Raw genomic sequence first — 59,964 nt, 5'->3', positions numbered from 1 at the left:
ATTTTGAAAACCAACCAGTTTGTGATATTTATCGCAATAAACCCTATACTGAAATCGTACCTGTATTTTTAGATAGACAGATCATTGTCGTTCCCTGCTTTTAATCAAACAATCTTCTTCGCTATTATCGTACCACAAATTACCTCGAGTGTGGGCTTGATCAAATCGAATCAAACACAAAAACTAGTAAGTGTTTTCTTTTCTTTTGGGGTGAAAACAAAATTTCTCTTCTCAAATAGAAACCAACAGAATTGTTATTCTAGAAAAATATATTTAATAGTTGAGAATAAATTCTCTATATTTTTATGGCAGAGTTGTGTAAACAGCCATATTGGTGCCATCTATTTATAGGGAGAGAAGGTAGAACCCTTGTTGAATTAGAGAAGTTTATTTCAACTAGATTACAAAATCCTAGTTCAACTAGGATGTAGGGGGCGACAACCCTAGTTTAATATACTAAGGTTTGTTGTCCCCTTTTATTACATAAGGGGCTTTTGGGCCTTTTCTATATCGGTCCAATTATAAGTACTTTTTGGGCTTTTAATCCAATGCTTTATAATTTGATCCAACCCAATATTTTTTTTCTATTTCCCAAAAATACACTTCAATATTTATATTAAATAATTTTCTCATCATAATTTTATCCTCGATAAAATTATGATGATTTTATCCCTGATAAAATTTTGAATAAAATATATTTAATATTTCACCATTCAACTTATTCACTATGATTGTATGGTTTAGTTTCACTTTTCAAGCTTTAAAATAGCTCAAAAACATAACTCAATTTTCCGATCATTTTTTAGAAATCCTTGTTCATTTGTAAATGAATTCATTTCTCATTTTCATTTCTATTTTGAGAAAACCACATTCATTTCCAAACAATTCCATTTTCTCCATTTTCATTTTCATTTTGGAAAAAAACCATATCATTCTTGATTTAACATGAAATTTATTTCTGGTTTCAACGAGCTAGCAGAGGAACCAATTGAACATATACAATTGAAGCTTAAATGATTTATAATTATGTTCCAACTTTTCACCTATTAATTATAAACTCATCTAGTCAAATGTTGTGAAAAATAAAATAAAATAAAATAAATAAAATAAAGAACACACAAATTTTACGTGGAAACCCTTTCGGGAAAAAACCACGGGCAGAGGAGAAGAAAATTCACTATGTCGAAAATTTGAATCAATACAAGAGGAATAGACTATGTCTATTTATAGGCTTGTAAAGCCATATTCTAGTAGGATTGAAACACCTTATCCTAATCAATATAAAATAGATAGAGTTTAATAAGGTTTAAAAACCTTATTCTAAAATAAAATAAAAAAGTCTAGTTCTATATGGATTTTACTTTTATTTTATTTTCCATCGTATTTTATTTAAATAAGAATTTGGGTCACTTAATTCTAACAATCTCCACCTTGACACAAATTCTCAATGAACAAGTTCTTCATCGCGAACTTTCAATAAACAAGTTCTCCACCTCTTCCATAAAACCCTTAAGGGTTTAACTTCAACAATGAACACCAACCAAGTCTAAGCAATGCTCAAACTTGGTTATAGGAAGTGACTTAGTCATCATATCTGCAGGATTTTCATGAGTACTAATTTTGCTCACAACAATATCACCACGAGCAATAATATCACGAATAAAATGATACCGAACATCAATGTGTTTTGTTCTCTCATGAAACATTTGATCTTTTGTAAGAAAGATGGCACTGATTGTCACAAAATATCGTGCTAATTTGAAGGTCTTCATTAAGTTCACTAAAGAGTCCTTCAACCAAATGACTTCTTTACAAGCCTCAAGAATCGCCATGTACTCACTTGAGTGGTAGACAAAGCGACTGTAGTTTGCAAAGTGGCTTTCCAACTGATTGCACAACCTCCGATTGTAAAGACATAACCTGTGAGAGATCTTCTTCTATCAAGGTCTCCAGCAAAATCAGCATCAACATACCCAATGACTCCATCTCTAGTTCTTCCAAACTGTAAGCAAACATCAGTAGTACCTCGTAAGTATCTTAAAATCCACTGAACTACTTTCCAGTGTTCTTTACAAGGATTCGCCATGTATCTGCTAACTGCACTGACTGCATATGATAAATCTGGACGTGAACAAACCATAGCATACATGAGAGATCCTACTGCACTAGAGTATGGAACATGTGACATGTACTCAATCTCATCATCTGATTGTGGAGACAAAGCTGATGAAAGTCTGAAATGAGCTGCTAAAGGAGTACTAACAGGCTTAGCACTCTGCATATTGAACCTGCAAAGAACTTTCTCAATGTACCCCTTCTGACTTAGGTACAATTTACTTGCTTTTCTATCTCTAAGAATCTCCATACCAAGTATCTTCTTTGCTGGTCCTAAATCTTTCATCTCAAATTCTTCACTTAGTTGGGCTTTGAACTTTCTTATCTCTACTTTATCTTTTGTTGCTATCAACATGTCATCAACATAAAGAAGTAGATACACAAAAGAACCATCACTGTTTTTCTTAAAGTAGACACAACTGTCAAAACTACTTCTTTTGAAATCATGAGAAGTCATAAAGGAATCAAACCTCTTATACCACTGTCTTGGTGACTGTTTCAAACCGTAAAGGGACTTTTTCAACAAGCAAACATAGTCCTCTTTTTCCGAGACTGTAAAACCCTCTGGTTGTTGCATGTAAATATCCTCCTCAAGTTCTCCATGCGAAATGCGCTTTTACATCTAACCGCCAAGCTCCAAATCATGCATGGTTACAATACCAAGCAAAGCTCGAATCGAACTATGCTTAACAACCGGGAGAACACATCTGTGAAGTCCACTCGAATTTGATCAGTAACCCTTTGCAACAAGCCTTGCTTTATATCCGGGTTCTTCAACTCCTGAGTCCTTCTTTCTTTTTAAACACCCATTTACAACGAATGCCTTTTTACCTTTAGGAAGTTTTACAAGATCCCATGTTCGCTTTTTGTGGAGTGATTCCATCTCCTCTTGCATAGCAAACATCCACTTTTCTCGAGTCTTCACACTAATCGCCTCGAATAATTAAATGGCTCTTGATTCGCATCTATATCTTCACCACATTTAAAGCATAAGCAACTAGATCACCTCGGCATACTTCTTTGGAGGTTTAATTTCTTCTTGTTCTGTTTTTGGCGATAGAGTATTGCGGTGAAGAAGCAACTCTATTCTCAATTTTGTATTGGCTTGAGGAGTTGATTTTGTATTAATCGATGCTCCACCGCTTTTGGTTTTCTTTATTGGAAGAGTCTTTAAGAGATAAGTTAGGTAGCATAGCGTTTCATCAAAAACAACATCTCTGCTAATCACAACTTTTCTATTTTCAGACACCATAACTTATAGCCTTTTACACCACTTTATAACTAAGAAAACACATTTAATGGATCTCGGTTCCAATTTTCCATTATCAACATGAGCATACGCAGGACACCCAAAAATCTTTAAATCGAATAATTAGTAGGATTACGGACCATAACTCTTGTGGAGTCTTTTCTCAATGGCAACGGATGGAGATCGGTTGATCAAAAACATGCAAGAGAGGTCAGTTTCACCAAAATGACTTGTAAGTTGGCATTTGACAACATACATCGAACCTTCTCCATGATCGCTCGTTCATTCGTTCGCAATACCGCTTTTGTTTGTGGAGTATGACGAATCGTCAAGTGTCTCATGATCCCTTCGACTTGCACAATCTATTAAACTCATCGAATGTAACTCTAAGCCATTTTCAGACGGAGGTATTTTATCTGCTTTTCCGTCTGCTTTTCAATCATAATTTTCCAAGACTTAAATGCGGAAAACACATCGCTTTTCGCTTCGGAAGAACGCCCAAACTTTTCGGAAAAATCATCAATAAAGGTTAGCATATAATTAGCTCCACCTCTCAAGGCACTCTGGATGGCCCCATGATCGAATGAATATACTCCAACGCTTCCTTCGTGTTATGGATTCCTCTAGTGAATCGAACTCTCTTTGCTTCCCAAAAACACAGTGCTCACAGAAATTCAGTTTGCAAATTCCTTGCCCATTAAGAAGTCCTCTTTTGCTTAATTCTGCCATGCCATTCTCACTCATATGCCCTAGGCGCATATGCCAAAGTTTAGTAATATCATCATCTGACAAGGAAGAGGAAGCGACAGCTGCATCACCAGTAATAGTAGAACCCTGTAAAACATATAACTTGGCAATCTTTCTCTGCCCTTTCATCACAACAAGGGACCCTTTGGAAATCTTTAAAACCTCACTTTTAGCTGTGTATCTGTACCCTTTTGAATCAAGAGTACTCAACGAAATTAAATTTCTTTTCAATTCTAGAACATGTCGCACGTCACTAAGTGTTCTGACAACTCCATCAAACATCTTAACTTTAATTGTTCCAACACCTGCGATTTTACATGAAGCATTATTTCTCATCAAAACAACACCTTCAGATACTGTTTCATAAGTTGTAAACCAATCCCGATTGGGACTCATGTGGAAGGTGCAGCCTGAATCAAGTATCCACTCCTCACTTACTTTAGAATCATTGACAGAAGCAACTAGAAGTTCACCATCGCTATAGTCTTCTATAACATCAGCTTCACCGAAATTTTTTGGTTGTTTTCCCTTTTGATTCGCAGCCTCCCTTTTAATCTTATTTTGTAGCTTATAGCACTCAGATTTAATGTGCCCTTTCTTCTTGCAGAAGTTTCAAGTTTTACCTCTGTTTGAAGACTTCGATCTACCCTTAGATTTACCACGAGGATTCCGTTCCTGTGTCCTACCATGATCATCATTAGCATTTTGATCTTGTCTCCCACAAACAATGAGACCCTCTCCCTGAGAGTCGGGTTTAACCACAAGATGCTTCATCTTATCATACGAGGTTAAAGAATCATAAACCTCATCAACTGTGAGAGACTCGCGGCTATATAAAATCGTGTCTCTAAAGGTTGAATAAGACGGGGGCAACGAACAAAGTAGAATCAACCCTAGATCTTCCTTATCATACTGAACCTCCATGGCCTCCAAGTTTGAGAGAATTTCTTTAAACACTGTTAAGTGTTCGTGTACAGATGCACCTTCCTCCAAACGATGAGCATAAAGACGCTGCTTCATATGCAACTTGCTTGTTAGAGTTTTCGACATACATATTTGTTCTAGCCTCTTCCATAATGCAGCGGCAGTTTTCTCTTTCATCACATCCTGCAAAATTTCGTTGGACAAATGCAGATGTAATTGTGTTAATGCCTTTCGATCCTTACGCTTCTTCTCTTCATCTGTTAATGTCGAAGGCATTTTATCTATCCCTAGCAGGGCATCCTCCAGATCCATCTGTGCAAGAACTGCTTGCATCTTAATTTGCCACAACGCAAATCTGGTGTTGCGATCCAACAGCGGAATTTCATACTTCAAAGACGCCATTACCGTGATCGAGATGAATAACCCGGAAGCTCGGATACCAATTTGTGAAAAATAAAATAAAATAAATAAAATAAAATAAAGAACACACAAATTTTACGTGGAAACCCTTTCGGGAAAAAACCACAGGCAGAGGAGAAGAAAATTCACTATGTCGAAAATTTGAATCAATACAAGAGGAATAGACTATGTCTATTTATAGGCTTGTAAAGCCATATTCTAGTAGGATTGAAACACCTTATCCTAATCAATATAAAATACATGGAGTTTAATAAGGTTTAAAAAACCTTATTCTAAAATAAAATAAAAGAAGTCTAATTCTATATGGATTTTACTTTTATTTTATTTTCCATCGTATTTTATTTAAATAAGAATTTGGGTCACTTAATTCTAACAAAAGTCATTCCATTATAGTATCGTGATTGAGCTTTCTCCCAATGGCATACCATTATGAAAGCAACTCGATTTGTGTTCGTCCAATGACCTTGTCATAAGTGTGTTACCCTCATAGGATATTATTGATCCCTTTGAGATAATATACGTTCTCACAGTATGATCCTATTTTATCTCATGGTAATCATTATATCTTCCTTCATGAAAAGTCAACTACTATCAAATAGTGATCAAGTTATTCATCAGAAAGACGAACGAACCGTAACCACATTTATTTTTCATCAACCATGCAATACCAATGAGAGGATATTAGTTACCTATGTCTTGGGCTATGAATTTTACTGTTGTGAATGACGTTACATGCTGTAGAAATTGTACACCCAACGCACTAGCTTCCAGTTCCTTATCTATTTTCTGTGCTATCAATCAACAAGAGTTTAAGAGGATCTCAAAATGTATTGTTGCCAAGGAAGCATGGGACATACTTCAAACATCCCTTGAAGAACCAACATAGTGAAACAAAAATTATTTTCAGATAAAAAATAAAAATGGTTTAAAAATCTAAAAAGCATAAATAAAAAAAACAAAACATATGTATTTAAAAAATAAAAAAGAAAAATATATCAAATGATTCAAACAGAAATGAACATGAAAGAAATTTACGGGTATTAGAGATGAAGTTAGACATCCCCATGGGACATGGAATCAAAAAAGTTATCTCTCTTGGTTCAATTCAACTCTTATTTTCAATTCCTAGACTAGATTTTCTGAGACTTTGGTTGTTTGATAGACGTGCCTGGGCTACCCAAAGTTGGAAGTTGTTGCTGACATGCTCAAGTTGGGAAAAAAACTAGGCAGAAAAAGAACTTTTCAAAGTTTTTCATTTAATGAAAGTTTTCTATCTTATTTTTTTGTTACTCAAGTTTGGATCTTTATATACTTTTGAAATATGAAAAATTCAAAACACTTGTTTTGTAATAGTAAAAAATGTTATTTTTAGAGGAATTTAATTAAATAATATGATATATTAATCTAAAATATGACACTTAGTTGAATTTAAGCCAACTTGATTTTTACCATATACATGAAGGAAGAATTAGTTTAAAATGAGTACAATACTAATGGTGTTAGATACTCTACTTGTTCAACGTTAAAGAATTTTAAAAAATAAAAGTTTTAAAATATTTTTTAATTTTAGAATTAGAATTAAATTGAAAATTATTGTAAATATTCAAGGCTAAATTTGTTAAATTTTTAGAATTTGAACTAAAATGACAAATTTTGTAAACATTGAGGGCTAAATTAAACGATTTTTTAAATTTAGGATCAAATTGATAAAACGTGTAAACTTTGGAGGGATAAATTTTTTTTAGGCTAATAAAAATGCCCATGTTAGCTTTTCGTCACTCATCTAACGACAACTAATGGGAGAGTAACAAAAATAATTTAATTTCAAAAATCAAGTCACTAAATTGAGAAAAGTAATAATTAAGTAACCAAAATAAAACTAAAAACATAATTGAGTGAATATTTTTATAGGTTATTTAAGACCATTTTCACACGAGATAAGTAAAGAACTAAAGATAGTAAAAAATTATCTTTAATTTAAATGTCTTAATTTTTATAATTTTAATAAAATTATATATTTTTTCAAAATAATATAAAATTGATATTTTATGAAAAATTAATAATATATAAAACTATTAAAAAATTAGGTCTAGAATGAATTTGGATATTATTAGTTGTCCATATTCAGAGAAATAATATTTATATTTTCTTTTATAAATTTATATTTTTTAAATAATTTTATATTTTATATATTTTAATTTCAAAATAATAATATAAAAACATGGTATGTTATAAAGATAAAAATGTATAAAAATTAAAAGGACATATCTATAATGAATTTAGACAACTATTTGTTGAAGTTTATTTTAAATGTGAAAATAATTTTTTTATTTTTTAAAATTTATATATTTATATATTTTTAATTTTTATCTCGTGTCAGAGGTTGTCATATGAAATTGGTCAATTGATTGTTAGTGTTATCCCCACACAAAGTAATGATATTATTATTTATATAGAAATATCATGATATGTGAACAAAATACAATTTTAGAGAATATTTAATTCATTAATTTGATTTTCCAGAAAACATTTAAACTCGGGCCACTATCAGTGTTGCTAGAGTCGAAGCAGTGGACAGTATTGAATTAGATGTATGCTCTCCTAGCTTCAAAAGAGAAAATGTAATTGACTCATATTGGCAAACATATGGTTTGGTACTTTATTCAATTTTTTTAATAATTTTATTATAAGTTTTAATCATATATTCTTTTCTTTTTACATAATATTTAGAATTATTTATGATATCTTTTAATCTATAAATAAAATATAACACTTAATCACATGTCTTACTATATTGATAATAATACCCACATCAATTGAATTAATATTCAATCGAAAGATTCTTGAATACTTGAGTTACTCTTAACTTGCTTGTATGTCATAATAAATACTAATGTATTCTTAATCATATACGGTGCATTGGTTATCTTACAAAGTTAATGAGTAGTATTTAGTCATTGGCTCATACGTTGTAGTTTGATTGCTATAATAAGAAAGCTTACAATTTTGTTTTTCCCATTAATGTTTATTGATTTAGAATTAGCACTTAAATTAAGTTTTTAAAATTTATTAATGAAAAGAATTATTTTTTCACTTATGAAAATATTTATGTTTTTTGAAAAATGAGTTTAATAAAATTTTTCAAACAATAGGAAATGTTTTACAGAGAATCAATCAAGCACCATAAAATATTATTATTATTATTTTTTTAAATCATATCATTTTTCAAAAGTTATTTTTCGGAAACAATTTTCAGTGAATCAAACACACCCTTAATTACCAACTATTAGAGTTGTCACCCAAATTCTTATTAGAATAAAATACAAGTGGCAAGATAGAGGGATCCATGATACAACCTGCACAAGAATAATCCGTATAGAAGTTTACTTCCTCTGTTTGATATTGATTTAAATAAGATGTGTCAACCTTACTGCATTACTTCTCTTATATGTTGATTAGAATAAAGTTTTTTAAACTTATAGATAGACGCAACCTATACTTCTGGTAATCATTCGAATTCGACATAGTGAATTTTTTTCTCTTCTATTCGTGAATTTTTTCTCAAAAAGATTTCCACTTAAAATCTGTATGTTATATTTTTCTCTCTTTTCTTACCATTATCGACATTTTTTTTTACACCATCGAAATAAAAATAGATAATTCTGGGGATAAACTATATACTAACCCTCTTCTTCACAATTTCTTTTCTCCACGATGCACCGATTTTCTTAACAAAAAGCACAAGGTAATATATTTCAAGCATCTATAAAGATGGGGTATAGCATCCTCAATCCCTTTGGAGTATTTCACAATGAAAAAACTTGGTTGCTTCTTACTTTTTAGCTCTGGCCTCTAATCCATGTCCTTACTTCCTTTGATTGCGATCTTTCAACTTGAGCTCTATGCAAAGAGACAATAAGAAATGGTGAAGCTAGGCGGCTTGCACGTCAACTTATTACAACACGTCCTTTACTTTACTTATAATTTTTAAATGATTTTTTATATATTATAATATTGTTCAAACTCAATGTAATCTAAATTTAAAAATAAAATAAAAATATTAAAATAAATGGGAATCCATATTAAAACCCAAAGTTGAAGTAGTAAAAGTGAGACCCAAAGCCATAGGTACGTAGTTCAAATTTTACGAAAACCTTAATCAATGGTGGGTAAAAACCTATATTATTCATTTCATTTTTCGTCTAATCCATTTGCATTAGGTTAAATTTAAATTGGATTACGGACAAATCAATGGAGAATCGTGTTCGTTGGTATCGAAACATTGAAGCCAAAAGCTAACAAACAATTCCCTTTGTTCACCACCTTGGTGGCCTAGATTTAAAAATTAAAGATAACCAACATTACTTTATTTAATGAGCATGATGATCCTGACATAACATATAAAAAAAAAGTTTAATTATAATCTAAGTCATTCAAATTCAAGATTTAAGTACATGAAAGTCAATTGTTAAAAGCACTTGACAAACATTTCCTTTATTTGGATTCTTTTATATGGAGCTATTGATATAGTTCCAATAGCTAGCCTCCTATTTCATTCTCTCCTGCTCTATCTCAAAACATGATTCTCCTATAAGTCATCTCATGCTATCTTCAACAACTTCCCAAAAACTACTGCAAATCTCTTTATTTTTATTTTTATTTTGAATTTTATTTTGTTAAAGGTCAACATGATGAGTAGCTCTCCAAAGCCAGAGGTGACCTTATCCCTTACGTTGTCGCCTGGTTCGACTCTGCAAGAGGTTGTAAAGCCCGAAGAGAGAGGTGTCCGCCTTATCCAACTGCTCTTAACATGTGCCAAGCATGCCTCGTCCAGTAACCTACACCGTGCTGACGAGTGTCTCCGGCAGATATCGCTGCTTGCCTCGGTGTCTGGTGACTCCATGCAACGCCTTTCGGCATGGTTCGCCTCTGCCCTTGCTGTACGCCTTGTCAAGCGTTGGCCTGGCTTACATAAGGCCTTGAACTACACTCAGTTGCCGAAACAAGATCAGTTAGGTCAAGCTCAGCCGCTCTTCGGGCGAGTGTTTCCCTACCTTGGGTTCTCTTATGCCATCATATCTCGTACACTGATCAAGGCCATGACAGGGGAGCGAGTCATCCATCTAGTGGACTTGGGTTCAGGAGATGCAAACTTGTGGATCCCGCTGCTTCGGAGCTTTTCGTGCTTGCTCGATGGACAACCTCATTTGAAGGTCACTTGCATGAATGCTAACAAGGCAATACTAGAGGAATTAGGCCCAAGGCTTGTTAAGGAGGCTGAAGCACTCGGCCTGCCCTTTCAATTTGCCCCTCTAAATGCTAGTTTAAGAGAGCTAACATTAGACAAACTTGGGGTAAAATCAGGAGAAGCATTAGCTTTCATATCAATATTAAATCTCCACACTTTATTAGCGGAGGATGATAGTGTTGATGCACATTTCAGCCACAACAAGACTAACGGCATCAAAGATTCCAAGCAAATGTTTCGGTTTTTATCGACAATCCGATCATCGTCCGCTAAATTTTTCTTTTTAGTCGAAAAAGAAGCCGACCATAATTTAAACAAATTGATTGATAGATTCGTTGAGGGACTGCATTACTACAGCGCTGTGTTCGACTCGGTCGATGCTACATTCGGGGGCAATACCTCGAGTAGGGAAAGGCTTGTTTTGGAGGAAATGTTTGGGAAAGAAATTGAAAACATTGTGGCATGTGAAGGGGTTGAAAGAGAAGAGAGGCATGAGAGATATGGGAGATGGATGGTTCGGTTCGGACAAGCCGGATTTAAGCCGGTTATGATGTGGCATGACTCAACGGAAGATGCCAAGCAAATGGAGGAAGCATGTGGTAGAAATGGTTACAAAATTGTTAACGAAAGGGCAAGCTTGATGATTTGTTGGCACGATAGACCATTATATGCAGTGTCTGCATGGACTTGTTAGAGGGATGTATTATTTATGTATAGTAATTTTTTTTCTTTAGTATGTGAAATTGTATTAATAAAAATAATTTATTGTTGGCCCAAGGCAAAGGACATGTTTATTGGCTACACTAATTTGTAATTTACAAATATTTAATTTCATAAATTGCAAAATCAAATATTCTAAAAATGTTGGGTTTTACTTGTATGTATAAATAAAAATTTAATTGAGATTTTAAATTTTATATAAATTAAAGTGTATAAATATAATATTTATAATATTGAACATGGTAATGAAATTAAGTAATTGCCATCTATAGGTATATTTTAAATTAATTATAACTTTTTGGGTTTTTTTAGCTAAATTAAGTTATTAACATTTCAACAAAAGAAAAATTAATTTTATATTAGAAATTTAGACTAAAACATTAATTTTAATAATGTTAATATGAGAATAGAAGTGTTCATGAGTTGGGCTTGAATCGGCCTAAGCGTGATATTGACAAACTTTGTGCTTGTTCAAGCCCCGTCCGACTTGAAATATGAGCTTAAATTTTTGTTTAAGCTTGTCCATAATTGCAAAAGATTAATCTAAACTTATTATGACCCTCCCATATTATTTTTAAAAATATTCATATTATTTTAATTTAATATTTAATAAATTTTTTTTATTTGTTGAATTTTTTTATTGTCATCTTAACATTATTTTAATGTTTACATTAGAGTACTATTATATATTTAGTATAAGTTTATTATTTATATTTAGTATAAGTTTATTATTTTAATGTGTTATAAATTATATAATATATTAATATAGCATAATATAAAATATTATAAACTTAAAAACGGGTCGGGTCGGGCTTGACCCTTGAATGTTCAAGCTCGAACCCAACATATATTTTAACTGGGCCTAATTTTTTTCTCAAGCCCATTTTTTGGGCCTAATATTTTTGCCCAAACCCTCCTAAATTTCGAACGGGCCTTTGAGCTTAGGCGGGTAGCCTGACCTATGAATAAATCTATGTGAAAACCGATAACAACCCATTTTCAATGGTGTCGAAAGCAATGATTTCAGGACCATGATTCTAACCAATGAGTTAGTATTTTATTATTTATTTATTACTTACAAAGTTATTACAATGTTGTATAAAAATTTAATTAAAAATATTAACGTTTAAATAGTTAATTAAATAAAAAATAAGATTAAATAGTCAAAGTTAATCACAATAAGTTTATTATGTCAAATGACTATAAATGCATGAATTACGATTTCTATTTGGTAATTGTACCTATTTTAAATGTAGTAGACGGTTTAGGTGATGCATGTCACAAAATTTGATAAATTTTAAAAGGGTAAACTTATAATTTGAATATTAAATAAAATTAAAACAAAACAAAACAAAAGATGAACCATCATCTTCATCTTATTTTCACCTAAGAAATCGAAGCCACCATTGTTGTTTAGGGAGCTTTCGGCCAAGCTTCATATTGCATGCATGGTATGTATTTTGATCCTATTTTTTAGTGATTTTTATGTTTTTGACATCGTTGTAACTTAATCTATCAAACCCAATGACTATTTTGTTAAACTGTTAAAAGTTCAAGGACTTACCATGAATGGGTTTTATGTGTTTTAGAATTAGTTGATAGAATTATGAGCTTGTTGGCTAAAAATTTAAAACTTAAAATTTCAAAAAGATATAAAAATTTCATAAATTTTTTTAAAAAAAACATGAAGTACATGTGGATTACCATATGGGTTGCCATGTTTAAAAAGTTAACGTTTTAGTCAGTATTTTTGTTAAAAAAATAACAATTAGATTCTTTTTGAAAGGTTGATGGTCAAATTCGACTTTTTAAAAAGTTTAAAGGTCAAATTAACAAAAGATATAAAGGTTAAGGGCTACATTTATCATTATGCTTATATTTATACTTATAGGTCCATGGTGAAGGAATTATACACGAAACCTAGAGATTTTGGACCTGAAATATTGTTGAGATGGGTTCAGAACTTAGGCTTCACAAGCTAGCCTCCTGCTTGATTACTAGCTGGGCTACTCGAATCAAGTCGTTAGTTCCTTGGGTCAAATTTGACCCGCTTGGGTTTCTTCTAAAACCTTCCAATTTTACATCAAACAAATTTTTTTTCTCATTCTCTCTTCTTCAGCTTAAAAAAAAACTTGTTTTTTCTTCTTTTAAAACCTAAAAAATGCCTCATTTAATTATTTTGCACATTGCTTAGCCCCTAACAGCCGTTAGTGTCGCCTTGCTTCGGTGAGTTTCTCTAGATTCATTGGACTCTTTTTTCTTCTTCTTGTTTCCTTTTTTTGCTCTTCTTTTTCAAGATCTCGTTTTCACCCTTTTTTAGAAAAAAAAAACTCAACTTTTTCTTCTTTCAACCACTACCTTTGTTACCTCTCATGAAAACATAATGCCAAGTCACCAACTACTCTAGGATCTTCTCTAGCCACTGGCACTGAACACCTAAGATAAGTCCTTTTTGTTTTCTTGTATCCCATTTTTTTTTTTTTTTATCTTTTCTCTTTCTCCTTTTTTGCAAGTTTTCACTTCGAGGCTTGCTTCATCCTTTTTTTTAAAAAAAATAAAAATTATTGTTGGTTGTTGGATTTTTATTGTGTTGGATTATTGCTACAATCAGTGATGGTGATCTCAGACGGTGAAACAATTAGTAGTGAAGATGGATGAAGGCAATGGTAGTTGTGAAATGGGGGCCTGATGATAGTAAACATTCCAAATCTTCAACTTTAAGGTATTTTATTCCAACTTTGTTGTGTACTTGAAATTTAAAATGTTGTAATCGATGAATGAGATTTGCAATTCGTAACGCCCCGAATTTGGGCCTAGAAGTATTGGGCATTGAGTATGGTTCCGTAAGGAGGTTGTATATGAGTATTTAATTGTGCAAGGAAATGACACAATTAAATGTCTATTTTGGTGGTTAATGGCCATAAGAAGTGTTGGAGAAATCTTGGGTTCATACTTGGGCTTTAGCAAAAATTTTGGTTTTAAATGAATAAAACCCTGGGTGCTTGGATGAAGGCCTTTTAAATTATTGTGGTAAATAAATGACACAAGGAAGCATGTGGTTTAATGGTTGTGGTGTCATTAAGGTTGTAAGGGAGCCTGAGTTCAAGTCTTGGCTCTTGCAATTTATTTTGGTTTTTCTTTTAAAGGAACCTGGACTTTGGCCTATAGACCTTATAATTAATTGAGGCTAAAATGGTGACACAAAGAGCCTTGTGGTGTAGTGGCAAGGTGGCGTGTTGTGTAACTATGAGGTTTAATATTCAAGTCTTGGGATGCACAATGGGGTATTTATTTTTGCTGTTTGAGCTGTGTAGGAGGTGGAGTTGGACTGGAACTCTTTCCTAATGGTTGAAAGTAATCCCACATCGGGAAGCTAACATGAAAATTGGCGAGAAGCTGCCTTTAAATAGAGCGAACAAGAATGAGTTGGTGATCACTTGGTTTTAGGAAGGATTATGCCATACCTACTTAACCAAGGTTGGTGATCATGGACTTTGACGCGTTCTCATAAATAGGTGTGTATTCATGCCCTTCTTTGTTGGAAGTCGACAAAAGCCGAAAAGTAAAAACTTTGGCATTTGAGGCCTCTCGAGCGTGCGAATGCTTGTGGGGTAAACCGACCCCACAAGTCATAGGCAACAGACAATAGAGGCCACCACGAGCGTTCTCGTGGGCTTAGGCCATGTAGGCCCAATGGGATCATGGGCTCCACACGGATTAAATTCGCGGTAAGTGATGAATATTGGACTACGCTATATAGGTCATATAGGCGTAATTAAAATTGGGCTAAATGGGCCATACGAGCGTGTAGGCCCATTTGAGCCTAGTAATGGGCCTTGGGCCCATTTACACTGTTATGATCATTTAGGTTATCTGTGTCGCTGAGGCGACTGTGAACCTTCGGAGAGGTCATTATCTGAGCTGAGACCCCAATTTTGGTAAAATTACCGAAATACCCCTGTAGTCTAAAATGACCGTAATACCCCTGTATGGTAGAATAACTATTATGCCCTTATGTTTCATATGACTGATGTGCTTATGATTTACATATATGATTGTACTGAGTATGACTTTGCATGTACGTAATATTTATGACATGACATATTCCATGCGGTTGGGTTATTATGGACGGAGGAAGTGTACGGCTTATAGCCATTCTGTACAAGGCTTTCAACCTTTCTGTGATACTTATGGCTTATAGCCGTTCTGTTAACTGGCAGTGTTGTTGCGATCTTTACGGCCTTTAGCCGTTCTGTCTACGGTGTTGAGCCGTTCTATTAACTTAGTACCGCAACCGGTGCTAAGTTTGGTGTGTTTGCTGGGTGGGTCGATTTTATCCCCACATGGTGTGCTGGTTGGTACAGGTGGTGTGTTGGTTGGACTGGGCTGGTTATCTGTCTGCATATCTGCATCTGATACTGATTCTATAATCAGCTTAGGCCCACCTGATTTTGTTAAAGGGCTAGGCCCAACAGTTACGAATTTTGAGAATGGGCTAGGCCCAATTGATTCTGATGAGGGCTGAGACCCAAGTGAAATTGTACTGGGCTTAGGCTCACACATATTTTTTTTAATGTAATGGGCTCCGGCCTAGACTGATTCTGAATTCTGTTTGTTTACTAACTGTTGTAATTTAGGAGGGGATTACACACTGAGTTTTCATAAACTCACCCCGTTTATTAACTGTGCATGTAATCCCCAGCATTAGGAGGATTGGTGCTGCGAGGGACTCGAAGGTGGCCACACAACTGCTATTGTTTCTGATTTTCTTTTAAGTTATCTATTTACAAGTACTTATATTTGATCTAGGTTGTAACAAGGCCTCTTTTAATTTCTGGTTCTAAATTTGGAATTTTATATATTGTTTTATAACTGCTGGAGTAGAACACAATTTTTTTTTCCAAAACAATAATTGTTTTTCAAAATATCAAGTTTCCGCAAAACTTTAAACTAAGCTTCCATAGCAAATAAAGTTTTAAAGGTAATAATGTTTTACAAGAGAATGACTTTTAATAAACCAACGGAAACTAAGGTTTTCACAAAGTTTTAAAATGGCCAGAGGTTCTAAATAGTAAGAAGGGTTTTCAATGAGAACATGGTTTTTGAAAAACACTTCAATGTGACACGCCAGATTTCAGCCATAGCATCTAGGCCGGGTTTGGGGTGTTACACAATTGACCACACTCCAGTCTCTGGCGTGTGAACACCGTGACTAGGCGTATAATCAACACTAAAACAAATATAACTATCGCAACTTTACAGCAAGTGCTACAGATCAGTTATAATATTTATAATATTTAATGAAATACTAGAGTATTCCAAGGACTGAACCCACAGGATGTTATGCCCCAAGTATTTCCTGTCCATGTTTTGGTCAGTTGACCAAGTGAGCTTAAGGGTAACTCGCAAATGAGCTAGTCAAATTCGTGAAGAATTGACTTATTTCACTTGGTGAGTTTTCTCTTGCAAAATGTTTCGCTAGTTTTCGCCATCTTGCATATCCTTATTTCATATTTGGCTTTTCCATTGTGAACCCGCCATTGGCGGGTTCAATTGTGGCACATAAATCCGTTACTTTAGAATCCGAAATCGGTAAGACACGTACAGGAAACATGTCATTTTGCATGACACTTGTAGAGCCTCGTTAATGATGTTTGATTGGTGGAATTGTGTCTAATTAGTAGAACTGTATGAGTTTAGTGGAATCGTGTGTGCATGTAATGTGATTAGGTAACCTATTATAGTGGGATTATGAATTAATTCCTATATAAATAGGATGAAAGCTTAACAGAGAAGGACTTTATTTCCTGTTTCTTTGTTCATCCTTGTTTTGTTAAAAAAAGCCTAATGCGTATTCTTCATTATGTGGTCAAGCCAGATACTAGTAAATCTTGAGTCCTTCTTTAGATTAATACTAGAGAATGATAGGGTTGTAGGAACCATTTATAAAGGTTTATACTAGAGAATGGAGGGAAGGAAACTTCATTCTAGTTAATGTTTATATGTTTCTAATTCTTGTTTTTATGTTAAAAGTTTATTTGTTTTTGTACTTAATAGAGTGTTTGATTTTATTTAGCTAAAGAAATGAAAGAAGGCCTTAGTGAAAAAAGGGAAAGAACCCATAGAATAGGCAAGGTATTTCCTAGTAATCTCTAGTGAGTTCCTTTCATTTGTATTCTTGTTAAATTTCTTAGGAATTACGTGTTCTTAAACCACTAGGATTGACAACCTGTAATCCCAAAATCGGGTTTGAAAGTTTTAACTTTGCAAGTGAGGGTTCTTCAATGCTTTAGTGAACTAGAGTTCACCAAATGGGATATTAACATGGCTAACTAATGCATGCTAAAGGATGCAGTAAGGGGTTCGTTGGATTCATTAAAAGTTGTGTTCACCAGTTTGTTTGGCGAGCTGAGGTTCGCCAGTTGAATTGCGAACTGGGGGTTCGCTAGTCAAAAGTAGAGTCAGAATAAAATCAATAAATAAAAATATTGTGTATCTAGGATACTTTTCGTGCATGTAACTTTCTTTTAAACTGACTAGGGTTCCTAAGTCAAGTAGGGTATCCTAAGATCACTAAGATACTTAATGCTTATAAATACAACCCTTATTCCATGAAAAGATCACTAAGATACTTAGTGCCTATAAATACAACCCTTATTCCATGCAAAAAAATTCTTTCATCAATATTATGTTGTCAAGTCTCTATTTTAAACCAAGTTCATAGCAACCAAGGTAAGCCTATGTCCTGTTGGGTTGACTGTCCAAGAAGCTAGGTTCGCTTGCATGTATGAATTTCATAGGTTTTGTCTGTTTAAGTAATTTGTGTTTTATGTATGTTAAGAACCAGGTGAACCATCCACCAACAAGGATAAAGGCAAAGCAAAACTCGTTTAAATTCTTAGCTTTATTAGTGAGTGGTTAAAAATTACCATAAGTGTGCTAACTATCATGTTTTTTAGTATGAATGCTCAGGGTTCGTAACTTGTGTGCGAATTGTTATGTTTTCCAAGAACTTTGTTTTTTTAACTAAGTTTCAAAAGTAAGTTTTCCCTATAAAACTCTATTTTTAAAAGTTCTAATACTATGTTTTCAAGATATATTTTTAAGCTATGTTTTAAAGATATGTTTTACACATACTCCTATGTAAGCCTATGTTTTAAAACATGTTTTAAAAGTACAATTTTGTAAGCTATGTTTTTGTGAGCTGTATGTGATAAGTTTCTGTGCAAGCTCTTTTCTGAGCTTATATGTTGGATATATTGGTATACCAAAAGATTATGAGTACTCGCTTATAAGTTCTATGGTTTGGGTGTTGAGGCCTTGTAACATGTGGAGAGATAAGGGAATGTCAAGCTATACTCCACTAAATAGGACATGTTGGTATACATGAGAGTGTTTAGTTTATGCTACACTTATGAGACATGTTAAGGACTCTTTGAGTTATTCTAAGGCGTTATAAGGAGATCCATATATCCAACAAAATAAGATAGGATAATATAAGTAAGTTAAGACAAGGGCGAGAACATATTTTATGTTCCTCAGCCATTTCGATAAGACAAGTATGTGAGCATGTTTCATGCTTTATAAGATACATTTTCAAACAAAAACAAGCTAAGTTTTTAAGCATGATTTTCAATAAGTACACGCAAAACTATTTTCAAACTTATATGATTTTATGACAAGCAGATTCTACGAACAGGGTCTTACACCTTCACCACGAACTCAGCACGCGATACAATTTTTTTTACTAAGTCTTCTTTCTATTTTAAATTTTGTATTTTAAGCGTACGCTGATGATCCTGATTATTCACTGAGTTCACAATGAACTCACCCACTCTTCTCTTACTTCGCAGGTAAGTAAGTCACGGATGGTAATGGCGAGGTAGATGACTTGGTGAGGGTCATCTTTGAACATATATAAGTGAATCTGAGGAAATAGGCGATGGGGTTTTATTTATGGGGGTTTAGATTTATCATAATATGATTTTGTTAATGAAACAATATCCTTAAAGTTTAAGTTTAATCTTTTAATATTTTGCGAACCATGAAGTTAAACCTTTATTACTAATTTCTTTTTAGCATTAATAAAGTTTGATGTTTATTTAATTATCTTTGCATGCGTACCATGTTACATTCCTTCAATTTTTCCAAAAGTATGTATTAACATCATATGCAAGCCTATTTTATTGCAAGCTAATTTTATTGCGAAGTATTATTTTCTACGACCCTTGTACGTTTGTGAACCCCTATATGCTTGTGAACCCTTCCCTCATTTTGTTTGATAAGCCCACATGATTTACATTCTATGTATGATATTATTCCGCTATTATGCTATAACTTATCATAATATACATTGCAAGTAAGTGGTGTGCTAGAGGTTAGATTTGGAGTTAATCGAGAGTCACTTTGGTGGCTAATGTAGCTCACCAAATTCGGGTCGAACCTACTCAGCTGGGTTTGGGGTGTTACATAACTCTAGGAAGTTTTCATAGGCTAGACGAGGTCGGGAGATAAATTAAACCGAGTAAATCATAATTTATCCTGGTTGAGAAAGTGAGGTCGGGGGATAAGCGAGAATCAACCAATCGATTAGTTAATTAGAGGTTGGGAGGTAATAATTGGTCAATCGGTAGCTAATCCACCTTAAAACCCTAATCCGAAGTTAATTCAAAATCCTGAAGCGAGTTAATCTTCCTGATTGGTTTATTGATTTTTATCATTTGTTTATTTTTCTTATTTATTTGTTTTTATTATTTAAAATTTCTTATTAATCTATTTTATGGTTTATTGTAATATAGGACTAATTACTACTACTTAGATTTTTTATTATAGAAAAGTTTTCATAATTTATTCCATCCTCCCTTGGGTACGATCCTCGAAATACTTCCAAGTATTTTGTTGTACTAACTATATTACAATTTGACCCAAGCACTTGCAAACACCGCCGTTTTAATTCTATATATTTTTGGTGTTTTATTTTACTATAAACAATTATAGGCGGTCATTGACTTGTCCGGTCTAGCCACTGATTGGTTTGTTTGCCCAATTTCACATACTAGGCCTGGATAGACCAATTTTTGGATCTCGATCTCGGTTTTTGGTTTTTGGGTCCAATTTTCGATTTCAGGTCCAATTTTTAAGCTCAATTACCAATTAGGCCAATTGTCTAACTTGAAAATTAATTTTTAAAAATATCATATTAATTTTAATTAATTTGATTAATCTAATTTTACGTGATCAAAATTAATTTTCTCAAAATCACTTAGATTTTACAAATTAATTTTTTAAGAAAATTCTTTAATCAAATACTCTAGTTGAACAATTCTCACGACCGCCTAATTTAATTCCATATAGAATAAACTGACTCAATTAAACTATTCCCAAAGTCGTAAAATTTTATTTTGATTCAAATGTAGTCTGATCGAGCTTTGTTGAGATAGCAAAGGGACCAATCAAACAAATACAATTAGGCTCGAGTAATTGCAATTATGTCCAGAAGTATTGTTCCAATAATTTTCCATTTACTTAATCATGTAGTCAATCCACAAGAAGTACCATGATTGAAAACTCCTTATTGTATCCTCTTTACAAAAACAATTCATCCAATTGCTTTGTCCAGTGGCTTCATCATGTATGTGTTACCCTCATGTGATATCTTTAATTCCTTGGAGTCAAATTCGCTCTCTTAATACAATTCTATTTTATCTCATTGTCACCATTGTGTTTTCTTAATGATTAATGTGATCATTGTCAACAAATTACTGTGATAAATTGTTTGTTTGAGAATAAGCAACCCGTGACCACGTTCCATATTTATGAATCCACACAATGCCAATGAGAGGATATCGTTAACTCTTTAATCGAGCTATGAATTCTATCATTGCTAGTAAAACCATGCCATACACAAGTCATGTACCCAACATACCGGTTATGGGCTTGATCATCTTTAGAGCATAAGCCTTCAGTTATATCAAAGCACATGAGTTACATACGCATGATCAGTGACTAACTCAAGATTTAGGTAAATCACACCATGAACGTCACAAGTGAACTAATTCACAAATGGATTCAAAATTAATTCATCTTGGGTCCAGTCCAGTGTATCATTCTTTCAATGAAGACATCTATATCTTTACTTGTGGAGTCAACTGCTTCGATAGCCAAGACTAGTATTCTCCCCAATTGAAATTCTAGACGACATAATAATCCTTATAAGTATTTGAATCAAATGCTCACTTTGATTATTTTACAGGATTACAGACTCACTTAGATTATCTACTAAAGTAAGTTGTTTTTCTAGCAATATAAGCATTCTTATAGTGCCACTTATCATCAGTTTGAACCTAGACAATCAATGAGCTAATATTTGTTTGTCATAAATTTGCTATGTATGCAAAACATGAAAGACATAAACATTAAAGATATAATAGTGAAATGTGAAATTAACTTTATTTATTTATTCATTGCTCAAATACATAGAAAATAGTTACATGTTTACTACAATATGAGCACATTTCTCAACACCCTGTGTTTTGAAAATTTTACAATTCAGTCCTAATTCGATCTCATATTAATTTTAAAGTTTTTATAAGCTTATATAGGACCCAAGAATGTATATTTATTATATTGTTTACTTATAAATCTTATATTTGCATGATTTATGATTTGTATATGTATCTAAATTGATTGTAGTTGTTTTGACAATGAATGTGGCATATTGTAGCTTAGATTCGACGATAGGGTCAGGTATAGAGTGTTACAATTTAAATATGTTGGAAACTATAGATTGCAAATTAATTATTCATGAGCACTATTCAAGTTAAAAGTGATGATTTATCATATTACAAATTTAATTATTCATAAGGAATATTCAAATTAAAAGTGATGATTTATCATCCAAGGAATACATTTCTATGGGATATGTTTCTCTCAATAAGCATGTCCAATATGAAGGGTTGTAGCTCTTCAAAATTGTATTCATTGGGTCCATATAAATAGAGGCATTATGGTGCTCACAAATCATACAATTACAATCGATCTTACTTTCAAAAACCAGATTAAGAGTTAGGGAATTCCTCGATTTTGCTAATTAAAGGAAATTCAAAACTTCGCTGTATCTCGGAAGGACCTTTATCTTAACCCTATAACAACTTTGTGTGGGAGCAACTAGTTCTATTTGGAAAGTGTCATCCGCGCCTCGAAGTTTATTGTTTATTTTTATATAAGTCTCCAATTCTATCGTTTCCATTCAAATATCCAACAATCAAAGATAACTAATTTTGGAGATGGCGACTGAGGCTAACATCGCATTCAAAGTGATGAACCAAGAGTTTGTGAAAATTGACCAATTTGATGGTTCAAACTTCAATCATTGGAAAGAAAAGATGTTGTTCCTTCTTACTGTGAAGGATCTCGCCCCCAAAGCAAATTCTGAGAAAATTGCGAAAGTGGCTGAACTCAAGAAGAAGCGCGAAGAAGACAATTTCACATGTTGAGGATACATCCTCAACACCTTGTTTGATCGATTGTTTGATCTTTACATGTCAATGCAATCCGCAGTGGAAATATAGAAAGCTCTTGAAGAGAAATACAACACCGACCGACAAGGTACTAATAAATTTTTAATGATGAAGTATTTCGAATTCAAAATGTTCGATAGTATCCTGATCATGGATCAAGTTCATGAATTACAAGTTCTTGTAAGCAGGCTTTGTGACTTGAAAGTTGTTATTTCGGAATTGTTACAAGTCGGGGCTATCATTTCGAAGTTACCATCGTATTGGAATAATTATAAAAAGAAACTTCTGCATATGGCAGAGGACTTCACTGTGGAGAAAATACTTAGACATTTGCGTATTAAAAAGGAAACTCGAAAACGTGATGCGGTATATCTTCCTCAAAGTTCTAAAGTGAACCATGTGAACGAGTCCAAGAACTTTCGAAATGGTAAACGAAAGGCCACATCCGAGGCCAAGGACGTGCAAGACAAGAAGAAAAAATCTCACAATTGTTAAAATTGCAATAAAAAATGACACTATATTAAAGATTGCAGACTTCTCAAAAAAAAGCAAAATGCCACAACTTTCAAAGCCAATATGGTGGAGGACATTGACTTAGTGGCCATGGTTACAGAAGGAATCGAAAGTTTGGAGATCGGTATGATTACTGAACTCAACATAGCTATAACTGATAAGTCCTGTAATTGGTGGCTTGACTTCGGAGCTACTGTCCACGTGTGTAAAGATCGACAATAATTTAAGAGTTATGAACTAGTGGCTACAACGTAGGTTCACCATTTCTGTATATTGTGATAGTGAATCTACCATGTCTCAAACGTATAATAAGGTGTACAATGGAAAGTCTAGACATATAAGTTTGAGACATGAGTATGTGAGACAATTGATTAGGGACGGTGTGATAACTGTTTCCTATCTTAAGTCAATTGACAATAAGAGCGAATCCATTGATAAAAGGTTTGTTAAGGGATTTGGTTAAGAGTATGACCACTAAGATGGGATTAAAACCATTCTAATCACATCATTGATAATGGAAACCCTACATTGTTCTAGCCAAAAGTTAGTTTCAAGGTTCAAAATGTAATTACAAGTTATCAAATGATAATATACACTAAGGATTAGGATTTAGTGTTTTTATTTTAGGAAGATGAGTTTTACTCTTAATGGATGGACATTAATTGCCATGAAATCCACCTATATGGACATGAAGTGGTGCCGCTTCAACGAGATTTTCTTTATGGTTTTCTCTCGTACATGTTCAAGAAACGAGATGAGCACATGGCCATAACAGTTCTAAAGAAAATTAAACTCTTACTCTAATACTTTAAGAGTGATGGTTCAAGCGACTAGCCACCATTCAATTTGTTGATACTTTGAGAGTTTGCACTAAAGGAAGGTTCAATCTACGGAAACCCTTTTTTATGCATAATCATTGTGTACTTATTTTCTGAAATTAGCAATCTAGTGAGGGATTGTTGGAAATTATAGATTGCAAATTAATTATTCATAAGAACTATTCAAATTAAAAGTGATGATTTATCATCTTACAAATTTAATTATTCATAAGCATTATTCAAATTAAAAGTGATGATTTATCATCCAATGGATACATTTCCATGGGACATGTTTCCCTCAAGAAGTATGTCCAATATGAAGAGTTGTGGCTCTTCAAAATTGTATTCATTGGGTGCATATAAATAGAGGCATTATGGTGCTCACAAATCATACAATTACAATCAATCCTACTTTTACGAACTAAAGTAAGAATTAGGGAATTCCTTGATTTTGCTAATCAAAGAAAATTCAAAACTTCGTTGTATCCTTAGAGGACCTTTGTCTTAACCCTATAACAACTTTGTGTGCAGGTAAATAGGTCTCTTTGGAAAGCGTCATCCGCGCCTCGAAGTCTACTGTTTACTTTCATATAGGTCTCCAATTCTATCGTCTTCATTCAAATATCCAACAGAACATTATTAAATTTTTTATATTCTTAATTTTAGTTTTTACTAAATATTTAAAGATTAGATGAGTATTGTTGAAAAATTTAATTTTAAATGAATAAATAAATATTACATTTCTATATTATCATATGTTAATTAAATAAATAGTTAATTAGTTAAATATAAGTTTACTTTTAAATTGTATTTATATTTTATTTTAAGATAATTTTAAATGAAACCTTTTAAAATTTAAAATTTAGTTTTAAGATAAAACTTTTAATATAATTTAAAATTCAATATTTTTATATTTTTAATTTCAAAATTCACTAAATATTTAAAAGTTAAATTTTAAAGTTTTATTTCTTTTTATTAGTTTTAAATTAGATTTTTGTTAAAGTTTTTAAATGGATTTCAGCATTCATGGATGTTGAGATCAATTTTAATTTTTAATAAAACTTATTCAAATTACATTTACAATTTTTTTTTACAGAGAACTCAACATTAGTGTATGTGATGCTTCGGATTAAATATTATGTTTAGAAAATCAAATTATATTGTTACCATTTAAGTTTTAAATATTATTCTATTTATGAGTTGGGAGAGGCTATTAATAGTTTTAAGTATTATGTAAAACATTGCATATATGGTTAAAATCTATAATGAGATTGTTTAAGAAAAAAGTTTTAAATATTTCACAAAGAATTTGACATTCAAAAGTGTCAAAGCGATGTAATCATCTCAAAATAGTTACTCGATTTTAATGAGACGTGACAATTTTAATGATGCTAAAGTATCTCTAAAAACATATTTTGAGAAATAACTTTTATACATATATATTAATGAATAATAAAACACTACTTTCACGACTAAAATTGAAAGTATAAATAAAAGGTATAAATCCTATTTAATATTAAATTTTAAATATTTTTATTAATTATTAAAAATTTTATCACACGTATGCATTTAAAAATTACGTATTTAGGACACGGATGTTAGTAAAAAGAAATTTACTAAAATATTTAGGACACGGATGTTTGTCAATATTTAGGATAAGTATGATATTAAAATAAACAAATAGATTAAATTGTGAGTAAAATGAAATTTAAACACGTAAATAAATCATAATAAATTTAAGCATGGTGTTCAAATCCAACACATGCAAATTTTTTATTGTTTTTAAATAAAAGGACTAAAATACCTCCTGATGTTATAATTTATTTTAATTTCGGAAAAACATTTTTATAATTTCTCTAACCAAGTTGGTACTCGGTTGACTTATGACACCAATTCAATTAGGGGTTTAAATAATAATATAGATACAAATTATGAAAGGATATTTTCGTACTTTTTTTTAATTGAATTGGTGCCTAATTGACTCGTGATACTAACTTAGTCAAAGGCTTAAATAATAAAAATAATAATAATATAGATATATAATTGATTGGGACAATAAAACATGAATAATACAATAATGTAAATATTATATTAAAATAAAGTTTTTATTCTGTGATAAAGTTAATATTTTATTGATATAAATAGTACGAGTTTAAATCCATTCATGTATAATTTTTATTAATTTTAAAAACTTTGTAATATCAATTCAGAGATTATATGATAGCTTAAATAATTGTAGAGATATTCATAAATAACTTATATTTTTCTAATTTTTTTTTCATACGTAACTTCCTATCATATTTGTTTTTCATTGTTCCGTTTATCTCACTCACATTTGTTTAGCTCTTTAATTTTTCTTAATTTTAAAAGTGGAAAACACATTTCCTGTCCTTATCAAATTTGAAATCGAGTAAATTGGTCATTTTAAAAAATTAGTACAATTTAATCCTTATTAATTTTAAAAGTGAAAAATAAGGACAATTAATTATGATGTTAATATTTTTTTGTCAATTGTACTTAATTTTGATTGGCATAAAGACAGATTTGGTCTTCAATGTTTACATATTTTGTGTAAATGTTAACAAAATGTGTAAATTTTGCAATTTCAATTTGTTAAATTAGGACCAAGTTGATAGAAGTGTAAATGTTGGGGGCTAAATTTGTTAAATTAAGATCAAATTGACAAAATGGATAAAATTTGAAGGCCAAATTTGTTATTCTATCAATAAAAGTATGTAAAATTTATGAAAAACATTAATGTTGTGATTAATTGTCTTATTTGCTCACTTTTGAAATTGACAGGGGTCTAATACTTTTAAGAGGGACCAATTTGCTTAATAATGAAATTGAGAGTGACCAGAGAGGTCTTTTTACCAAAAAAGAATTGTAATTCAAAATAAAATAGGGTTTCCGCTTACTCAAAGCACACGTATAAGGAGGGGTCCTTTTTTTTTCACGAAGTTGCCGCCTTCACGAACTGTTAACCATCAAAAACCGATTTGAAGTTTCAAACTTCCAACACCAAAAGAAGTTACCAAACCCAGAGAACAAAACTACTTAAAGGAAGGGAAAAACAGTAAGGGAAGTAAAGGGGACCCAGATATTGTTGTTGCATGTAAAAGGAGAAACAATGTCAATGGATCTCAATGACTACACCATTATCAAGGAAGGAGAAGCTGAGATTCTTATGCATGCTAAAAATGAAGTTTTTTACAACAAAACCCAGGTACCAAATTTTTTTAAATTCAATTCATTGTTAGAAATTTGATGGGTAGCTTTTGTTTGAACTGACGGGCAATTTAAATTTGATTGAATTCATGGTTTTCGTGGTTAAGTTTTAGTTAATTGGAAATTTTTGATTTGATTGAGAAGTTCTATAATTTTTATAATGATTTATGGATGAAAAGACTCTGCTTTTTTTTTTTTTTTGGGGGAAGGTTAAGATATGTCTTTAACAATGTCGCAGTGACTGGCTGCTCAGAAATGGTGGGAAAGAAAGGAGAGGAAGTAAAAATTCTCTCTTTTTACTGCTTTCACTGAAACCTCTATGCTCTGTTGCTGGATGCTTTAAGCAGGATATTGTTTCCTCTGCAGTATAGTTTTAGTGTTGTTTGCTTGGTTCGAGTTCAGTAGTAGGGGATCCTAATTATGTACTATGATAACAATAATTAGGTTAACAACAGAGACATGTCTATTGCTGTCCTAAGGACATTCATATCGAGATGGAAGCTGGAGCACGAGGCATTGTTGTCTAAAAGGAACAAATCAGGTGCAAAGCTGCCTGAGAATAATGTTTCTGTATCTGAGGTAGATGATACACTTAATGACTCTGATATGAATACTGAAAAATCAAATGAAGAATGTGAAGGACCTGCAGAAAAATCTCAAGACGACACATGTACTACATCAGAAGAGCCAGTTAAGACAGAAGGCAAAGTACGAGGGGAGCTTAAACCACCTAGAGTTCTAGAGGTCATTCTAAAATCCTCCTCTTTTTCTTTTTCGATATAAATTTCTATGTTTTTCCACCCAATGCTAGTCATATCATTTTCTGAGTTGCTTTTAAGGTGATTTTATAGGCGTTGTCAGCTTCTGGGTTAAGGGCTCTGAGATATGCTCGGGAAGTAGAAGGGATTGGTCAAGTTGTTGCCTTAGACAATGATAAAGGTGGTATAGATGTACTGATATTCTTGATGTTATATGTATATTTGTTTGAAGGATCATTTGGATCAAGGGAGCACCTGTAGTTGCTTCCTTTATGGTTCCTATTCATATCCATGCCAATACTGTGTGTCTACTTGCAGGGGCTGTTGAAGCTTGTCAGAGAAATATAATGTTCAATGGTTCTGTAGCTTGTTCAAAAGTGGAATCACATCTTGCTGATGCTCGTGTGTACATGCTTACTAACCCAAAAGAATTTGATGTGGTATGGCATGGCACCTGCTACTTTATCTTTCAAATTAACTATTTTATGTGGAAATTTTGATATGTGTGTGTTCTCAACTGCTGCTAAAGAATTTGATATGATATGACAGTTAAAAGCTTTAAATCAAACTTTGCAGAAAATTCTTGAGTGTAAATCATTCTCATTAGGAATTCATTTTACGTCAAAACCACTTTGTACATAGTAAAAGAAAGTTTATTAATCAATTGGCTGTATGTAGGTTGTTTATGTTACTTGTCATCCACATTTCATAATTGATGGGCAACTTTTATTATTTCTGGGTGGCACTATTCAAAATGGAGCTGTGCTTATATCCTTTATTGCTGAATTTTGTGTTTCAGGTTGATCTTGACCCCTATGGTTCCCCTTCTGTGTTCTTGGACTCTGCAGTTCAATCTGTTGTTGATGGGGGCATGCTGATGTGCACTGCAACTGATATGGCAGTTTTATGTGGGGGTAATGGGGAGGTTTGTTATTCCAAGTAAGATTTGACTACTTTTACCTTCTTTTGACTATGTCTTTGAAAAGTTAAGCTCATCTAATAATTGGTCATGGGAACAGATACGGATCGTACCCATTGAGAGGGAAATATTGCCACGAAATGGCTTTGAGGATACTCCTAGCCTGCATTGAGGTAATTTCATGTCCTTCAGAAAGCATGTTCTTTAAGCACTCAAAACACATTATTTATTATATAGATCTTGTTCTGATGCAAAAAGAACAAGGCATCTAGGGCTCCTTAAATTCTTTTACTTGCAAAACTTTTAATTGATTAAGGATAAAATATAACTGTAATGCTTTCTCTTAAAAATCTTCTTATTTGACATAATTGGTACTTCTTTCTTGAATACAGAGTCATGCAAACCGCTACAAACGTTATATTGTTCCTGTGCTATCTGTCCAGATGGACTTTTATGTCCGTGTTTTTGTTCGCATATACACGTAGGTCGCTTCTTGTTTTAATTTAGTTCATTAAAGCAGAAGTTATTCTCACATAATGAATGATGGAAGGGCAATTAATTCGGTGCAGTTCGGCAAGTGCGATGAAGAATACTCCCCTTAAGCTATCATATGTCTATCAGTGCACTGGTTGTGATGCTTTTCATCTTCAGCCTATTGGGAGAACCGTTTCTAAGGTTTGCTTCCTGATTTATTGTGCTAATGGTGCCTCTTGTTTGTTAGTAAGATGCACATGGATTACTCCATTTTTGCTCATTCAATTGCTTAGTGTTGCTATCAGTGACATGTTCATGCAGCTAGTAGGTTTTATTGAGTTCGGGTGATTTTAGAACTTTCCTTCTGATGCCTGACAGCATACTGCTCACAGTTCTGCGTATGCCTGTGTTTGTTGCTATCATTTATAACAATTTATATGATTATCATATCTGCTGCTGGTGATCTGATGTATTTGCATCACATTTTCTTTATAAATGTTGTCATATGCTCATTTATCCTTTTCTCTCTTGCTTGTTTTTTTCTTCTTGATGGAGCTTTGACAAATGATGCAACTTTTTGCATGATAATGATGGGGCAGTAAAGGAAACTTATTTTGCATAAAGAAATTTGGTGTCCTTTCCTTAATTAATGGAAGCTAATTCTTACTTCTATTCCGAGAGAGTATGATTTAAATTTTTAGACACAATGTAAGGAAATGTTTCAAGGGTTTATGTTGTACAATGAGCAGAATGATGCTTTGAAAATTGATCAAAGTGTTTATCATGTATTTTTGTGAGTGACATGTGTGCTATGTTACATCAAAGACTAGTATGCTGAATGTAGCATAATCTTGAATTGCACAATATTTTGATCTTGCATCCACTTTTATATGTTCAGAATACCAGTGTGAGATTTCTCCCGGGCTTTGCACCTGTAGTCCCTCAAGAGTGTAGTCATTGTCAGAAGAAATTTAACATGGGTGGCCCTATATGGTCTGCTCCAATCCATGATCAAGAGTGGGTAATGAACATACTATCAGATGTAAAATCAATGAAGGATCGTTATCCCGCCTATGATCGCATCTCTGCTGTATTGACTACAATTTCAGAGGTATGCATTTTTTTCCCTTAACCCTTCCTTTGGGTTTTCCATTATCAACCCTTAGAATGTAGTTCCCTTCAGCTGTTATTTCAGTAACTGTGAGCCATCCCATTTTCTGTGGTGATACTAATTGTAGAATCAAGTCTTGATATGACTGCATTTTTGCATAAATTTTTCGAACATGAAAGCGTAAGCTACAAGCTTTCAGATACACATGCCATTAGATATAAGATGGTTATTAAATTGTTTGTAACCATCAAATGTTGAAAATTCATGGAAAACTGATTAAAAGAATAGAGTTCAACTCTTTTTAGAGATTCTTTTATGTTTGTTACCCACTTTGAAATTACTTTGCAGGAATTGCCTGATGTGCCTCTCTTTTTGAGTCTGCACAACCTTTGTGCTACACTAAAATGCACTTCTCCATCCGCAGTTATTTTCCGCTCTGCTGTGATCAACGCAGGATACCGAATTTCTGGAACTCATGTGAATCCATTGGGACTCAAATCTGATGCTCCCATGGATGTCATTTGGGACATAATGCGCTGCTGGGTAAGGGGCTTCTTTTAATTTGCTTCTGTATTTCCTTCATTTTGTGCCTTTAGACTAAGTTATTTGGTCTTTCAAACTCCTCAACATCCATAGTTTGGTCAAGAGACATGTAATGGAATGGTAACGAAGTCATCCATAATTTGTTGTTTCCTCTATAGGTTAAAAATCATCCAGTGAAAGCTCAACCAGCTGATCAGCCCGGAAGTGTGATACTTGCCAAAGAACCTGTTCTTCAAGTATGTTTCTCATGCTGCTTTCTTTAGTTGCTTGCTGATTTCATGTTCTACATATGAACAGATGCTTTCTTGGACATAAACATGGTCATATACAAGTTAAGATTTAAAGTAGGAAAAATTCTTTTTTACACCTGCAATCCTTTTCTTTTTGGTAGGCAAATTTTGCTCGAGCCGTTGCATCCCTGAGCAAGGCACAAGCTAAGAAGGTTGCTAGATTCCTTCCAAATCCTGAAAGGCACTGGGGGCCAAAGCTTAGGGCAGGTCGCCAAATCACCAGCAAGCACATCTCTCTTTTGGGTGAAGAGAAAGTAAATGGGTGTCTCAGCCATCAAGATAGCGAGCTTGATGCCAAACGACAAAAGATTGAAAAGCTCGAGGATGCTTCCGCTGAATCATAGACCAAGGTTGGCATTAATCTTATATTACTTCCTCATCTCTAAAACTTGCGATGGTTGCATAGAGGTTAGAATTCATGGTTGTGCCACCATAATCAATTTTGCAAAATGTAATTTCTATTTGAAAACTATACTTGATTCATGGGTTTGATCCCAGGCAAAAGGCAACTGTGAATTACAGTACAAAGCTATTTACTGGTTGGTTTTCTATGATAGCCTGGGACTTCAATTTATCAATTTTCTGAAAGAATTCACATTGTACACATTCAAACATGAATACAAAGGTATGATTCTTTAACACTTACCACAACAGAGGGCAATTAGTAGCCTAGCCTAAAAAATTCATTTGCTGCAATTTCTGCTGGGAAACTCATTAAGCAGTACTGACTATTAAGAGAATCCTAAAATGATACACAAAACCAGCAACACTTCCTTTGTTTCCAGAAGTTGTATGACATTGATATGTTCTACCTCAACTTTGTCTTATTTCTACTTCAGATCGCTCTTAAGCTTCGTTTACCATTGAATTTTAAAAGTGCTTTTCAACTTTTTAAGCCAAAATCAATGGTAAACATGTTGCTTGGCTTTTCAAGCCAACCCAAAAGAATTTGCCCTTCGCATATGATTTATATTTTCAAATTAAACTCTACAAATAAGTAATATTAATTTTTTTTAAAAGTATTTAAAATTTATATTTCATGTATCACAATATTAACAAAGAGTTACGATAAATTATTTTATTATATATTAAGTAAAATTTATTAATACCAAAATAATAATAACTTTGACATTGTGGTAATAATAATATGTGAAAATAGTGATAATTTAATAATTTACATTTGAGTTGATTATAATTTATATTATAACTAATTATAATTTAAGTTTATATATTAATATATTATAATATTAACAATTTAAGTTCATATATATTTCATATATTGCTTATATTAATTACTTAATAATTTATTTTAACATTTTATTATAATTTATGTTTAACGAATTTAAATATTTAAACACATTTTTCTATTTTACAAGACTATGTCTAAAATAAAATTTTATTTTTTAAAAATATTTTTCACACTACTTTCAAACTTCAATGATAAATTAATCCTTAATGGAAGTCGTTCTCAACATCCAATTCTAATACAACTGGGTATGGAAGATCAAGGGCTAATTCTCTATGGCTGTTGTGGTAGAAAAAGTGCTTTTGAAAAATATAGTAAAAAAGTGTTGTAAAAAAAAAAGTGTAGTTTGTTATTGTCTTCTCTATTGCGATAAAAATTATGGTAGAAAATTAAAATGTTTATTTTACACATTATCTTAAAAAAGGAAGAAATAAATTGATTTAAATGATATTTGAAAAATTTAAACATCATTGAAATAATTAATATAAATCACTTATTAAAAACTCAAAATAAAATATAAAATAACTTGTTAAGTTTAATGATTTTGTATAGTGAGAAATAAATTATTAGCATTAGGGAAGATAAAAAGATAAAAAGGAAGTGTTATTGATAATTTTATTAACCAAAATCCAAAAGCTCTGTTGGGGTGAATAAGTATTTCTATACTGCTATTTTTGCAAACACAATTTGTTTTTCATTGCGTTTTTTTTTGTTCTACAAAAGTGCTTTTGCGCTTGTAAAAGCAATTGGAGATAGCCTGTGAATGAAAAGAATAATATATATATTCACTTTATTTAAGTGGTATTCACTTGATCATTTATGTGTATGTAAAGTTAATAATTAATTAATTTTTAAAATTTAAAATATATTTTATAAGTTTTAAAATAATTTTATAATATTTTAAATTTTTTAAAATTTAAAAAATTAATTAATTGTTAACATGATATTTATGTGATAATTCATATTTATCATGTAAATAAAATTAATTATTTTAAATTATTTGATAAAAGCTTAAAACTACAACCACATCAGCTGCACTACCTCTAGGAATTAGAAGTATTAAAAAACAAACGAAACAAAGATAAAAAAATAATTGTTGTCTCCAAAAGAAAGTCCGTATGTGTAATAATGGTCTCGAGATGACGATCATCTTATGGTTGTGGAGGAGGAGGGTTGTCTCAAAGGAGGGGACAAACATTTCAATTCCAGATTGTCTTTCAAAGAAATGTTACTTGGGGCGTCGAGGGATCCCAAATTGTCTTTGCAAGATCAAGATAAAGATGACTCACAGTTGATTGAAGGGGATGTGTCTACTAGGATAGAGGATGGGCTTCCTTCAATTCGATTCTCTGAAAGGGTTCATCAAATTCTTTACCAGAGTATGTCTCGAACAGTAGTGGTTAAGCTTTTGGGAAGGAAAATAGGCTTTTAGGCTCAAAATTTATCACCTTTGGAAGCCATCAACTCCGGTGAAAATTATGGATTTGGAAAATGATTATTTTATGGTGAAATTTCAGGTGGAAGTTGATTTTGTTCGAGCTCTCACAGAATGGTTCAACCCTGTTCGAAGTCTTTCTCTACTAGTCAACCGTATCTAATGAATGTGGTGGTCTGGATTTGTCTCTCAGGTTTCCCCGATTTTTTTATCGGAAGAGTGGACTTAACGAGTATTGGGGAAATGATTGTACATGTTATTAAACTAGATGATAATACCGGGAATGCGCAAAGGGGTCGATTTGTTCGGTTGGTGGTCCTTCTTGATATTAATAAGCCTTTGGTCTCAAAAATCAAAATCAATGGCCGACTTCAATGCGTGGAATATGAGTCTCTTCCTAGCACTTGCTTTTCTTGTAGACGGTACGGGCGTTCGTGTGATTCATGTTCATTTGTTTCTGCTCAGGATGGTCAGAACGATATTTTAACGGTACAAAAGGTGGATCATAAAAACCATGAAGTTTCCGTTATGGCTAAGAATGAAAAAATTTCGAAACTGTTTGGACCGTGGATGGTTGTTGATCGCCGGAATAGTAGATCCGGCTAGAAACAGACGGTAACTCGACAGGACAAGAAGGAGCTGGAATTAACGGGATCTCGATTCAACGTTCTGCAGGATTCAAGGGATTTAAATCAGGGGGATAATAGGGAATCTAATCCCACTGTTTCAGCTAAATTGAAAGGCAAGAAAGTTGCCATTTACAATAACTCGTTAGTTGAGGAAGGATCACCGCTTAAACCTCAGCTGGGCTATGCGTCTGCCTTGGCCCGGTCGTCTAGGGAGGGCATAAAGGAAGCGGGTCCTGGTAATGGACAGGCAGCTACGGGCTTTGATTTGGATGGGCCTAGCTTTACAGCTGGGCATAGAATCTCAAACTTGGGCATGATTGTTGGACCTTCCAACGTGGATTATGGGCCCACCATTTCAAATGGAAGCCATGGGGCTTTAATTGCTAACACAGCTACTTCTAATTCTAACAGCTCACTGCCCAAATCGACACATTTTCTTGCTGATCTCCCCGTTTCGCCGACCAAAAATCTACCCAGCAGAATTAATGTCATCTCAAAGCAAGTAAAATCCAATGTTTTTGTCGAAAAAATAGAAGTTACAACCCTAAATTCGGATTGCCACTCGGTCATAAAATTTGTTGAAATTAGAAACCCCAATAATTCCAAGGGCAAACAACCTATTAATATTTCTTCACGGACACAAGATGAAAGAAATGTTGGTTCAGATGCATTGAAAATGGGAGATACTAAACGTCCAAGGAAGACTCCCATATTCTTCTGGTTAAAGGAAGTAAATTTAAGGTTAGGGCTAATTCTTGTGAATCGGTTGTTGAAGCGATGTCAAAGGTGGTTGCAAAAACCGAGTCTGACAGTTAATTATGGATTCAAGTTAGGACAGGGGGCTTTGACGGATCTTAGTGAGGTGGCTAACCTAAATGTTTAAGGTGTGTTTGTTCAATTTATTATTTTATAAATTTATTGAATGATACAAGTATTTTTGTTTGGAGTTGTCAAGGGTGCGTCTCCTTATCGCACTCATAGTCACAGCTTCGCGCTAAACCTTTTCATTTTCTTGCTTCTTGGATTTCTCATCCGAATTTTGCACAATTTGTCTGAGATAATTGGAGGAGTGGGTCGGAGTTATTTGGTGATCTTATCTCCCTCACTAATGATCTTAAAAGATGGAACTCTGAGGTCTATGGTTGCATATTTCAAAGAAAATGACCAATAGCTTATCGGTTAGGAAGGGTTCAGGCTGCTTTGGATAGGAGATGGTTTAGCTCTCTACTAGATCTTGAGACCGGCCTAAGAATTGAATATGAGAAAATTCTTGATGAGGAAGAATTATTTTGGATGTAGAAGTCGAGATTGGACTGGATTCAATTAGGGGATCAAAACACGAAGTTCTTCCATAATAAAGATATCACAAGGTGAAACTTTAGTAAAATTTTTGCTCTGAAATTTGGCGATAATTGGTGTTATGACAATGACACTCTCCATGATGAGGCAATTCATTTTCTCTTCTCTCTACTCTTTGGACGACTCTCCTTGTCCCCTGTTCCGGTTACTGGTTATTTTTCGAAACTTGATTCTGGAATTTGGATTCTTTTATCTCTGAATATTATTGATGAGGAAGTTCGTAATGCGTTATTTAGTATAGGTCCTTTGAAAGCCTCAGCTCTAGATGGTCTTCATGCTCTTTTTTTTTAGAGTTAATGGAACACAATTGGTTTGGATGTGTGTTTTTGGGTTCGTGGTTCTTTTTTTTAGGACAATCTCTTAATCGTTCTATTAACAAGATACTTTTGGTTTTCATTCCTAAAATTACGAGCCTTGAATCTCTCTTGCAATATCGTCCTATAAGCCTCCTTACAAGATCATAACCAAAATAATAATGAATCGTTTCAAGCCTATTCTCCCTTCCCTTATCACTCAAAATCAAGTTAGTTTTGTGGCAAGGAGGCAAATCACAGATAATATTATAATTGCTCAGAAGATTGTGCACTCAATATGTAGTAAAAAAGGCAAGAAGTCATGGATGGTCATCAAAGTGGATTTAGAGAAAGCGTATGACCGAATCTGTTGGGACTTTATTGAGGAAACTATTTTGGATGTTGGTTTCCCTTGACTTTAGTTAATGTTATCATGGAATGTATCACGTCGGTCTCTATATAGATTGTGTGGAATGGAAGGCTTACTAATAAGTTTGTTCCTAAGAGAGGTATTAGGCAGGGTTGTCCATTGTCTCCTTACATGTTCTTTGTATGGATAGACTAGGTTAGTTAATCCACAGAAATGTTGAGGAGAAGGTCTGGAAGCCTATTGTTCTGGGTAAGGACGGACATTCCATCTCACACCTTTTCTTTGCAGATGATCTCTTATTGTTTGCTGAAGCTGATGTTGATCAAATGCATAAGATTAATGATGCCCTTAATTCTTTTGGGGCGAAATTAGGTCATAGAGTTAATGGATAAAAAACTACGGTGTTCTTCTAAAAAAACTTGAAGGTTAATAACATTCATGCCATTTGTAAAATTCTCAGATTTCGCCAATCTGAAGATTTGGGAACTTATCTAGGAGTGCATTTGTTTCACAAGCGGGTCACCAAGAATACCTTTAATTTCATCGTTGGTAAGGTTAGGTGGAAGTTGGATAATTGGAATGCTATTATGCTTTCAATGGCTGGACGAGTCACTTTAGCACGGATTGTTTTATTGTCTATTCCTAACTATTTTATGCAAACTGTGAAGATCCCTCATGATATTTGCGCAGAAATTGGGAAGACGTCTTTAGTTAGTTGGGGAGATTGCTGCCAACCCTTGTCAAATAGGGTCTTGGACTACTATGTCTTAAAGAATAGAATGATTCTTTTATGCTTAAGTTAGGTTTTAATCTTCTTACGAACAATGAAGCGTTATGGATTAAAGTTCTCTGAGCAAAGTATAAGATTACTAAGGTAATTCTTGGAGACATCTATTACAGTAAATGCTCTTTACGTCTGGAAATCACTCTCAAAGATTTAGCCTCTGCTATGCGAAAGTCTACTCTGGTTTGTTGGTGATGGGAACCTTGTAAAATTTTGGACTGATAATTGGATAGCGGATGTGGGCCCTCTTCTCAATTTTTTTCGTTTCCCATCTCTTGTTGATGACACTATCACTTTGAATGAGGTTGTTTCTAGAGATGGAAATTGGAATTGGGATTACTTACGTTGCTTTTTAGACAATGATATTATTTATTATATTACCATAATCCCAGCTTCGAACTTTCTGGTTGGTCAAGATGTACTGATATCGATATGGTCTCCAAATGGTGTTTATACAGTCCAATCCGCTTACAATATGATATTGGAAAATTACCTTAACCCCTTGAATAACAAATGGAAGTTTATTTGGACTTTGGGTTGTCTTTAGCGGGTTCGTCATTTCCTTTGGTTGGTACTCAAGGAACGACTATTGACTAATGTAGAATGTTATAAATAAGGAATCTCGACGGATCCTTCTTGTACGATTTGTAGGAAAGCTAAGAAATCTTGTATTCACATTTTAAGAGATTTCTGCCTAGCACGAGAGGTTTGGAAACTTATTATTCTCTCTAGTTAATCTCAATTTTTTTTCTTACTCTTTGCAGGATTGGATGTTGGCAAACTTTAGGAATGTTTTTGGTCTAGAATATTAGAATGTGATGTGGCAATCTCTCTTTGGAATTATATGTTGGAAGCTTTGGAAACAAATGAATCTTAAGATTTTCCAAGGGATTCTTTCTGATGCTGCCAATATTCTACAATTTGAATGGTGTTGGATGAGTTATATTAAGTCGAAGATTAGCAGACTAGTGGTTCTATGAGTAATCGACGTGGAAATTATAGGTGGATCCCGTCACTTTTTGGTTCGATCAAAATAGATGCTGATGGTGCCCACAATCTGTTTTTAGGCCTTGTATCTTCGACAACAGTGGCAAGAGATGAACATGGTAGGTGGCTTTAGAGGATTGGGAGAAAATTGGAAGATGTAGTGTTGAACAAGTTGAACTTTAGGCTATTTATGATGGATTTCATCTTGCATGGGATTTTAATTGGAAGGAGGTTATTCTTGAGAATAACTGCGCTCAGGCTATTAAAGGTATTCATGGAGGCTTCAAAGGACAAGCAAATAGAGATTTGAAATTACTTATCCAAGAATTAGGCATTCCTGATTGGCAAGTTGTCATTAAAAATATTCTAAAAGAAGCGAATTTCGCCCCGCATATCTTGGTAGGTCTAGTGAAAAAGTTTCTGCTTGGGTTTCGTGAGTTTCATGTTGCCACTACTATCAAATTCTAATCTTGTCTCTGCTTGATTGTATTTGACTCTATTTTTTCTACAAAAACAAAAGTTAAAAAAATCGAAAAAGTAGAGTTGAAAAATAGGTGGGATCGTATCGGGCTTATTTCAAACTTAGATTTTTTTCTCTCAGATTTGTTTCGGGCTCAAATTTTCTCAAGCTCGAGCCTTTTCAGACTTTAAATTTTTTGGGCTCAGATCAAGCCAGATGGGATTTGAAGGATTCAAATAATTTTGAAATCTATAAGTTATAAACATTTTAATTTTGAATTTAGTAAGTCATTTTATTTTTTACGATGACAACACAAATCAAATTTGTCTTATAAAAAACATAAATTATATATTTTAAATAAGGTTATTGATAAGTGTTAAAAGTAACATGTTCTAATCTCATTCTTAATATGATTTTGGGTTATTATATGATGTTAATAGTGAATTTTATGCTCCTAATCCTTTAAATTCATGTTTTTTTTTTACTTGAGATAGCATTTAAGAGCAAAAAGGAGCAAAAAACGAGCGAAAATCGAAAAATTGGAGAAAGTTACAAGAGCCACACAATCTGATCCATTCCACACGGCCTGGACACACGGTCGTGTGAGCCACACAGCCTGTGTAAGGCCCTGAAAATGTTTCGGGTAAGTTTATCGGGTTTCGAGTGAAAATTGGGAATTAATCGGATTCATTAGCGATTTATATTCTTAATTAGTTAGCTTAATTTCATCTAAAAATCGATAAATAATATTTTGGAAAATAAAAATATTTTAGAAAAATTAATTTTATGGTTTTAAATATTTTTTTGGGTAAAAATAAATATTTTGGGTTCAATTAGATTTAAAAATAATTTAAAATAGGGCGTTTAATTGGGTGATTTAAAATATTAATTAAATGGGACTAATTTGAAAATCAAGGGAAATGTGTAAGAGGTTTTATTGCAAATAAACCATATTTTTAGAATTTCGGAGGGGAAGGAGCAAATTGTAAAACAAGAGAAAAAGGGGAGTTTCCTCAAATTTTGAAAATTAAGTGGAGGTCTTCAGTTTTAAAAACTCTGCAACTACCTTACTTTTCACTCATTTTTCACCCGAATTGAGAGCTTTTTCTCTTGTTTTTTATTTTTATTTTTTGTTTTTTTTTCATAAACCAAATATCAGAGAATAAATTTAAACCTTTTCTCTCTAAAAATTCTCTCTAAAATCTCTTGAAATAATATTCAAAGTTCGGCAAAAAGTCATCTGAATTTCTTCAAGTATTTAGATTCAATCCAAATCAATGATTTGAGTTAAATTGAAGGTAATCCTTATCTCTAAACTTATTTTTAAATTGATTTTAATTATTATTTATTAATTAAAGTGATTATAATGAATTTTCAACTTTATTTTCTTCTTTCTTGAACTTGAGGATCAACAATGGTGGATCTTTAATTTTAAGTTGGAATTTGAATATTAATGAATGTCTAAGCTCAAAATAGGTCTAATAAGAGGTTTTTAATCTTAAACTAAAAGATCAAACATGTTTTATGGATCAATTTTGAGAAATTCGAATTTGATCAAGAACATGGATGATTTTTTTGGAAAATAATGAAACAGATTAAATGATGAAATTAACATTTAGAATACTTGTTATTGGACTAGGCATGAAGATTATTAGTGGTTTGAGGAGCTGAAAAGGGAGTTTAGTTGAGGAATCCATATTTTAGGTTAATTGTGCAACATCAGTAAGGTAGTTTAGAGCAATGATTTAGATTTGTATACTTTATCAAATTTTGTGTTTCTTGCTGCTATTGTTAGTTTGTAATGCATACTTTGTCTCTGTCCACATCAATAGGAGGAATGTGCAAATCAAAATTGAAGCTCAAACTTGCTTATTTAAGCACATTTTTGCTTAAAGAGCTAAGTGTGGAGGTGAGTGATATTAAGGGCAATTTGGTAAATTTGCATGATTATGTATTAAATTAAAGGTTTAGTTGGTGTTATTAATGACTTAATTGCATATTGGATGGTTGGATTTGCAAAAATAGGTTTTATTTTATAAAAGAGCAAAATGGCAATTGGTTTGGTAAGTTGTGCATTATACATTTAGCATGATTAAATTGTATGGAATAAATTGATATTTGGAGAATGAATTGCTGATTTATTGAACATTTGAGAAATGTGTTCTAATTGGTACATGAATATTGAGAAAATGATATTTGCTATGCTTAATTTTGTTGATGTTAAAATTGCTTAGCAACTTGCTTTTACTTGCATTTTAACATCCTAAATTAAGTGATTAAACAACATATTTTATGCCTTGTATGTATGATTATATTGGCAACATTGCATGGTGGATTTATTAGATATAGTTGGCATGCCATAGGATATGTGAGTACTAACCATATTTGTGATATTGTGAGCATATGTCTTTTGATGGACTGATTTGTTTAGAGTAGATAAGGGAGTATTGAGCTTGAGTCTCCACTCATCGGGTTATTTATGGCACTATAAGGGGGCGAGTGGCTTTGGCCCGCTCAATTCGAAGGACTGCATTTGATTTGTGGGAGTTTGGAGATTTGTTTATCCAATGTATGATCACACGTTTACTTATTGCCATGGATGTATTATGCCAATATAATTGATTGATTGTGCCAATATAATTGAATGTTTATGTGTTAAAAGATGATTTTACATGCCATGGAAAAATTGCTTCTTAATTCTTGAAATAGCGAGTGATGTTCTGGTGAAATGTCAACATGTCGTGACTGAAAATTTAATGCTTAATTGCTTTGATTTATGCATAATTGAGTGCAAATTACTTGATGTTTTTACTATCATTCACTGAGCTTTTTAAGCTCACACCTTCACATTTCATGCAGAGAAATTCTGGGTGTAAAGAGTTGAAAAGCGAGTGTAAGGGTAATCCAAGAATAAGGCTCGGTACTGGCTTAAGAAATTTACTTTAGGCTCTATATAGAGGTATTGCGATGTTTTTGGGACTAGTGTTATTTTACTTGTAATGGACATTGTACATTAAATTTTGGAATTTAATTTTGGTGATTTTATAATTACTTTAATACATAATTTATGTCTAATTGATGTTTGATTTATGGTGTATTCATGAGTGTTCGTACGGTGGTTGATAACACGGTGTATGAAGCATGTATTTTATAATAACAATGTTTAATTGAAGCTTACCATGGAGGGGATTGCTTGCGACTAAGGTATGTAGCTTGTGTTAATTAATTGGTGTTTACTAAGTGTGTAATTAGGTGTTAAAATTTTGATTAATTGTTGCATATTTGCTGTAAATAAATTAAATTAGAGATGTGTGGATGTTTATGGTAATTAATTGTAGCTATTTCAAGTTTAATGGGTAAGTAAAATATGTAAAATTGGGTAATTAAAACAAATTTTTGACAAAATAGGTGCAGTGGTCTACACACAGGATGTGGAAAGGGCACATGGCCGTGTGGGTTTTTGGGGGTTTGATTTTTGATTTTTGTAGTCTAGTATTCTAATTTGCTTAATTTATAATTTAGTCCTAAAACTTGATTAGATTAATTAAAGCCTTTAATGATAGGGAAGCTTGGTAATATTTTAGGATTAGACTTGTAACTCTTAATATTTGGTAGAAACACTTTTAATTTTTAATTTATAAAATTTATTAAAAGTTTGTAAAAGTTACTATTTAGTCCCTAATAAGAAAACTTGAATTAGACATAGTAAATGAACTTGAATTAAGGTGAAACTTTTATGGCTTGCATAATTTCACTAAAAGAATATCGCTAACTATTTAGAAAAAAATCGGGATAGGTGATAAAATAACAAAAATGCCCTTAGGTTTAAATACTTAGAAAAAAGTGTAAAAATGGTTCGCAAATTGCTTCCGCATTAATAAAGGATAATTAATTAGTCATAAATGAGGTGTTATAAGGTTGGGGTGTGCGTCGAGTGGTCGTTGGCTGGAGAGTCGCTTCGGTGGCTAATGTAACGCTTCGAATTCGGGTTGGTTTATCTTGGTCGGGTTTAAGGTGTCACAGCCTACAGTATGACCATGTGGTAGGTCATGTCAATTTCATGAATTTGCATCCTAAATTGCGAGAAATCTCCTTTTTTTTAGGTTTTTCAGACATTCTAAGACGTATATATGAAAAAAAATAAGAAGAGAGGAGTAAGCCGTCATGGAATATTCAAGAAAACAACTCGAAGAACACCATTGAAGTCGACTCTGAAGCAGACTTCCATCAAGATTGAAGACTCCCATTTGATTTATTTAGAGATTATCATGAGTTTCTTTGTTTCTTGCAATTATAATGTATCTTGGATGTTTCCATTTTTAAGCATGAACTAATTTTCTAAAAACCTAGGGATATGAACCCTATGATAGATTCTGTTGTTTGATTTTTTATTTAGGGAATAAATTCTTAGTTTCTTATTCTCAATTATGTGTGCTTAATTCTTAGTTTAATATTTTTAGATTATTGATCCATGTTTGATGTGCTTAAATCAGAGGAGAAATAGACCTTGTTTAAGAGTAGATCTTGCATAGTTGAGTGGAGTTACATGCAATCCTAGAAATAGAACTACAGAAATCTGCCGGATTAGAGTCAAATCTAATAAGGGAATCCATAGAATGAGTTAATGTGGTAATAGGAGTTTTAATTAGAAAGAAATTTCAATTAATCAACCTAGTGTCAATTGTTCATATTCTTGAAAGAGATATTAGTATAATTTAGGGATTTCTACGGATCAAGTTACTAAGTACAGAAATTGCATTATTTAGATTGATAATAACAGATGAAATCTAGCTGAATTCTTTCTTAAGTATTGTCTCGCTTATTGGTTGTTAATCGTTTACTTTCTTGATTTGTTATTTGCAGTGTTCGTTATGTAATTTTAGTTTTTAATCAATCACTCCAATTACTCAGTTAAATAATAAAAAGAAAGTAATTACTAGTACTTTTAATCTTTGTGGAACGATATCTTTACTCACCATAGTTATACTATTAATTGATAGGTGCACTTGACGTAGTTAAAATTTTAATTGGTTTTGTGGGCATCAAGTTTTTTGCGCAGTTGTCGGGGACTAAAATATTAGGAAAACTTTATTTTTATTAATTTATCCATTTTTTGTTTTAATTTAACTTTTACATTCTATTTTTTCTTTTGTTTGATTCTTACAAGTTCTTTTAGTTTATGATTAGAGGCAATCCATTAGAACCAATAATTTTTTACAGTGAGATCGAGAAAATTGCTCGCAAAAATCATAGAGAGGTTAGAGAAGACAAGTACAATAGGTTTTAATAGATGATCAAGAGGAAAATGATATTACTGTGGAGATATATGATAATAAAAATAATGAGCAACCTCTGACTATGTATGACTATGCTTAGCTTACTCTGATTGGGGCTGAATCGAGGATTACTGCAAATAATTTTGAAGTTAAGTTGAACACAATTCAAATGGTGCAGCAATATGTTTAGTTTGATGGGTTACAAGATGAACATTCGAACGTTCATTTGGCTAATTTTCTAGAGATCACGACACTTTCAAGATTAATGGTGTTACTGATGATGGCATACGCTTACGGTTGTTCCCATTTTCTTTGAGGAGCAAGACAAAATAGTGGTTGAATTCATTGCCACGGGGTTCTATCATGAATTGGGCTCAAATGACTGAGAAGTTTTTGTTAAAATATTTTCCATTGGCTAAAACAACTAATTTGAGGAATGGAATCTCTTTTTTTTTTTTTTTTTTTCAGTTTGGTATTGAGATGCTTTAGGATACATGTGAGAGATTTAAGGATTTGTTGAGAAGGTGTCATCATCATGGACTACCTTTGTGGCTTCAAGTTCAGACTTTTTACAATGGTTTGAATCTCTCGACTAAATAGATGATTGATATAGTAGCTGGTGAAACATTGAATAACAAAACACCTAAAGCAGCCCAAGAGTGTATTGAGAAGATGACACTGAATAATTATTAGTGGCAAGTTACGGGAGTAAAACCTGCCAAGGCAGTTAGAATTTTTGATATTGATGCAGCGTCTAGTTGGCAAGTTAGGTTGAAGTTCTTGGTAAAAAAATTGATGGTTTGAATTTTCTAAGTAGATGAATCCGGTAATACAATGTGATGCGACTGGAGCGAGGATGATTAATCCAGAATATTCACCCTTCAAGTCTAACATGGAGCATGAGCAAGTCGACTTTATGGGTAATAATTCTAGACCTCAAAATAACCCTTATAGCAATAGTTATAATTCAGGGTGGAGGAATTATTCGAATTTTTCTTGGGTGGTCAAGGAAATCAAAGGTTACAACCCCCTCCGGGCTTTTAACAAACTTATCAGTAAGAAAAGACATAGAATCTTAAGGAGATGTTAGTTAAATTTATTTCAGTGTCCAAAACTAGATTTCAAAACATTGAGACAATATTGAAAAATTATCAAATATCAACTTAGGGACTTGAAAAATTAGATTGGACAGCTTGCTAAACTAGTTTCAGAGAGACAACAAAGTAGCTTACCTAGTAACACTAAGTCCAACCCAAAAGAGCATGTAAAAGTAGTTATGTTATGGAGTGGGAAAGTGTAACACCCCTCACTCGTATTCAACACCGAAACAGGGTTACAGAGCATTACCGAACTTATTTTGCAAATAGCCATACATTTCACATACATTTTCAAATTTCAAATAAACATCATTCAAAATCATTCACATTGTCCCTAATACAAGCCTGCGAGGCTCTAAACATGCATTCGGGGTGGTTTGGGACTAAACTGATAACTTAGGAAGTTTCTGGAAAACTTAGAGAATTTTTACAAAATATAGGGGACACATGCCCGTGTGGCCCAGCCGTGTGTCTCACACGGCCAAAAACACGCCCATGCCATAGGTTGTGTGGACATTCGAAATGGGATTACATGGCCGTGTCCCAGCCTGTGCTGGACCCCGTGTAACTCTCTGACTTGGGTTACGCGGCCAACTACACGCCCGTGTGACCAGCCCGTGTGCCCTATTAAATGGCCACACACACCCGTGTGCCAGGCCGTGCCAAACCTGTAGGGTATACTGACTTATGCCACACGACTAAGTCACACGGCCGTGTGCTAGGCTGTGTGAAGCATATTGACTTAATTTTTAATTCAGCACCAGGGGACACATGACCATGTAACCCAACTGTGTGTCATATACGGCTGAGGCACACGCCTTGTCTCTACCCGTGTGGAAAAAAATAGGCTATTTACCAAGCGATCTTGCCACCCAATTTTGCATACACCTACACCAATCCAAATGGCACCAAACATGACATAAATAGGCATTCATCCAACCTCAACCAAGCATAAATCATACCATTTCAATACCAACATAAATAAGGTACACAAATACCACAATATGCCATTCAATTTCATACCAAACTTCACATTCATAATTCACCTAATGCTCACTTTCAAACATGCATTATTTTGCCTAAATTCACTAGCATATCAATATTCAAAACTCAACCATTTGATATTCATAATGCTTATTCATAACAAGCATCTTATATCAAAATCAACCGCATCTTATATCACAATCAACCACACCTCACAAGATCAATTACCTAGATATATACATGAGCAAAACATGCCGAATACAAGCCTAATCACATGGCTAAAATCATAATACATCTATCATCATTTACAAGACAACTCAAAAGGTTAAATCCATTACTAAAATATATCAAAATGACCAAACTCCTATACATGCCATATAACCATAAGCATAGATTCAAAAGTACCAAAGTGATAGCTTGGTAGTGTGATGAGATCTTCGACGATTTCCGAATCCAAGCTACCTTTGATTTCACTATAAAACATGGAAAAACAAACAATGTAAGCTATAAAGCTTAGTAAGCTCGTATGAAAATAATAAGCAAAGCTCACCATTCAATTACTAATCATAAAATGGAAATAACATACTATAAAACATTTAACCACAATGTTAACATATATTAAATCACATAATTAACCATAAACTCATAACTTCCATGGATTCGACGCTTATGTAGTTTTCGAACATAACTATATTGATACTTGTCTATTTCTCACCATTTCATATCTTCAATATACCCGTTGAACCATTCGAAATACTATCGGATACCCAGGAAACTCGCACCCTAAGTGCCACATATATACCCAAAGCTATCTTAATCTCATATCACATATAATGCTCACTCTCGAGCTATCAATGGGTTTGCTCACACAAGCTGACAGTCATGATGAAGTTAAACAGTGCTGCTCACACAAGCTGACGAGTATCTGCAACACATGTCGAATAACTTAGCCACCCGAAGGACGTACTGACTAGCACCCAAATCACATAACCCCTAATGACTTGTCATTTGTATCCTAATCTATTCCTAAGGTTCAACTGGGATTTTCATATTTGCCGAATCGTCGTCGAATATATCAACAAGGTCGTACTCAAAATTTATGCAATATCAAAGTATTTAAAACATAATTATAACACTGCTTATTACATACGAACTTACCTCGATCGTTAAAATGACAGAACGAATCAACTAGTCCAAAACCTTGTTCTTTCCCCGATCAAATCCAAATTTCACTTTTCTTGATCTAAACGTAATCAAAATTAACTTATTTAATTATCATTCTATTCAATTTAGTCCAAAATACACATTAAGGCAACTTTACACTTTTGCCCCTAATATTTCAACATTTTTATAATTTAGCCCTTATATCATAAAAATACAAATTCATGCAATTCAACCTATACCCATGCTAGTTGAATTTCAATTAAGTCCCTAGAAGCCCATATTTTTCATTTATTTCACAAGTTAACCACAAATTTTCAACATTTCTCAATTTAATCCCTAAATGACAATTTTGTCAAAAATCACTTTACAAATGTTGTTTATCTAACAACAAGCATACATTTTCTATCATCAAACATCAAAATACACTAACATTCATCAATGAAAAAAACCCTAAACCTTTAATAAATTTTCAAATTAGTTCCTGGGCTAGGTAGATTAGGTTGCAACGTTCTTAAAAACATAGAAATCATTAAAAACGGGACAAAAACCATGCCTAATTGAGCAAGAGAAGCTTGGCCGAATATCAACCCTAGTTATGGCTTTTTATCTCTTCAAAATTTAGTGGAAAGATGATATGAAGAAGATGGCAAAGTTGTTTTCTTTATTTTACTTTTTTAATGTACCAAATTACTAAATTAACCTTAATAATGAACATTAAAATCACCTAATTAATTGCCATATTTTTCCACTCATAATAAAAATGGTCCAATTACAACATAAATCCCTTAACTATTTAATTTCATAGACATTTAGTACCTTTATCTAACAGAACTCAAATTTTACACTTTACGCGATTTAGTCATTTTTATCAAATTAAGCGCTCAAATAATAAAATTTCTTACCAAATTTTCTACACAATCATAGTATCATGCTGTAAACATTAAAATAATAATAAAATAATTAATTAGACTTCAAATTTGTGGTCCGAAAACCACTATTCTGATTTAACTAAAAACGGGCTGTTACAGAAAGTGTTGTCTAAACTTGAAAATACGTTGAAACAAGAAATCAATGAAAAATATGATGGGGTGGTAGAAAATGAAAAAAATTCAAACATAAATTCTTAAAGAGTACAAACCACCAATTTCATATCCGACAAAGTTGAGGAAAGACCGCATGGATGAACAATTTGGTAAATTTCTTAAACTTTTTAAACAATTACATATTAACTTACCTTTTTTTGAAGATCTTTCATAAATGCCCAAATATGCAAAACTTTTAAAGGAGCTATGATCAAATAAAAAGAAGTTACAAGAGCTACCTACTATGGCACTAAACAAGGAGTGTTCGACCGTTCTCCAAAATAAACTGCTCATTAAGTTGAAAGATCTATGAAGTTTTACTATCCATTGTTTTATTGGTAGTCTAAACGTTGAAAAAGTACTGGCTGATTTGAGTGCTATTATAAATTTAATGTCTTATAAAATGTTAAAACAAATTGGTCTCGGGGAACCAAACCCCACTAGGATAAGTATTCAATTAGCTGACAGATCTATTAAGTATTCTAAGGGCATTATTGAAGATGTACTTGTGAAAGTAGATAAATTCATATTTCCTGTTGATTTTGTTATACTTGACATGGATGAGGATATTGAGGTGCCTTTAATTTTAGATCAAACCTCTTTAGCCACTATTGGAGCTACTATTAACGTGGGTAATGGTAAACTTATGCTTAGGGTAGGTGATGATGAGATCATTTTTCAAATATATGATGCCATGCGAGTTCCTAGTGAGCAAGATGATTCCTATTATTTTATCGATTGTATTGATCATGCTATTCAAGATTCATTGTAAGAAATTATACATAGGAACACGTTGGAATCATGTATTGTTCGATGTGACGAAGTAGATGGAAATAACTTGCAAAATATTAATCTGGATGCTAATGCGTCTCTACTGAGACAAAAAGATTTTGAGGCCATCGAGGTAAATAAAGAACTGAAAGTAAAATCCTCTATTGAAGAACCTTCCAAACGGAGTTGAAGTAATTATTGAATCACTTGGAATATGCATTCCTTGGAGACAATACTACATTGACAGTGATTATCACTTTAGTTTTAAAACCGAATGAGAAAGATAAGTTATTGCAAATCCTGAATGAGCATAAAATAGCTATAGCCTGGAAAATTTCTAACATAAGAGGGATCAGTCCTTCTTTTCGCACCCACAAGATTTTAATGGAAGACGAGTATAAGACATATGTGCAAGCTTAAAGGAGGTTAAATCCTAACATGAAGGAAGTTGTCAAGGTTAAGGTAATTAAACTTCTAGATGCTGGATTTATTTACCCTGTAATAGCCCGTTTTCAGTGGTGTCAAAAATAGTGGTTTTAGGACCATGATTCTGACAAGTGGGTCAATATTTTATTATTTATTTAATTTTTATAGAGTTAGTATAAAGTCGTATTAAAATATAGTTAAGAAATTTTAATGTTTAGTTAGTTAATTAAATAAAAGGATTAAACTGTAAAAGTTACAAAAGTTCATTTCTATTAATTAAATGTGCTAAATAACTATTGAAAAGTAAGTTAATGGACTTATTTAGTAAATAAACCATGTAGATAGATAGTGGACAATTATGGACAATATTTTGTTAATGATTAAGTGAAGTTTAAAAGGGTAAATTAATAATATAAAAAAAGTAAACAAAAGATGAATAAGCTATCATCTTCTCCAAATTTTCCTTCCACTTCTGTAACACCATGGTTATGTATGCTTAAGGTTCAACCAAGTTATTAAGTGTGCATGTAAGTGACATTTCAGTCCTTTTTAGTGATTTTTATGTATTTGAGCTCAGATTAGCTTAATCTAGCTACATCGGGAGTTAATTCCTAAAACTGTTAAATGTTTTAGATTATGACATTGATGATTTTTTGGTGTGTGTGAAGTTTTATGGTAGATTATCAAGCTTGGTTGATAAATATGACTATTTTGTAAAGTGGTTTTTAGTAATTTTAATGTTAAATGATTAAATTGTTAAAAGAGTAAAACTTCTTCGAGTTATTGTAAAATTTTGATAAATGTGGGCCGAATAGGGACTATATAGAAATTGGGTAGCTTGTATTTTGCTTAAATGTGGTTAATTCATAAGTTTCTGAATCGTAGACTAAATTGCATAAAGAGTAAAACATTGGGTGTAATTTTGTAAATTTACAATAGAAGGATTTATAAGCTTAAGTTTAATTATTTGAGATGTTTGAATAGATTAATTGAATGTAAACTATTATTTAGATCAAGAAACAAATCAATCGGACATTAATCGTGGAAAGACAAAGTTAGCGGAATAGTTGTCAGTATCGTGTCTGTAACCGTTTTTGTTTAGGTCAGTTCGTAATTTGGTTAAATTAATTAGTTTTTTTTTGTAATTTAATAAGTATCAATGTATGTGGTGATTGGGTTCATTGGCTTAGAAAATGAGTAAGACCATAGTTGAAAGACGCTATGGCATCATGATGGAAATAAATAAGACCATAGTTGAAAGACACTATGGCAACATGATGAAAATGAATAAGACCATAGTTGAAAGACACTATGGAATCATGTTAGGAATAAATAAGATCATAGTTGAAAGAAACTATGGCATCATATCAGAAGTGAGTAAGACCGTTGCCAAAAGACGCTATGGCTTCCTTTGAATAATTGTTTATTAGGTAATATGTATTGGATGATAGATGTGTTTTAAAATATGAGCATGAGATGAATGTTTTGAATTTCATAGGTTATTGATGAATGTTAAATGACATGGTGTGATTACAAGTTTCATATATATATATGAACTCACTAACTTGTGAGATTTGTGGTATGTATAGGAATTGGATGAATTCATGAGCTTATTAATAAAAATTATGCATGATTTGTATAAATTTATTCTTATTCGATAAGTTATATTTAAGTTTTATTTGAACTTACTAAGCATTAATTGTTTATGTTAGTTGCTTCTTTTCTTGTGGATTATTAGAAAGCTCAGTCGGTTGGAAATTTAACTCAGAGCACATGCACTATTCATCCCTTGGTAAAAGTTTTGGTCATTTTGATGTTGAGTTATAGATGACATGTACTAGGAGCTTTTAAGTTCTTTTGTTATAATGATGATGTTTAAACTTGGTTTAAGCATACTTGTATACACATCTTGATTTTGGCTTGAATATGTCTATATATATGCTTGTACCTTTAGATGTTTGGTTGGTACTTCTTGAAAGTGGTTGAATTATGGTAGAATTGAATATGAATGGAATGGATGAATTAGTATGTTTGACGTGTGTTTTAGGTAAAGGCTTATGATATTTGTATGTGAGTTAGATTGGTGTATAAAATGTGGTGCCAATGCAGGCATATTGGTTGGGAACTTAGGTTGAATATTTGGTATGTTTTAATCTTGTTTGAACATGTTTTGAAAGCATAAGAATGATTGATTTTGGTTTTGCTTGGCACTTAAGAAATAGGTATTGGTTTGGCTTGTTTTGGAAGTCAATTTAGGTCCACAAGGTTGTATGCCACACACAATTGCTCCACATGGCCATGCAACCTATTTAATTTTGATGCAAGTTTGTCCCACATAGTCACAGTTTGGTACACGACCTGAAGACACAACCGTGTGACCTTATTTCGAATTGCACATGGTTGGGTACACGGTCTGTGACATGGCCGTGTGATCCAATATTCTAATTGTACACGGTTTGGCCACATAGCCACATGGCCGTGTGACCCTTATTTTCAATTTTTCTTACATTTTTCTATTTTGTTTCAAATGAGTCCCTAATTGTTTCTAAATTGGTTTTTTGGTTTCGTAAACTCGACATAAGGACTATAATCGTACTTATGCCATGAATGATAATTGGTTTTGAATATTGGATATTTTAATTATTAATTGAAAGGTTTTATGTTGTCATTTGATTTGATGTGTGGTAATACTTCGTAACCCTAATCTTACGAAGGATACGGGTTAGGGTTGTTACATACCTATATTTGATAGTACTTGAGTGAGTCTTGTGTAGGTTGTTCCTAAGAAATGAGACATGATTGTTGTGGCTAATGAGAAAAATGAGTTGATTCCAACAAAAACAGTCATGGGATGGAGAGTTTGTATTAACTACAGGAAGCTGAATGATGCTACAAGGAAAGACCATTTTCCCTTACCGTTCGTGGATCAAATGTTAGAGAGGTTATCTGGTCACATGTACTACTTATTTCTGGATAGACTTTTTGGTTACTTTCAAATCCTACTAGCTCCCGATGATCAAGAAAAGACGACATTTACATGTTCATATGGTACATTTTCTTATTGAAGATTGTCTTTTAGATTATGTAATGCCCCTGCCACTTTTTAGTGTTGCAGTTAGCCATCTTTTATGAACTCTTGGAAGATATTATGGATATATTTATGGATGACTTCTCGGTATTCGATAATTCTTTCCATCTATGCTTTAAAAATTTAAAATGAGTGTTAATGAGATGTGAGCAAACAAACCTCGTGCTCAATTGGGGAAATGTCACTTTATGGTTCAGGAATGGATTGTTTGGGTCAAAAAATTTCTAGTAAAGGGATTGAGGTTGATAGCGAAAAAATTGAAACCATAGAGAAATTACCTCCCCTTAATTTAATAAAGGCTATAAGAAGTTTCCAAGGACATGTTGGGTTCTATAGGAGATTTATTATATATTTTTTCCAAAATAGTAAATCTTTTAACTGATTTGCTAGAAAAAGATGTGTTGTTTAATTTTAGTTAGGAATAGTTAGAGCCATTTAATATTCTTAAGGAAAAATTAATCAAGCCCCCGATTGTGGTTGCACCTGATTGGAATTTACCATTTGAACTAATGTGTAATGCGAGTGATTTTGCAATAGGTGCAGTTCTTGGACAACGAAGAGACAAGCACTTTCAGTCAATCTATTATGCTAGCAAGGCTCTGGCAGATGCACAAGAGAATTACACCATTATAGAAAAAGAATTGGTAGCTGTGGTTTTTACATTTGATAAATTTAGACCTTATTTAATATTGTCTAAAGTTATTGTGTATACTGACCATTCTACCCTTCGCTACCTTCTTACTAAACCAGATTCAAAACCTTGACTTTTAAGGTGGATTTTATTCTTGTAGGAATTCGATTTGTAGATTAGAGATAATAAATTAGCTAAAAATCTTACAACAGACCACCTCTCAAGGCTCGAGAATCCACTTCTTGAAAAGCTTAATGAAGATGTGATAAATGACTCATTTCCTAAAGAACTCTATGCGGGAACTGACTTTGAAGTCCCTTGGTTTATAAATATTGCAAATTACTTGATTGCTAACATTTTACCAAAAGGTTTATCTCATTATAAAAAGAAGCGATTCCTTGTTGATGCGAAAAAACTATTTTTGGGAAGATCCTTTTCTTTTTCGTTTGTGTGCAAATAAAGTGATTTGAAGGTGTATTCTGGTACCAGAAGGGAATAAAATATTGGAGCATTGTCACTGTGGATTGACGGGAGGACAGTACATTGGGATTATAATTGCACATAAAGTCCTTGAATTAAGTTTTTATTGGCCCATATTGTTCAGCTAACAGGTAGTTTCTTATTGTGATAAATGCCAAAAGACAGATAATATTTATAAATGTGATGAAATGCCTCAACATTACATGCTTTCTTATGAAATTTTTGACATTAGGGTATTGATTTCATGAGACCGTTTCCTAGTTCTTATGGTAATAAATACATATTGGTAGCAATAGATTATGTGTTGAAATGGGTTGAAGCTCAGGCTTTACCAACTAATTATGCTAAGGTGGTAGTTCGATTTCGATTTCTTAATAAACTTTTCTCTCATTTCAGAGCACCTAGAGCAATCATTAGTGATAGGGGTACACATTTCTGTAACACTAAATTTGATAAGATTCTTAAGAAATACGGTGTACATTATAGAAAAGCTACTCCATATCACCCTCAAACTAGTGGCCAAGTTGAAATGTCAAAGAGAGAATTGAAACACATCCTAGAAAAGACCGTAGAGACAAATAGGAAGGATTGGACATTAAAATTAGATGATTTTTTATGGGCTTATAGGACTGCGTATAAAACACCCATAGGAACATCTCCCTACAGACTTGTTTATGGGAAGGTTATCACTTACCACTAGAACTCGAACACAAAGCATGTTGGGCAATAAAATTTTTGAATTGTGATCCTAAACTTATAGGTGAAAAGAGAATGTTGTAACTGAATGAGTTAGATGAATGGCAACCAAATGCTTATGAAAACACGACAGTGTGTAAATAATTAACAAAACGACATTATGATACTCATTTAAAACAACCCAAGCAATTCACAATTGGAGATCAAGTACTTCTATACAATTCGAGACTTAAACTATTTCTTGGAAAGTTAAAGTTAAGATGGTCAGGCTCATTTGTGGTAAAGACCTCCTTTCCATATGGCACAATAGATGTAATACATCTTGAATACGACACGTTTTAGGTGAATGGTCATTGAATCAAATCTTATCTTGGTGGTGATATTAATAATAAGAGAGATGAATTCCAGCTCCAAAATCCTAGTTAACCATATGTGCGACAGGTAAAGTCGAGCTTAGAATCTAAATAAGTGCTTCTTGGTAGGCAACCCGAGTTTTTATTTTTATTTCTTATAATTTTGTAGCATGCCTATGTAATAAAATAAAATAAAAAATAAAAAAATGGATCACACAGTCTCAGATGATCCACACGGCCGTGTGTCAACACACAAGCGTGTCACAGGTCGTGTAAATACTAGAGCCAATTTTTTTCAATTTTATTTTAACCCACATGGCTGTGTGACCCACAAAACCCTTAGCACGGGCGTGGGAGAAGTGAAAAATGAGCCCTACACGGCCTGAATGATAGCACACAACCTGGAGATAGGTCTGTATTCTCTACAAGGCCTAGACACATAGGCGTGCCTCAGGTCATGTGACACATGGCTGTGTTACTACTATAGTTAATTTTTAAATTTTTTTGTGATGCACATAGTCTGTGCCCCACACACCCATACACACGGTCATGTGAGAAGTGAACGAAATCATAACAGATGTTAAATAGACCGTATAGCCTTGTGACATGGCCGTGTGGGGCACACAACTTGGACACATGGGCGTTTCCTAGGCAATGTGCATACTGGAGGCTATTTTTTTTAATTTTTCAAAGGACACATGACCTTAGAGGACCTACGTGGGTTAGAGACACAACCGTGTGGCCCAATATGGGCTAATACACGATCGTGCCCTTTTTAAAATCAGAAACCCTAATTTTCTTTCCATATCCCCTTTCCCTTACACGTTCTTCTAGCCAAACCACCCCTAAACTCCTTAGCACCATTGTACCCTTCCAGTTTGATCTGTCCACCTCGTCCTCGATCCCCACCTCCCTTCGATGATCCATCTAGTCACCATCACGCACCTCTGCCCCAACTCACACCATTGTTCCTCTCTCACAACCACGGAATTCAACGTTCTCTTTTCCCTCATTCACAATTTTTTGACATTCATCCCACACAGCCAACACCCCTAAAGCCACCATCTTTCCCTTCCCATTCTATCTCTATAACAACCCATTTTTCAATGAAATTGAAACAGTGGTTTCAGAACCACAATATAACATCCCGAATTAGGGCCTAGTCGGAACAGTGGTTTCGGGACTACAAATCTGACACAGTAAAATTTGTTTTATTATATTTTTATGGTTTAAAATTATATGGAATGTTTTTTTAAAAATTTAATTCAAAAAATTTTGATGTTTGGGCACTCAATTTAGTCAAAAGGACTAAATCGTAAAAAGTGCAAGACTTGAGTTCTAGAAGCTATAGGTGTCTAATTGCTATGAAAATTTAAATTGGGAATCCTTATGTGATAATTAGACCATTTGGTTGAGTTGTGGACAAAAATGGACACGGTTAGGTATGTTTTAAATTGTTTTTCATTAAGGCTATTTTAATAATTTGGTTAATAAAGCCAAAATAACATGAAAAAAAGATGTCATCTTCTTCATTTTTCATGCCATGGCCAAATTTTGAAAGGGGAGACCATAGTTAGGGTTTTCCAAACTTTCCAACCTCCATAGTAAGTCCGTTCTAGCCCCGTTTTTAATGATTTTTACGTTTTTGAAGTCATTATCACTCGATCTATCTATTTCTACCAATATTTTGATATATGGTTGAAGTCTAGGGTTTTGAACCATGATAAATATGTGTTTATTTTGATGTTTAATGGTAGATTATGCAAGTTTATGGTTAGAGAAACGACTTTTACTAAGTGATTTTCGTAAAAATGCATAAAAGGATTAAATTATAAAAGTTATAAAATTTGTCATAAAAGTGTGAATTAGTGGAAATTGAGGGCTGATGTAGTTATGAGATTTGTTTGTCTAGGCTTAAAGTACAAAGAAATTGAATGAAAATTATTTTACAAGCCTAAGAGCAAAAGTGTAAATATGACAAAATGTAAGGGTAAAAATGTAATTTTGCCATAGTATGATTTTTGGATCACATTGACTAATGTGACTAATAAATAGACTAAATGTGATATTATAGATCAAAGAAAATGAGGTTTGGAATTAGAACGGGGAGGTTAGGTCTTTTTTCGACATTTTTGGTATCGAGGTAAGTTCGTGTGATAATAATAATTATGAACGTTATACTTGAATGTTAATGCTTGATAGTACATGAATTGTAAGTACATGTTTAAATATTGTAACAATGTAATATATTTTGATGTGTTGACATTATGTGATAAATGTTTCATCATTATTATGTATGCTATGCCTAATGGTAACTTTGTAAGTATGAATGATATTGGTCGTTATCCACGACGTTACGAGCAAGTACGATGGAGATGTTATGTATATGTGAGGAAAATCCCGTTTGAACCTTAGGAATAGTTTAGGATACAAGTGACATGTCACTAGGAATTAAGAAATCTAAACTCATTGAGTTGGTCTGGGTTCGTGATATATATGTGGCATCCGAGCTCATTGAGTTGACCTGAGTTCATAATGGATGCGATACATGTAATTGGGTTCTGGGCTTGGGTCTTGTGTGTCCTACTGGTGGCTAGGTAATCCTTGAGTGGGTCAGATACCTAACAGCTTGTGTGAGTAGCCCGTGTAGTTACACCTTGACCGGTAACTTATATGAGCAGGCCCGTGAGTAGCTCCATTGCGAGCGTTACATGTTATGAGGTAGCTTAGGCTACGTATGTATATGTGGCACTTATGTGCAAGTTTTTCATGTATCCAATATTATTTCAAGTGTTCAACAGGTAATACAATGGATGAGGTGATGATAGTCCCAAAAGGGTATGTCAAAGACAAGAATGAATATATGAAAAATGTTGCAAGGGTACAGATATGTACACTAAGCTTATGGTTATTGAGACTTTGAAATGTTGAGACCTCAGTGAGTTAAGATGTATGAATTATGATTATCAATTTTGTTGCAATATGATGCTAACTTACATTGTGTAATTGAACATGGAATCCATGAAATGGTGAGTTCATGATTAGTTGAAAATGAACTTATGATAGTTATCATTATATTGCATTAAAACAGTTTTAGACAGCAGCGGTAGTCCGACTTTGAAAATCCACCTAAAATTGTGAAACTAGAATTAGAGGTTGAATGAAATTAAAGCTTATTGAGTCTAGTTTCATATAGAGGAAACGATGTAAGCAAAAGAATTTCATATTATGAGATATTTGAATTTTTGTGAGAAGGGGTTAGAGTGATTTCGGGCTCCCCTATCTTAACTTTGGAAAATCACTAAAATTTTTTAAAAAATAATTATGGATTATAATTCATATGAATAAATCCTTAATGAGTCTAATTTCAAGAGAAATAGATGGGAGCATTATCCAAATCTCGTACCATGAGATAATTATTTTTTAGTAAAGAAAGGTCGAAGCTATTAAATAGTAGAATAGGGGTAACTTTAAAGATTAAACTGTACTTATTGGCTGGACCAAAATTTCTAAAAATTTTATGGTACTAAGATATGTGAGTCTAGTTTTAGGGAAAATTAGCATATTTTAATTTGGAGTTTCGTAGCTCCAGATATAAATAATTTAGTAACTATGACTCAAGAAAACATCTTGACCAGAACATAAGTAAATGTGTAATTATGATTGTATTACCTTGAGAAGCATGTTGACATAATGCTTATTATTTTCATATGGACTTACTAAGCTATTAAGCTTACTCCCTTATTTCCATTTCTTTAGCGTTGTTAGGTTAGCTATGGATATCGTCAGAGGGCATCACACTATCAAATTATCAATTTGGGGTGTTAATAAACCTTAAGTGTTTTCAAGTGAGTGGCATGTATAGAGACTTAGCCTTTTGATATATGTGTTTCATGATTTAGCCAAATGTATTGGCTTATAATGATTCAATTCTATATAGCCATGAAATGTGACTTATATTGATTATTGGGTTGTAACCCTATTATATGTGCATGCACAAGCTAAAAAGTTTCATGTGATGTGAGTATGTGACTTGATGTCGTGTGCAATGTCTTAGACAAGCATGTTATTCTATGCATGTGAAATATGTTGGTATTTTATAAAGTTATGAGCTTGAAAATGAATGTTTGATGATTAAGTTGAAATCATTTGGTATGATGGTAATCATGATATAAAAGTATAAGTGATATCATAATAGACAAGGCCAAATGAGTGTGTACAACACATGAATCATGTCATGCAAATGCCATGTTTGTGGCCTAAATGAAGATGTTTAATCATTAAATGGAGACCATATTATATGTCCTTGATGTTGTATAAATGTGTGAGGGTTTATGGTTGACCAAGGCTTGGAAAATAGTCTAAGTGTTGGCCACACGGGCAGAGAGACGGTCGTGTGTCCCAGCCATGTGGGGAATACGACTTTAGCACACGGGCGTGTAACTTGCCCGTGTGACCCTATTTCATTGCTGACGTCATAAACAGAGAGTTATACGGGCTGAGGACACGGGTGTGTCCCAAGCCACATGGGCTTGTGTGGCCACATGGCCTAATCCACACGGGCGTGTGACTCTCTAAACATGGAAAATTCCTTAAGTGTTGTAAAATTTCCAGAAGTTCTCAGTTTAGTCCCGACCGCCAATGTATGTTTGGGCCTCGTAGGCCCGTATAAGGGACGATATGCATTTGTTTGAATGTTTTTGAATTGGTTGAAATTTTATGGCCCGATTGTACATGTATGTGTATGTTTAAATCCA

At 33.1% G+C, this 59,964-nt stretch overlaps 2 protein-coding genes and 1 long non-coding RNA gene across 5 annotated transcripts; all 3 read left to right on the top strand.

Moving 5' to 3' along the window:
• The first annotated feature begins 10,002 nt into the window (after nt 1–10,002).
• Nucleotides 10,003–11,486, top strand: LOC108488774 (scarecrow-like protein 3). The gene has a single exon (XM_017793063.2). It carries the CDS (start codon nt 10,144–10,146, stop codon nt 11,395–11,397), a length of 1,254 nt encoding a protein of 417 aa, XP_017648552.1. The 5' UTR covers nt 10,003–10,143; the 3' UTR covers nt 11,398–11,486.
• Nucleotides 11,487–27,195: 15,709 nt separating this feature from the next.
• Nucleotides 27,196–32,174, top strand: LOC108461061 (probable tRNA (guanine(26)-N(2))-dimethyltransferase 2). 2 transcript variants are annotated; one of them, XM_017760879.2, is made up of 13 exons: nt 27,196–27,499; nt 27,946–28,042; nt 28,133–28,245; nt 28,353–28,440; nt 28,578–28,699; nt 29,059–29,198; nt 29,279–29,351; nt 29,571–29,659; nt 29,748–29,853; nt 30,551–30,763; nt 31,112–31,306; nt 31,465–31,542; nt 31,698–32,174. In XM_017760879.2, the coding sequence occupies exons 1-13, from the start codon at nt 27,404–27,406 to the stop codon at nt 31,938–31,940; spliced, it is 1,653 nt and encodes a 550-aa protein (XP_017616368.1). In that variant the 5' UTR covers nt 27,196–27,403; the 3' UTR covers nt 31,941–32,174. The 2 variants fall into 2 exon arrangements, with proteins under 2 accessions (XP_017616368.1, XP_017616287.1); XM_017760798.2 differs by having other exon boundaries at nt 27,946–28,245.
• A 3,128-nt stretch (nt 32,175–35,302) lies between these two features.
• LOC108457525 (uncharacterized) lies at nt 35,303–43,584 on the top strand. 2 transcript variants are annotated; one of them, XR_008285846.1, is made up of 6 exons: nt 35,303–35,790; nt 38,477–39,098; nt 39,654–39,802; nt 40,992–41,068; nt 42,019–42,363; nt 43,263–43,584. It is a non-coding gene; the product is annotated as an uncharacterized LOC108457525 (long non-coding RNA). The 2 variants fall into 2 exon arrangements; XR_008285847.1 differs by lacking the exon at nt 38,477–39,098.
• The last annotated feature ends 16,380 nt before the right edge of the window (nt 43,585–59,964 follow it).

Source organism: Gossypium arboreum, chromosome 7 (assembly GCF_025698485.1).
Source record: "Gossypium arboreum isolate Shixiya-1 chromosome 7, ASM2569848v2, whole genome shotgun sequence".
Lineage (NCBI taxonomy): Eukaryota > Viridiplantae > Streptophyta > Magnoliopsida > Malvales > Malvaceae > Gossypium > Gossypium arboreum.
This window is presented reverse-complemented; position numbering and strand designations above follow the sequence as displayed.

Coding starts and splice junctions, on each gene's coding strand:
- LOC108461061 (XM_017760798.2), top strand. CDS start 27,404: ATGTCAATGGATCTCAATGACTACACCATTATCAAGGAAGGAGAAGCT. Junction 29,660..29,747: donor GTTTTTGTTCGCATATACAC/GTAGGTCGCTTC, acceptor AATTCGGTGCAG/TTCGGCAAGTGCGATGAAGA. Junction 30,764..31,111: donor TATTGACTACAATTTCAGAG/GTATGCATTTTT, acceptor ATTACTTTGCAG/GAATTGCCTGATGTGCCTCT.
- LOC108488774 (XM_017793063.2), top strand. CDS start 10,144: ATGATGAGTAGCTCTCCAAAGCCAGAGGTGACCTTATCCCTTACGTTG.